Source organism: Neltuma alba, unplaced genomic scaffold, assembly GCF_004799145.2.
Source record: "Neltuma alba isolate B1F8T4 unplaced genomic scaffold, ASM479914v2 tig00012047_pilon, whole genome shotgun sequence".
Lineage (NCBI taxonomy): Eukaryota > Viridiplantae > Streptophyta > Magnoliopsida > Fabales > Fabaceae > Neltuma > Neltuma alba.
Window position 1 is genome coordinate 1 of NW_021636612.1, and position 64756 is coordinate 64756.

The 64756-nt window shown below is 33.0% G+C and overlaps 5 protein-coding genes, 1 long non-coding RNA gene and 1 other non-coding gene across 11 annotated transcripts; 1 reads left to right on the forward strand and 6 right to left on the reverse strand.

Annotated features, from left to right (window-relative positions):
* Positions 1 to 462: 462 nt before the first annotated feature.
* LOC114721585 (COP1-interacting protein 7-like) lies at positions 463 to 2188 on the reverse strand (the record flags this gene model as incomplete). The annotated part of the gene is made up of 5 exons (XM_028907439.1): positions 1834 to 2188; positions 1120 to 1215; positions 827 to 1009; positions 628 to 727; positions 463 to 538 (listed from the first exon to the last, which is right to left on the reverse strand). Coding segments are annotated over exons 2-5 (418 nt in total), but the record flags the coding sequence as incomplete, so codon positions are not given.
* Positions 2189 to 10541: 8353 nt separating this feature from the next.
* On the reverse strand, positions 10542 to 10614 carry TRNAA-UGC (transfer RNA alanine (anticodon UGC)). Its single transcript has one exon. It is a non-coding gene; the product is annotated as a tRNA-Ala (tRNA).
* Positions 10615 to 13702: 3088 nt separating this feature from the next.
* LOC114721590 (dormancy-associated protein homolog 4-like) lies at positions 13703 to 15296 on the reverse strand. Of its 2 annotated transcripts, none has more exons than XM_028907448.1 (3): positions 14872 to 15296; positions 14235 to 14312; positions 13703 to 14105 (listed from the first exon to the last, which is right to left on the reverse strand). In XM_028907448.1, the coding sequence occupies exons 1-3, from the start codon at positions 15119 to 15121 to the stop codon at positions 14101 to 14103; spliced, it is 333 nt and encodes a 110-aa protein (XP_028763281.1). In that variant the 5' UTR covers positions 15122 to 15296; the 3' UTR covers positions 13703 to 14100. The 2 variants fall into 2 exon arrangements, with proteins under 2 accessions (XP_028763281.1, XP_028763280.1); XM_028907447.1 differs by having other exon boundaries at positions 14216 to 14312; positions 14872 to 15295.
* A 7793-nt stretch (positions 15297 to 23089) lies between these two features.
* Positions 23090 to 27389, reverse strand: LOC114721587 (dnaJ homolog subfamily B member 6-like). 2 transcript variants are annotated; one of them, XM_028907445.1, is made up of 7 exons: positions 26940 to 27389; positions 26600 to 26693; positions 26378 to 26445; positions 25955 to 26011; positions 25142 to 25148; positions 24065 to 24300; positions 23090 to 23545 (listed from the first exon to the last, which is right to left on the reverse strand). In XM_028907445.1, the coding sequence occupies exons 1-7, from the start codon at positions 27042 to 27044 to the stop codon at positions 23297 to 23299; spliced, it is 816 nt and encodes a 271-aa protein (XP_028763278.1). In that variant the 5' UTR covers positions 27045 to 27389; the 3' UTR covers positions 23090 to 23296. The 2 variants fall into 2 exon arrangements, with proteins under 2 accessions (XP_028763278.1, XP_028763277.1); XM_028907444.1 differs by lacking the exon at positions 25142 to 25148 and having other exon boundaries at positions 23090 to 23541; positions 24183 to 24300.
* Positions 24765 to 35674, forward strand: LOC114721589 (uncharacterized). The gene is made up of 3 exons (XR_003738097.1): positions 24765 to 24982; positions 29099 to 29103; positions 35664 to 35674. It is a non-coding gene; the product is annotated as an uncharacterized LOC114721589 (long non-coding RNA).
* A 2859-nt stretch (positions 35675 to 38533) lies between these two features.
* Positions 38534 to 38948, reverse strand: LOC114721588 (auxin-responsive protein SAUR78-like). The gene has a single exon (XM_028907446.1). It carries the CDS (start codon positions 38935 to 38937, stop codon positions 38542 to 38544), a length of 396 nt encoding a protein of 131 aa, XP_028763279.1. The 5' UTR covers positions 38938 to 38948; the 3' UTR covers positions 38534 to 38541.
* Positions 38949 to 48085: 9137 nt separating this feature from the next.
* Positions 48086 to 57830, reverse strand: LOC114721586 (phosphoinositide phosphatase SAC2). Of its 3 annotated transcripts, none has more exons than XM_028907441.1 (16): positions 57259 to 57830; positions 55785 to 55989; positions 55344 to 55509; positions 54486 to 54711; positions 53821 to 53897; positions 53330 to 53517; positions 53156 to 53253; positions 52900 to 53033; positions 52688 to 52816; positions 51850 to 52216; positions 51294 to 51415; positions 51059 to 51172; positions 50219 to 50389; positions 49268 to 49420; positions 48997 to 49084; positions 48086 to 48633 (listed from the first exon to the last, which is right to left on the reverse strand). In XM_028907441.1, exons 1-16 carry the CDS (start codon positions 57355 to 57357, stop codon positions 48538 to 48540), a joined length of 2433 nt encoding a protein of 810 aa, XP_028763274.1. In that variant the 5' UTR covers positions 57358 to 57830; the 3' UTR covers positions 48086 to 48537. The 3 variants fall into 3 exon arrangements, with proteins under 3 accessions (XP_028763274.1, XP_028763273.1, XP_028763276.1); XM_028907440.1 differs by having other exon boundaries at positions 52688 to 52819; XM_028907443.1 differs by lacking the exon at positions 57259 to 57830 and adding an exon at positions 56151 to 56171 and having other exon boundaries at positions 52688 to 52819.
* Between the last annotated feature and the right edge of the window lie 6926 nt (positions 57831 to 64756).

Consider the following 64756-nt stretch of genomic DNA (forward strand, 5'->3'; position numbering starts at 1 on the left):
TTATGGTACAATCAAAGGAACATTCACACGCATAAAAATTCAATAGTGTTTCCTTTGTCTTTTGGGCTATGGTTTATTTCCTTTCCTTTCTATCTACCCAGATATGAAACCTCCATCAAGATGACACACGGTATAGATTCTCACCACATTAAGTGCTATCAAAATGAACCATTACAGACAACTGTCCACTCATATGGAATCGTCTTGCCTCAACAAAGAGATATTTTCTACGGAAAAATAGAAAGGAGCTGGGATTGAAAGATTATTGATGAACTTCAAAGTTCCAAAGTTATTATTCCCATTATCTTTTAAATGCATATATGTTCTCTTTAATACCCCCCCCCCCCCAATTAGGTCTAATCATGAAAACTATTAATATTTTCCGTTCAACAGAGTTTCTTTGCTTCTCTAGACAGTGACCCTACTTCCTTTCAAACCCCTTGTCATAGCCAATGCGCATACCGTTGTACAATACTGAAAAAGAATGATCTTCGAAGAGAGCTGTACCTTGAGAATCCATCCGCTGGTCTCCAGACCCCTGAAATAAGGAGTTTCCGAGATCAGCAAGACAAACAAGTGTTTTACACAATTATTTCAACCAACATTCTATAGGTCATCACGTCATACCTTAGAATAAATTATCCGTGCTGCTTCCAACTGGGACATCTCTGCATCAAAGGTATTGACCATTTCCAAAACCTCTGGCGTGCTAACAAAGCGTGCAAACCTACAACCACCAAAGGCCCATTAGTCCAAGAGAGAACTAGAAAGTTAACTACACAAGGATTTCTTATGGTAAAATTTTCTTCATTTTCACTGCTTTCACCTTTCAAGTGTTCCTTTTGTAAACCATGCCTCTGCATTTTTGTGTCTCTCAATTCCTAGCTTAAATGATTGGACTGCTAGTGCAACCTGCTCTTCGGCAACCTTTAAATGGGTCACAAAATGTCTTACAAGTCCTGATGCCAGCTTCTCGGTATTTCCATTACTTGAAACAAACAATTCACATCTGCCCATAAAAAGTTAAAAAAAAAAAAAAACGAACGATATATAATGTAACAAAAGTATAACAAATAGAAAACCACATGACAGCTTGAAAAGGCAATGTATTATTCACACCTTGAACGTTTTGGAGACAACTGGAATACAGCATAATCAAGAGGTGTGTCAGACTTCATTTTCCTTTATTAAAGCGAGCTCTATCAGTTCTCTGACCTATGCACATAAACCAACGCATTTTCCATCGTTTTCGTTTGTTGGTAATGAAAATCAGCAAAATCCACTTCAGAAATCCTAAACTCAGAATGCAGATTCTGAAAACAGAGGTAAGAAAATTTCAGAGCAATGAAACTAGTTTACTACTGAACTCTTCATCAGATGATGGCCGGTCATACTCAAATTGGCCAACTATACAAATCGGCACTTTTCAAACGAGTAACAGCATATAGAATTTACGAAAGGCCTACAGGGTGAACCCCACTCGTTTGAATGCCATAACAGAGGAACACCACAGATCCCACCCCAAAACCCAGCTTAAAAACAAATTGCTCCTAAATTTAAGCATTTGCAGCAATATAGAAATCCGAATTCGTGATGAAGAAATTAGATGGCATAGATCTGATTCAATAAAGACCTCACTGAGGTGTGAGACCGCAATGACCTCCTGCTGAATACGCTCCTATAACCCCAATATTCGATATCTGATGGAGCTAAACCCAGGAAACCGCAAGCGAAACAGACTATACACGCACGCATTTGCATAAACAAATAACTTGAGAAACAATGCAAGCAGTAACATCGAAGGGAGAAAAAAAAAAAACCCTAACGATTTACATTCAAAAGCGGAACTGAAAATGTCGGAAGATCGCGGAATTCAATGTGCAGCTCCAGAGTAGAAGCTGAGAGATCTTCAATTGCGTAATCCGATCCTCCGAATTCAAGTTCAATAGAGCACCAGCATTTCGCTCCCTTGTCTCTTTTTCTAATATATTCTTCTTTTTCCGTTGCTTCTTCTGCGTGGCACGAGCTCTTTTTAGTCTCTCAATATTTTTGAAGTTTTACGAAAACCCTACAATGACAAGATAGTCTTTGCTTTACTCATCCCCTCAAATCTCTTTCTAGCTTTCTCTCTCTACACTCTATCTCAAAACAAGACTACAGTAGAGAGAGAGAGAGATGAGAGTGTGCGTTTGAGTTGGGAGGCAAGGGAGAGAGCAGAGAGAGAAAGCTATATATGCTTTCAGAGTTCAGACAAAATACATTTTACTGGCACTACCATTTTTGCTAGCGCACATCGCACAGTGTTTATTATACAAGTAGGATTGAACAGGATTTACCACCAATACAAGTTTCATACTGTATCAGATGCTTTTGACTGACTTCATTGGTAATTTCATTTTCATTCTACTTTTGGGCTTCACTTGCCATTTATTTAAAAGTTAGTAGAATTCATCTACCATTTTTAATTGTTCTAATTAAAAATACTCTTCCAGTCATAAATATAAGACCCTTATAAAGGGTTTTACATTTAGGACCAGAAGAGTATAATTTATTGTTACCGCTACTAGGTTATAGTAATGAGCAACAAAAAAATTTAAAAATAAATACTTCCACTATTTCAAAACGAGGGTATTCTTAAGGGGAAAAAAATTATTTCATTATCGTCCACCAACAAAATTCTTAAATCATATAGTTAATGTGATAATTTTGTTAGTGGATAATCTGTAAATATCTCTCTAAATATTCTTTAAGTCTAAAAACATGTGTTGGTCCTAGTAAGCTTTCGAGACTTAACTCACTTAAATTTTTGTTGTATAAAAAAATTCAATGCAGCATTTAGGTAGACAATTTAAAAATATTTCAATGCATTAGATTAAGGATAAAATTGACAATGGAATTAATATTTTAATGTATTAACTATATTTCTTAATTTTGAAACATATGAAGTATATTGTAATCATATTTAATTATCTTGACATTAAATGCCATTATATTTACAAGTATTATTATTTCTTTCTTTTTAATTTTTTGAAATTCGTTTGTGAATTCTGAATATATGCTACTGATGTGCTATATTCCTAAACCTATTCATGGAGGTTTTTTTTGTTGCACCGGATGCTTTTTTAATTGAACATCATGATACATGATTCATTTTTATTAAATTTGTTTTCATATTAAATAGACATATAATTCAATATTCTTCTTGTATAATAACTGAAGAGATCTGTGATTGATTTATTAATGCATAATTGGCATTGGATAACTGTAGCTGACAGTGAGGTTGGATTTGCAGTGTTTGTCACGTAACCAGACATGAAAAGTCAATTGCATTTGACAACGTATCCATCTGAATCCGTCCACTATTATTATTATTTATATTTCATTTCCCCCGTTTGGTAAAACCATTAATTAACGCAGTCCTAATCAACCCAATTGTCTGGCCAGGCACTTAACGAAATTTAAAAGACAACATTATTAACCTCAACCTTCTTTCCATTACCGTCAATTGTGTTTTTTTTTTTTTTGACGTAGGTATCTCCAGCACGTCACATTCATCCATTGATTTATTGAAGTTCGTATTTTCCATATACTCCCTCCTTTTTCATTTATAGTATATTTTTATAATAAATTGTGGAGACCGATTAACTTTGTTTGATACAAGTAAAAATCTTAAATTTTAACAAGAAGTGGGAACTTTCAAAAATACCTTTCATTTAACACTAATACCGTCAATTTTCTTTTTTTTTAAATCGTTTTTAAAAATTTTCTTATAAATTACAATGAAGGAATTTTTAAAAAGATTTCAAAAAATGAATCTGGATAGTTATAACATAGAGAGCCAGTGATAATTATTTTTTTTATACAATTCTTCTCCCTTTGATTATTATGTGATTACATGACTACAAATTATGTGCCACTCTCTGCAATCCTAAATTCCTAACTCCTAAGTCCTATCTATAAAATATACTCGAGAGATTCACCAAATATATATATATATATATATAATTGAGAGATTTACTTACTCCTAAATATGGGATAATAATCAATAATATTCTTTATTTCTCCCACTCTATTTTTTTCAAATTAATAACCTAATTAATTACGCAATTTTTCTTGCTTTCTTTAATACCCTCCTTTTTTTCCTGACCCAAAAAAAAAATTCCTTCCTTTTTTTTTTTACCACGAATATCTTCCTTACAATAGGAGGTTCAGATTATGAGTATTTTATGAAAAGTGACACGCATTTTTCATACAATTATGACAAATAATTAATTTAATCACTTTTTTAATCTTTGTGAATGAGTTAGCTAGATTTTATGTATGAGATTGGAATGAGTGATGTTTTCCGCTTATCAGTCGATTGCATGCCATCTGACACAAACGATCGATCTTAATTCTCCAGATCCAAATCTTTGAAGCGGTATTTAAGACGCTGCGTTAGGCCAAAAAATTATGAAGAGACGTTTTTAAAAAAATTAGGTTACTTACATGACCAAGATATATACACGCAAATAATAAAGTACTCTTGCAGTCCTTAATGGAAAACCTAATTATAGAGTTAATATTAATCATATATGTAAGACATTTCATAAATTTATAAATTGTTTTCTTAATTAACCCTATTAATATTCTCCAACAATAATCAAGTAAAAAAATAAAAGAGAAAATTAAAAAAGATGTTTAAAGTATTTTAAAAAAAACACACATCATATTAGCTAATCTAACAAACATCAGACGTACGCAGGGATAACATTTTGCCAATTCACTCTATGTCATCAACTGAAATATGACATGTAGTTGGTTGGCAAAGCGGAAAAAAGGAATATGACATGTAATGTATATAGTAGTATGTCAAATTTAGTAGAAGTGGAAATAGTGGGAAAAATAGAAAAAAAAGAGACAGAATAATCGATGCCCATATTTAGTGGGTATTTAATGAATTCCAGTGCACTGCTCATCTTTAGAAGATGGACCGCACGTCTTACCATCCGAAAATGGCAAGAAATTTACTGCTTGAGAAGGGGAAAAATTAATCTGCCTTCAAATTTTTATATTATGTTTAAGATATTTTTATTAAAGATACCATGATAATTTGCTCACCTTTTATCCACATACATTTTTTTACTATTTTTAAACTCGTAACAAAATTGTAAATTTGCAGAAAAAGGAATAATTGCTAATATGTTATGGACTATGGTCAGTAGCCATTAGATTAGAGTTAATAAATAATGTACTGTAGACCCGTGTAGCTAGTCATCACTTGCACCAGGCTTTTGTTAAACTAATAGAATTGTAAACTTGTTGGTGAGAATGGTAAGTAATCACCAATCCTTTATGGTCAAAATGACCAATTATATTGTAGTTAATGGGCTGTAATTTGTCCTTCACAACAGTAACTTCACTAAACTTGTTGATAAAAAGATCTATTGCATGGTCAATGGCCATTATATTATAATTAATGGCTAATATGGTATAGCCAATTTCTTATATCACAACCTTGCCGAGCTTGCAATATAATAGTAAACTTAGTGAAAATAATGGGTATTACTAATCCATGATGGTCAGTAACTATTATTCCACTGGTCCTTAATATATGACCTAATTGTTGAGTTTATGTTAGTCCTAAATATAAGACATATTTTTCATATTTAATTATTAATTTTTTTATATTACTCTTACTGGAACTCTCTCAACCATAATCAATTAAAAGAAAAATGAAGGATATTAAAGAAGATGATTATGGTGTTTTAGAAAAAACATGTCATGTTTCCTATAATTAACTAACTTACCTAACTTCTCTAATATAATCAAATTAGTTAAATAGGTTTTATATTAAGAACCAAAAGAGTAGTATATTTTAGCTAGCGACTAATATAGTCAAAGTTTGATGGAATTGCCAGGAAACTTTAATGGCTCAGTAACTATGTATATTTTGGGAATTAAAAGCCCATGAGATCAAATCCCATAACTTTGCTAAAAATTGACCAGCTATCAATAGATATGGGTTTGCGGGAAAAAAAGGTAGAACATAATGTCGTAAAAACATAGCATTCAAAAAAAATTTAGACTAGTTTTAAATTTGTTGAATTGGGTGGACTGGTTTAACGTTTGGGTATTTCAAAGGTCTTTCTCTTCAATAATTAAAGTCACATGACACTAAATTAAAAATTAACCCATTACAAAAGTTAAAAGACTGCGAGTATGTTTTTCTCTGAAATTTATATGAATTAACGCAATGAATCACTTTATAACATACTAATATCGAAAGGTTTTTAACCTCATGCCAAAAGATAATGTATTTAATTAACGAGTTTCTTTTTAAAAAATGTATTGTATCATTTTTTTTTTATAAAGGGTTTTTTCTTTTGAGATTAGCGCATACGGCTTTCTTCTCTCCCATATAGTATGATTATTGATGTAGTACTAGATCACAGATGAAAAGATGGAAAAAAAATTACTAACACAATGTAATTGGCTTATGCGTTCAAGTAACTTACCTCACTCTTTTGAAGGGTAACACTAAAAGTATGACAAAAATTGTATCGATGTCTTTCTAATTAAAAGAAAAATATTTATTCCCTTATTTCACCAGAAAAAAAAGGAAAATATTTAGAATTAATGGCCAATATTGATATAGTGGTTCATAGTCATTTAAATTTCAACTCCGAAGAAAATACAAATGTTATCTATGGAGTGTTTGGAAGAAAACTAAATTATAGTTTTTTAAAACTTATTTTATAACATACAAAATAAGTATATGAGAAAAATTTTATCTTGATTTGTGTGTATAATTTACAAACACTCTTTATAACATGCATTCTTTCTCAAATATCTACCACGCTCACCTCTCTTCTATGCAAAAGTTGAAGGTCCATGCAAAAAAACAGTGGCAAGAAAAAAATTGAGAGACCCTGATTTTTGTTATAAGTTTTAAATAATTAATTTATAAATAATAAATGAGTAGTTAAAACTTATTAAAAGTAATAAATAAGTTTAAAATATAATTTTATTTTTAAATATGTCTTTATAATAAATAAAAATAATAATAAAAGAAAGTGTTTGAGAAAATATAACATGAGAGTATGACCAAAAAGATATAATAAATAATTAAAAATAAAATAAAATAATATATTAAATATTGAAACAAACCCTAAAATTAAAACTTATAACATAGAGTATATTCTTCTTCAAATTAAAGCTCATAAAGAGTATTGCGTATTGACGGGAGAGAAGAAGCACAGTGGGGGTGGGTCCCATCACGACAAAAGTCCCCCATCCTGGGATACGTGTCATTCACATGGTGTTCTTGTTGGGTTACCGTTGCGAGCTCTCACTGTCAGAAGAACGCGGGTCTCATGGAATGCGCGGGGAGTGGCTTCTATTCTCTCTTGCTGTCGCAGCAATTTCCCTCAGCCAATCAACATCTCCCACGTGTCCAACCCGGTCGGTGCTCCAATCATCACTCGCGTCCCACGTTGCGGAATTACATTCGCTCTTTCTCTATCCCGAAAAGAAAAAGGCGCCATGGTTTTGTCGTTTCGACCAAATCTGTGATCATTAACCACTTGATCAGAGGATTATTATCGGGTTGAAATTTCGGCCTAATGAGATCTCCGTGCTGATTTTGAGGTTAATCCCTAAACCCATTTGTTTAATCATAACATGTCAAATCGGTCATGCTATAAACTCCTCTCTGCTTTTTATGAATTATTGGAGTTGTCCGCCTTTCATAAGAATCCTCCTATAATCCCATTTAGAAGTTTCTATTTTTAATGTTTCTTAAGAATTAAGAAAAATTTTAAATTTTATTAACTCAGTCTTTAAATTTAATAACTTTTAAACTTTATCTATATTTAATATATTTTTTTAAAAAAATAATATTTTACACAATAATAAATAAAGAGAAAAATGATATAAACTTTTGATTCTTAATATAAGAATTAGTTGAAAAGTTAAATATAGTTATAAATATAAGATTTTAATTTACTTGGATTCTCAAATTTATAATTTTTTTTCAAAATATCCCTATTAACCGTAAGAAATCTAACTAAAAGATAGTTCCAATAGTATATGATTAAAAAAGATAAGTCAGGAAAACCAACACACATTTGTTACAAATCACTAACTTAACTAATTTTTACAATATATCCAAATTAATTATTTAACTCTTATATTCAGAACTAAAAGTAATATATTCACGCAAGAAATTTATTGATGCAACTTATAAATGGAATGGAAGAAAAAAAATCCCTCTTCTCCTTGCCTCCCAGGACCAGAGGAGCATATGTGGCTATCAAAAGGATAGAAAATTATATTTTTCTTCGTAATTAAGTGAACAGTAATTATGTTATTAGGATGCGACTACTATCATCTTATCAAAACAATGCGACTATTATCAATTGATCACCTCACATCTTAGTTTCAAAAAAAATTATTATTACGAATATGTATGGTTTTCAATAAAAATAGAATTAGAATTAGAATTTAAAATGTCAACAGAAAACACGTTTTAATTAAGAAGTCAACTTTATTATTAATGGCGGTGCATGGGAAACAGCAGTGGGTAGGCGACCGGAAGCGATTAAGATTACCCATTGGACCGCCCCACAATGATAAATGTGGAACCAAGAATTTCGTTGCAATGAAGTGATATTACAACTTCTCTACCCCAGTTTATGAGAAAATCAATTTTAAGTTCTCTCTCAAAAACTAGGCTTTCAAGCCTTGTTTTAAATTCAGGTCATCACCAAATTATAAAATTAGCATATACTTGTTGTGCCTTTTTCCAACAGCTGTAAGATGTTTTTTAAAAATTTTTCAAGACCTTTTATGTTTGTAATTAATTTTCAAATTGATATTAGTTTACAGAGATTGAAAGCAACGAAATTGTTTCTCTCTGTTGACCCGGAAAAAGATATTGTTTCCTGCACTTTATTTTTAACTGGTAAAATATAACTGAAGGTTGACTACATCTAATTTTGGAGCCAGTGTGAGGAAATTATTGGCGAGTAATTGGTAAGTCTCTCAATAAACTCACTTTAAATTGTGGAATTTATTTTGATCTAAAATATTCTGAAAACTCAAATTTATTAAGAATAACGCGATCACGCATGGAAATCTTCTTGTTTGTTTTCTCCCCAACAACATTATCGTCAACAATATGGTTGCTCTACTCTGAAGTGTCATTCGTAAAAGAATAACCGACCATTCCATTGTTAGTTTCTTTTGTTGATTAGATTAGTTAGAATGTTAGAAGTAACTCTAAACCCAACAATAATGTTTAAAGGATGATAAACAAAATAAAAGATTTTCGCAGACATTTCAATCTAAATAACTTATATTACATGCCGCCCCAATAGTTCTGACAAGAATGCACTTAATTTGTCGGAGATGTTCATCGCAGACGCAATGCTAGCTGCCCCTTTTATTCTGCGGCTCACCCTTTGTTCACTATGGGCACGTGTAATACTAATAATATCTTCCTTTCCCTGTATAAAGACATTGTAACAGTACTTCCTGATTTCCTGTACTTAATATTCTTCCGATCTTTAATATAAGACTTATTTAACTAATTTGATTAGATTAAAAAAGTTAGGTAAGTTAGTTAATTATAAAAAATATGACACATTTTTTTTAAAATATCATAATCATCTTTTTTAATATCCCTTTTTCTTTTCTACTCGATTATGATTAAGAGAGTATACATAGAGGTAATTTAGAGAAAATTGATAAATATGATAAATGGGTCTTATATTTAGAATCAAAACCAACTCAATAATTAGGTCCTATACTAAGGACCGGAGGAGTATAATATAAGTGATATAAGAACTTATTTGATTTTTGTTTTGGTCTTAAATATAAAACCCTAATTTACTTTATTTATCATATTTATTAATTTTTTTAAAATAATCATTATAATAATGGTACTACTAGTCAATACATTTGATTAGTAAAAATATTTTAGATAATACAATACCTAATTATTATAAATAACAAACTTAATAAATTTTTTTAATATACTCAAATTAATCAATTAATTTTTATATTAAGAACGGAATTACTCCTCCGGTCCTTATTATAAAACCCAATTTGACTTTTTATTTGGTCCTAATTATAAGACCCAATTCATTTTCTCTCTTATATTTATACATTTTTTTCCGAGATAATCCTTCTAATATGATAGTTTTAGCCAATATACTTAATTAGCAAGGATATTTTAAGAATGATAACACTTATTTACTATAAATAACCAACTTAACTTACTTCCTTAATCTCCTCAAATAAGTCAATTGGGTCTTATAATTAGGACCGGAGGAGTAGTATACAGTCAAATATGAAACCAAATTATCAAATTAAAATTTCCGACGCGGCCAACACGTTTGAATTTTGGAGGCGCCTATCCAAGTTCGGAAGTCGAAAATACATTTAGAGAATGGCGTCATTGGTGGAAAGGCAAATGAGAATGCCGAGAAAGTTGATACTTCTCCAGGCTGAGGCCCCAGCCAAATCCTGATCAATTAGGCAAAAGAAAAAAGTCAGATTGGAGATGCGGGGTATCGAACCCCGTACCTCTCGCATGCAAAGCGAGCGCTCTACCATTTGAGCTACATCCCCAATTGAAAGCGGGTGGTGATCCTTTTACTACAAACCTGTTGGGAATGCCTAACCAGTTTTGGGCCTAGCCCACTGCTTTCTTATTGGGAAAAAAAGAGAGGAAGGCATGTGGCTTTGTATGTAATTTTGATAGGTGAATCTTCTAATCATCAGTTCAGTGTCCGTTTGGATTAGCAATAAAAAAAAAAGGCTTATTTTTAATATGACTTTTTGAAAAGCAAGATTGGCTAAAAGGTGAATTGTGTTTGGATTGGAGTTCAAAAAAGCTAGTTTATGAAAATAAGATTGGTAAAAAGTTGTTTGGATTATCATTGAGTAAAAGTAAGTTTGTTTGAGTAAAAGAAATAAGACCCACATTTTGTCTTTCTCTCTCCACTTTCCCAACTCTATAAGCTACAATTTTTAGCTTTTGGCTTAAATATGTGATTTTTGCATCAGCTCTTTATTTTTTAAACTCTTCTAAACACATTCAAGGTCCGTTTAGATCAGCGATTGAAAAATTAGCTTATTGGAAAAGTAGCTTTTGAAAAAGTGAAGTTGGGTAAAAGCTAAATTGGATAAATTGAGTTGTGTTTGGATGGAAGTTCAAAAAAACTAGTTTGTAAAAGTAAGATTGGTAAAAGGTTATTTGGATTATGGTTGAGTAAAAGTAAGTTTGGTTGTAAAATGATTAAAATGGGTATGAGTTTTAATAAATAATAAAACATGATTTTAAAAAAATGATTTCACATAATACAATGAAATTAAAATAATTTAATGTGAAGAAGTTAAATTTAATGAGTGAATTAAATTTGAAAACTTTAGAAAAATCATAAAAGATATTTTAAATATAAAGTGAAACATGGAAAAAAAATGAATTGAGATAATACAATAAATTTAAATTAATTTAATATGAAGAAGTGAAATTGATTGAGTGAATTAAGTTTGAAAACATCATAGAAATGAAAAAACAATATTGCAAATATAAAGCAAAACAAAATAAGCTCTTCTGATATGATCATAAGCTCTCCCTTGTAGCTTATTTCAATTAGGCGTTCAAATGGCTTAAAAATTAATAAGCCCAATACACCACAAGCTTTGCCAAACAGACCCAACGTGTCAACCGAGCTTATTTTTAATTTTAAGTCATGTTTGGGCCAACAAACACTGATCCAAACGGGCACTCAAACACATTAAAAGCCAAAAACTACTTAAAAGTCACTTAAAAGCCACTTAAACGTAGCTCCAAACAGGCATTCAATGACAAAATTGTAAGATGAGAACTTGGAAACGCAGTAGCTAATAACAGCCACAATGACATTTATTGATAACTTGACAGCCAATGAGTTAGGAAGTTATAAAGAAGACAAAGGAGAAGCGAAACCAATAAAGGAAAAGGTACTTGTGTATGTTTAAAAGCTTCCATTCATTCATGCGGCTCATTTGCATTATTAAAGAGACAGTTTTTGGTGGTGTAATATCTGCCCTATTAAATAAGTCATTCAGCACAGTTCCTTCCTAATCATTGATTCTAGCAAACTAATAAAGGTTTAATATATATCATATATGTCGTCCAATCAAAATCAAATAGCCCATTTACTATGTATCTATCAGCCCTGAAACTGGAAGAGTCAATAATCAAAATCAAATTGCATCGCTTTGCTTTAACTATTGGCTCAGCCAAAGCAACTTTCCACTGTAGTGGCGCCTCAAAACAAAATTTGCAGATTTGGGTGCTCATGATGATGATTCTCTGGACAATGTGAGGCCTCAATTTCACTAAAGTATTATGAAAAATGGAGGAAGTGGATTCTGAAGGTATCTGATATTTATGAAGTGAGATTGATTAGGTTGGAATTAATCATCATGGCTTTACTGCAGAAATCTGATGAGATCAAAGTGAAAGCAGCCTCACCATTGGCCTTGCTTTTGAAGATTCAATCTTGCCTCTTATTTCTTTCTCATCCCATCTAATTAGGATTTCTACAAAAGTTGAAACATCTTTTCTTTCTAACTTCCAACAGAAAAGTTTCTTCATATTTATCCGTTTAAGAGTGCTATTTGTTCCATATTTAACTAAACACTAACTTCTCATTGAAGTTTTATTCATTTGACTCCTCCTTTCGGTCATGCTGAACAATCATTACAATTACAGTATATCATCAATGACCATGTGGAATGTAAAATAATATAAAGACCTATTATTATTCATTGATCATAAATAATTAAATTTATTTTCAGCTCGAATCCTTCCTAATTCTAATTCTAGCGTAATTATAACATTTATAAGTCAACCTTTATATAACTTATGACTGATCTTACTAATTAATCGTCTTCCATATAATAATGTATAAGAAGACTAATTTAATGTGACAAATAAGATGAGTCATGAAAATAGTCATAATTCCAAAAATGTATTTTGAAGTTCACATGCCACCTTCACCAAATATCTGCTTAAAAGAACCTTAGAGAATCTAATCTCATGTTTTTTATCCTTCACATTTAATACATACGTATATTAATAATTTAAGTGATGATGCATGTGAAGTAATATGTGCATGTATTAATTTGAGCTTCGTTTATAGAAATATATGCAAATATAACCATTGCCGTATCAACAAAAGATATAAAGGCTGCATTATTCATTAGTCATTAGGAACATGATTTATCTCAAACTTAGAGCCTTTCTAATTCTAGTTCTAGTAAAAATATAATATTTATAATTAGTTCTGTTTTTCATTAGTTATAAATAGTATATCCTTAATAAGTCTTCATCTATCATATAGGAAAATGTATTTAATGAGTGAAATTTGAGAGTTGTCCATCTATGTTTATGCTTAATAACAGAATTTTGACACTTGTTTAACTATTTAAAGGATGAGGGATTAAGGGGTCCAAAATTTTAAGAATCCGATAAAAGGAAAAAAGATTAATTTTTTCTATACTTAGAAGAAATCTAGAGAATCTAATTCCGTGATCTTTTCCTCAAATTTAATGGACACGTATATTAATATATGAGTAGAAGTGATGAGGTCTGCGAAGTAACACACACGAAATGTTCAAGTTTCATTATTGAGTTCCACTGAGAGAAGTCAGTCTCCAAAATCCATACACACAATCAAAACCCTTGAAGTGAGCCTTAGAAATACATACGTACATACATATATGTGTTATTGTATATAAGGAGAGAGAAGGGAAATCGAAAAATAAGTTAAAAAAAAAAAGAAGAAGAAGAAGAGAAGAACAAGTCAAACTCAGGTCCGAGACAGTACTTTCCATCTCCAGGATCCCAAGAAGAACTGGCTCCTTCTTCATGATCTGAGGAACCATGTTATTGTAGGAAGCTACTAATCTACTACTCGTTATATACACAAGCACACATACACAAACACAAAACGATGTTTCCCTTGGAATCTCTCTTCCGTGTACAAAACGAATCCATCTGCCTGATATTTTCCGAGTCAAAGTCTCTTGCTTTACTCCTTCAACGATCGAAAGCACTCATAATTACCCTGTAAAACCACATAGAGACCGCCATAGTTACGAACTCAGAGAAGAAACAAGACAACCGCACATATAATTTGATGCACCAAACAGGAAATCGGAAAAGAAAAAAGAGAACCAATCGGAAATGTTCGGACTTGTAGACTCAGGTCGTCCTGCTTGAGTTGGCGATTTTCTCCTCGTGAATTTCTTGAAATCACCTGCTGGAGTCCCCGCTGCATGAAAAAGAACCAACAGAAACCCATTAACTTTCACAAATCTCTCTGATAAATTTTCAACTGATCCAAAGAGCGTAGCTCAAAAGAGGGAATGACATAAAAGAATGTGACTTTATATAACTTACATCTCATCCTTTGTCGTTTCTCTTTTTCTCTCCCCTCTTTTAATGTTTTGTATGCATACGAAGAATTCGAATTGTTACGCTAGAATCTCATCCTTTTAATGTGAGAATTAAGTCGAAATTGGGTCATGGTCTACTATCTTTTAGAATCTCTGCACCCAATAGCAAGGGAGAGGAGAAAATAGACGGGTTGATTTGAAGTCTAGAAAGATTCCTACGGCAAAAGTTAACTTACAGGGTTGCAGAATCTGATGGTCATATCAGATTCTCATATTTTCCATGTTCAATCAAAATAAAGACTTGAATCTTATCTTAATATTCAAAATTTATCATAGCAACAACATAGAACCATACCCGTTCCATTCAAGCTTATAGCCCAACCAAGCTGCGATCAGGCATTAAAACAAACAGATAGAGAGGGAGAAGAGAATTACGTGTAGAAGGCGTGCGAGGGGTAGTGGGGCCGGAGGGCGAGTCCGGGAAAGAGGCGGGATCGGAGGAGAAACAACGGGAATCGGAGCTGGTGCGAACAATGGTGATGCTGCGAGTAATGGTAGGCGGCGGCAAGATCGGAGAGGCGGAGGAGGAGGCAGGGAAGGAATCGTACTTGCGAAGTTTTCCGAGGCCGGACTCCGGAGCAGGGCCGGCCAGCGTTTCGTCCCAGAGCTTGTGAAGAAAACCCATGATTATGGAATCAGCTTTCTTTTTTGGAACAATATTGTAAAACCCAGGAACGAAACGTAGAGATGGAACCAATTTTTCTTTTTCTTTTTTTTGTGTTTTTGGGGTTGTTTTGGTTTGAGAAGGAAGTGAGAAAGAGTGTACTTATAGAGAGAAAAATGGAGGATGAGGAGGAAGATGGAGTGGAATTGAGGATTGAATATTGACGGCTAAATCTCTGGTTTAAGCTCCGGCTAATGTGGCTTTCTTTAGAGCCATTGAATCCATATTTCTATATTTTCTCTTTCGATTCTCAAAAATCGTAATCCTAATAAATTCATTTTGCGAGTGCGTGACATGAAAAGATCAAGTCCTAATATTTAGTAGTTACTAGTAGTTATAGTTATTCTTTTTCCCAATTCATGTTTTCAGCTCAGTTGCTTGCGACTCGGCTTCCCTCCTCTTACTCTTCCCTTCTTTTACCTTTCTCATGTTTGACCTCATCGTCAATAGCTAACATCTTACGCGTTAGAAAATTATTACAATATTCAATAATAAAAATTAATAAATAAACTTAAATTGTTAAAATTTAACTCAGCCCAGTTAGAAGTGTCCTAATTTTTTCACTGTAGTTTAAATTGTTTATGTTAAATTTTAATGGTCCACTTTTATTTCATAATTTTTTAATTAATATAATAATTTTATAATGGACTAAATTTTAGCAATTAAATTTCAAATAATTTTTATATACAGAATAAAAAATAAGATGGAAAATTTTAAAATTCAAATGTGAGTATTTAAAAGAATAAAAAATCAACAAAAGACAAGAAAACTCAAAAATGACATGCGACTTGTTAATAGTTAATAAAATATACAATCTTTTTGTGCAAATTTGCAAGGTCATTTTTTAAAATAATTTCCTATCAATTGATGTTTCTGAGAAAGAGCCAAATCTTTTTTCCCTTTAAAGAAAAGAATGGAACCTGAAATTGTCTCATCGTGCTTTTTATTTTAAGTAAAGGTCTCTCTGCGCTTTCATTTTTACCACACAAAAAAATCCTACAGATTTTTACATTCGTGTTATTCATAGCCTTAAGTTTGAGTCTCATTACGAATCCAATCAAATTATTACTGAAAATTTTTTTACATTCATGCAATCTGACTCTATTTAAATTGACCTAATATAACTTCTAAAAATCAGTCAATTTTATTCCTACAGAAAATTTTCCAACTTATGTAATTATGAGTAATTATTAAAATGAGTATAAAATAGGGGAGTGGAAGAAGGGACTTGGGTGGGGGGGATGAGCCGAGCTGAAACGGATGACGTGGAAACCACGAGGAATGACATGGGGAGAGGGAACACGTGGGCCCTACTTCGACACATTGGATAAGCTCCCCACCCCATATTTCCAATATCCACCCACCAAAACCAGATATTGATGCTTACTTGTTCCCACCCAAAAAAAAAAAAATTACTACATCCATTTCATTTTATTTATCATAAAAAAAATGCAGTTTTATATGTTTAATAAAATTTTAAGCAAGTTAAATAGGTTAAAAATCTAAAATGAAAAAATCAATTGTGCAAAATCACTTGAAATTTGTTTAAGAACGTATGTTGAATTATATCTAATTATTTTGTAGTTGAATTGTAGCCCATCTCTAGCTGTATAGAGCACAAAACAAAATATTTGCGCAAAATTAAAAATATATTATATAACTTGAATAAGAATCTGCTGAAAATGAATTACATCCGCTTCAGGCTTTTGCAAGAATGAACTTTCTTATTAAGGACTTTTGATCAATTTTTACCCTTTAAAAATTATTACATTCTTTATTTTCCAAGAATTCATCAAATTAGCAGTAGTGTTTATTCAGACAGGGCTAAAAAATTTTTTTAGAAAAATACAAGCACGCATCTATGAGATTATGAATAAAAGATCTGTGATTGACAAGTCTAAGAGAGTGTTTGAAAACTGAATTTGTAATTTGCATAAATGCGACGGTTCGACTTCATCCAGAGGATATAAAGTAGTGGCGTGGGATCAATGTGTAATTAAGGGGCCATCTAATGTTGGTGTTTGAGTTTATGGTGCACGGTTATCCACTTTGCTTGGGGTCCGAGGTTAACATCAGAGCGGGGCAAGCCTATGTTATAATCACTTCATGTTTTGCTTCGGAATGGGATCTTTTCCCGAACTTCAAACCATGTGACTCCCACACACATCATGTCTTGTTTAAACCCCCCCCCACCAAAAAAAAAAAACCATGCAACCTGATAATTCAAGCAAGAATTACAATCAAGTCTTATAAAAAAAAAATTACAAAACAAGTTTCAGATGTTGTTATTTTTTACCGTAGAACTTATCATTACAGGTTACTTAGATTGTTATTAGGACTTGAGAGATAATAAATAATTAAGAAAAAAATAAAAAATATATTATTGGATTTTACCTTTCTCTAAATTTAAAGTGTATAAATAAGACCGGAGGCCGGAGGGAGTATTTAACAAGTTGGGACTTTTTTTTAAGAGTAAAAGTGTAACCGCAACTTAAGTATTTTTTCAGGTACATTTAGTTTTAAAATATTCTAATAATTTAGGATGTTCAGTGGACATTAACCCCTCTTTCCAATTGTATTGTTATGAAATTAATAATAGCATGTGGATGTTAGTTGAGTGTGTAAATAATGTGAATTTCTTTTTTTTTTTCCCATTTATGTTGATATTGATATTGAATTAAATCATTCAAATGCAATACTTTTGTTGGCAAAAAAATGCAATAGTTTATTTTTAATTTTTAGTAATTTGTCTAAAATATGGAATTAGAATACTGGTTTTATTTGATGTTTTACCTAAGATAAAATATTTGTTTAACCACGCATCATTATCCGGATAGATAATATTGTTTCTACCATTGACTCCCGATTATGTGATCCAGGTTTAAGCAAGCCATCATTTTAAAAGGGCAAACATTGCTGCTCTTAAGCAATGATTTATTACGGAGAAGTTGTTTTAAGTTATCATTCTCAATTCTTCTAAGGAAAATACATATCATTCTGGTTTTTATTATAAAACAAAATATATGATCTTTATTATAAGTCATTACGTATGTGGAGTATTCATTATTTTTTAAGATTGCTCTTATTTAAAATCTCATTAATTGTAACTTTTAGGATTTTTTAAATGTAATGTATGATATTAATTATGGGCAAATTTTATAATAAGGATCAAGATGATTATGCCTAGGAGCTTTTTGTTATATAAAGTTGTGAAGGATGCAGATAAGGGTGGGGAGAAGAAGTCAATTCATTAGCCTTGGATTCTGGTGCACGTTAGAATTTAGTTGAAAAGAGGGAAAAATAGGAAAAATATCAGTTTGCACCTATCAATGGTACCATCAATCAATTTTTAATTTGAAATATGTATTTTTTTATATTAAACACTTAGCATTATTAGCTTTTGCATAAAAGCTAGCAGTATTAACAAAGCAAAGTTACAGAGGTTAATGATACCAACAGAGTAAAATTAAAGTGTTCAATTAAGAAAGACAAAAAATAGTAAATTCTTGTGCCAGGGGACCAAAGCCACATTCATATTGAAAAAAAAAAAACATGATCACAAATGTCCTTGGTGCTTGTTATTTGCCAAAGGGAGTTCCAATTTAAACAGTTTTGATTTGAGGGTGTTTGGATGGAAATCAAACCATAATTTTAAAAGTAATTTTACGACATGTGAAGAAGTTTATCTCAATTTATCAAAAAGTGTTTTTAGAAAACACTTATGAGGATGTTCAAACACTCCCTCGCTGAGATACGTGCAGGACATTCCATTGCTTGAATTCCACTAGTATAATTTCATTTTTTTTAAAAAAAAATCTGGTTCTAAGGAGAAAAACAAGTTTCAAAAGAAATTTTTTATTTAAAAAGGATAGGTACTAACAATGTAAGATTATAATTCTCTAATCCTATTTATAAGGCATTTCTAGCATATTTTATCGGATCAAGAAAAATCTTAAACTATATTAACTCTCCATTAAAATATAACAATTTTTTAACTTTAGCCTTATTTAATATATATATATATACCATTCAAAAAAATAATTATCTACACTATAAAAAGAAAGGACCAAATGGTACATTTATGTGCAAAATTTAATGAAATAAGTTATAAATAAGGTAAAAAAAATCTTCTCTTTCTACCTTGTAAATAGAACTAGAAGAATAAGTAAGATCAAACTCACAACCTCTCACTTATTATGAGTTCTCATCTTACTAAGCAACAATGTCATCAGTGGAAATAAATGTTTGCTTTAAAAAAAAAGACTGAAATCTTATATTCAAAATCAAAATAAAAATCAAACGAGATTTTATATTAAAAATAGGAGATAAAATTATTTTCTTTAGCCAGTTACATCAATTATTCTCGCCTTACTTGAGAGACAGCCAGGTATTTCCGATAAGCTTTTCCGCCGCATCCGGCCCAATGGCGAATTTGGGCATCGACCAAGTGCGGCATGTTTTGGGCTGGCCCACTTGTATTGTTAACAATGAGCTTTTTGAGAGGATTGCCTGATGCTTAGACCATATGAAATAAAATTAGGTCTAGTAAAAGGGTATGTTGAATCAAGATTTGAATTTTCACTTTAAAAAAATACTTATATTTAGTGTTTGACAAAACATCAAATAGAATTGCCTCTATTAAGAGGATAATGCATAGGCAAAAAAAGAAAAGAAGAGAAAAAATAGAATCACTGAAAACTCATAGCAAGCAGCGCAAACGATGATAAATACAGGAGTCTTAATTACAAATTATTGTGAATAGGAGCAATGGAATTTCACATGTCACTTTTAATAATTTATAGCTAAGTATCTCACATCTGTATTTGTTTGGTTATATACGAACGTGATTGTCTTTGGAGACCTAATTGTTATTCCTTCAAAGTTCAAAACAATGTGAAGTAAAATATTTTCTTTTCCTGTAAAATAGTTAAATATCATATTTATTATTTAAATTTTACGATTATTTATCATATAAATATGTATAAAACTAAACAAACATTTTAAATTCTTCCCCCTTCGCATAAACAAAGAAATTATTTTTTTCCCCCCGAAAAAGGAAAGCTTCACCGGGAAGTGCTCCTCCCAAAGGGAGATCCAAAGTCCGTGCTTGCCCAGGCGAACCGAATAAAAGGCTACTGTTGAAACTTGACTCTTTTTTCGGGTTGGAACAATGGAACTCCACTTTAAAGTTCTTTCTTTTTCTAAACATTACTTTCTTTTAATTTTTTATTCAAAAGACATGTCTTTTAAAAATGAAGATGCTTCAATAAAAAGGAAAAAAAATAATTAAACTTAAACTAAAGTGAAAATAACTTTTAATGAAGAAGATTTTAATGTATAATATTTGAAAATGGATAGAAATTTATAAAAATTTGGAAAAATGCATAGAATTTGTGTAGTTTTTTTTTTTTGGCTAAGCAGTAAGCACTCCTTTGGTCTTAAGCAAGTAAATATACGATCTAATGACCAATAAACTATTGGTTGAGATGGTAAGCAGTCTTATCTCGCAAATAGAAGAACACAAATTCGAATACCAGGAAGTGCTCTTGTTGGGAAAGCTTTAAGCTTAAGATCTAATGAAGAAATTTACTTTGATGCTAAACATAAGATCCAAATTTACTTTATCTCCAAAATTTACAACTTGTTCTTCAAATTATTTTGAAAGAACTTTCATTAAGAAATAGTCTTTAATGCAAATGATTAATAGATATTTTTAAAAAATATATGTCTCACAAATAACTAACTTAATTAATTTTTTAATATTTATAAATTAGTTATCTAGTTTTTAAGTGTGAGGAGTATAAATTAGGAGCATAAAGAGTGATTTAACGTGAGCAAGAAAAATGAATTGATTGGCACATGCACCAGGGGGAATAAATAAAACAAAGTTGGTATGTGCTCCTTTTGAGGGTAGGGGCTTAGACTATTAGAAAAAATCTTGGTCAAAAAAAAGACTATTAGAAAAAATGGGTTGGTTTGCGTATGCCAAGTTGCCTCCTCCATTAATTTCAATTCAATGGTTCATGTTTTGTGATTTCATCTCGTGGGTTGTCCCCAGACAAGTTGACTTTTATTCTGTCTATGATTTCTGACTTCTTATTTATTTATTTTTGCAAACACATTAGGTACGGAGCAAAGTAAAGATTGGAATTAAGGTTGAAAATATACGTTAAAAAAATACTTAGCATGAGTGATTTTTTATCACATGGGATTAAGCAATCCCATGTAGATAAAGGATTGGAGAATGTCACTTTCCCTCATGGTATTTCATAGTCTTACGTATATGAGTTTATCTAATCCCAAATATCACACAATTACTTATGTTAAACACTTTTTCAATATAATTTTGCATTCTCAATCTCAATCTTTATCCCTCATTTTTAGTTCCTTTTCACTACTAAAATCTTTCTTGAATTCTTGAATCGGAGATGTAAGGATTTATAAAATTTTAAAGAATAAAACCTGTAGATGCTTAGAATTTAGAATCAAGAAAGTCTCAAGAGTCCTTTTCCCCGCCTGCTTCTGCTGGAAAAAAAATTGTATCAAACGGGACCTAAATTCAAATCGTCCTTTTTGTCCGTCACAACTTGTGCCACTTTGGCTGTCTTTTTAATCTTCTATCCTACCACAACTTGTTATCTTGTTACTTTAATTATTATGAGACCAACAAGCACGAACCTTTTATGATAAAGGAAAAAACATGGGAAAAATCAATTAAGAAAATGCGGTTTATCCGCAAGCTGATATGATATGGAAAAGAAAATGGTGGGAATATTAAAAAAAATGAAAAAGACGTTCCATGTTAAACGAACGGAGAAGAAAGTGGTATTTGTAAATAAATTAAAATAATCGATTGTGTGTATGAGTGTGTTGAACACAATGATCTGAGAAATCATGTTTTAATATTACCTGAAAAGAAAGCACAACTTATAGGTAGGGACGTGAATGTAATAAAGAAAGGAACTAAATCCCATGTTGCCTGACCCTTCAAGTACCCCTAAGGTTATTCTCAATACAATTATCGGTTTCAATGATTCCCTTTTAAAGTTACGTCTCATAAGATATTAAACATATGGAAGAAATACACGCATTATCTAACACTCGCTTCTTTCAACATCCATTTTCTCCCACTTGGATTCTCCAATATCAGATCAATTGCTAACAAACATATAAGCACATGACAAAAGCGGCTTTCAAGCCAACCCATGATATAATCAACATTTAATTTTTATCCTAATTTTAAATATAAAACCTGAATAGTTCTAGAGAATACATTTAATTAACAAACATATTTTTAAAAAAACACTTTTGTTACAAAAATCTAATTTATTTAATTTTCTTAATCTACTCAAATTTATTAATTAAATTAGATGATCTGTGAACTTTTGTTGCTCTGTACGGTGCTTTCGGACTAATAAGTTTCATGTTATGTCAATTTAAACTTTGATGGTAGCAATAAATTTTTTGGTGGCAAAAATTAAAAATTTTATTAGTTAAAATTCTTTTAAATACTGCATTTAATAAGAATAAATTGATAAGGTTTTCGCGAAATAATTAGAAGTAACTTTCATATAAAATAAGTTGGGAACGGCGGAAGTGCCCGTTATATTCTTGGGAAGGAGTTCACATGTGGGGTCTGAGGCCACGTGTTGTGGGACCCTCCTCCATCGATTACAAAAAGAAGCCAGCCTCAATTTTCTCCAGTTTTCTTTCTTCACTACTTGCCATCGTCCCCACATTCCCTTTTTCCACAGCCACCAACCTCTTCCTCTCTCAATCTCTCTTTTCTCCCTTCACTTTCATTCTCGCAGTCCCATCACAAGTATCTCACTCCACATGCATGTATCCTCCCTCCTCTCGCTTCAACTCCACACAAAGAACCACTTTAACAAACAAAACATTTCTTAGTTCAACCTGCAAAGCAAGCCCTCAACTACAACACATATCGGCCGTTAAATTAAATTTTGATTTGATTCCAAGTTCCATCTTGAATCTAAAATGGCAGCAAGCAAAATGATTAAAAAAGACCGAGTCAACCCTCTCTCCAAGACTGGACAATTTTGTTGACGCCCCAACATTGTTAATAACTCTCTTCATATCAGTATTACATGTAGTCATTGTTGTGTTCCAGACAGATCAATCACAGTTCAGCTTTGAGAGAGTCAGGTTAAGAATATCAGTGAATCGTTCCAAAATCCCCAGATTGGTGAGAAGCATATGGCCAACGAGGTGGTGACTATGCCGAAATACCGGAGATGTCATTGGAGGAAACATCATGCCCAGATGCAACCTTTGTTTCCTACCATGTCTTCGCTTACTGCTACCTGTTCCTCGTACTCCTCCTCCTCCCCTCCCTTCTTTATGTCTTGTAGCCGATCCACCTGTCTTCATATCACCAACCAGTAAATATACTGGACCATTGCTATATATATACACACACAGATGTACAGACACTAAGGTTATTTTCAGGCGAAGAAGTGACTTGCGATATCTGATATAATGCAGCAGGCATAGAGATGATGAGATGAAAAAGCTTACCATTTAGACATACCTCAAAACACATAAATACTCCAACTTGTTTGGTTCCTCACCGGTAATGTTAGTTTACTAGAAACACCTTGGGTACAAGTTCAACATAAGAAAGAACACACAACTCACTTAGACTCTCTGGATGAAAAGATTCAAAACCACTAATCTATTAAGCCAAGGCTGCTGCCAATTTTGGGGGGTCACAACAATTCACATTCTCTCGATTAATATCCTCTATGTATATAACCAATGTAGAGATATGGTTCGAGAATTTTTCTTTTAGATAAAAACTAAGGCAAATCTCATTTCCCTAATCATTGATGTATCATGCAGTATGAAAGTGAACACTTAGAAAGGCATATATATATACACTAACCCTAGACAGAAGTCCTGGAAGGTGGCTTCAAAGTCAAGAGAATCCGCATTCTTCCCAACATTCATCTCCGAGGAATTGCGTTTGTTAGAAGTGGAAGTTTCAGAGTAAGTTACGTACGTAGATGATGCAGAACAAGAAGCAGCAGTGTGGGAGTCACTTCCAGAACATCCAATGTCACTTTGAAACATATCTTCAAACAGTTGTTGCAACTCCTCAAAGCTCTCTCCCCATTTTCCTGTCCATTCACACACACAAAACAATGTCACCAAAATGAGTACACACAAACGAACTCCATATGTTCCAAGCTTTACACATTAAGATCTGCACATTGACACCATAAAGTTGACAAACAAGCATGGCACGATTAATTTGGCAGCGAGAGTTTTTAATCAAGAAAGGCTTAAACCCAGAATATAATAACATAATCAAGAAAGTCTTTAATCTAGAAAGTTGATTGCAGGAACCACCCCTCAAGGCAACGGCCACCAACCGCAACCACAAGCACAGGACAACAAAGTACTTATCTTCATCTCTGAACTTAAGGCAACTACCTACCCTGTCCTGTTATACCTAACATCCCAAATAAACGACTCTCGCAAAGGCTCAATAGCCAAAACAGTCATAAGGATCAAAGCTTACGATGCAAATTACAATTTGTTTATTGTTGACCCTCACAAGTGAAGTATAATGGAATCATACCTAATACGTACGGACTGAGAAGACTGGGTAGGGCCTATGTTGAACAAAGAACATCTGCCTAACATGTTTACGAGAAATTTCAAAAAACCAGATTGGACAAGTCAGCAAATGGGGACAAGTTGTGGCGTGGCGCCAACATCCCATGTCTACCTGTGAACCAAACGGGGCCTTAAGTTTCAGCGTCAAAAACTGTCAGCGAAAGCTCAGGTTGCTCCCATGTGGGCCCCATATTATTCGCGCCGCACCGGCTACTGTTATCACAGATCGCATCGGAATCGGAAACCTGGGGACAAGAATGGCAGCACCATGGGACCCACCATTCCCATGGACCCGCGAATTCTGGCGCTGAATTTCCAGCTACAAACCCCAGAAGCTACCATTCTGCTCCCAGTGAAAACATAAAGGGTCGGCGTCCTAGTTGATCATGAAGCTTGTGTCTTTACACTTCTACCCCGGAATTTGTTAGTATTATTACCTAAAAAAATATTCTTTTTATGATTTACAACTTGGTTGAAGGAAATCATTGCCCGAAAGAAAACCCGTACCCTACTACTCCAACCATTTCACCTAGCAATTACTACTTACTTTTCAGTCTGAAAAACTGGATTAATGATGAAAAACAAAATGCAGGAAGTCAAAATCAATGGGGAGAAAATTTCAGAGAAAATGTAATTAATATAGGGAGAATTACAATGGGTTCCAAACAAAGAAAACAATTGAAAAACAAGTTTCAAAGTTCCAAAAGTTATCATTTTCTTATAAGACTTGTCATTAAGAATTGTTGGATTGTATTGGCACTTTTTGTAATTATTTTTTTTTGTAAGATTTAATTGTAATTCTCCTTAATATTCAGCCCATTTTGTTTTGACCTGACTAATATTCACTTCAACGAATTTACAGGATATTATCTCTCGAGCTAAAATTGCCGGGCCCCAGAAAAAGAACAGATCGACCTGTGACCCAGAGGTGGCCCATTTTCAATCTCGAGAGAACAAAAGGAGGAGGAATCTTTCAAGAAACGAAAGAAAAGCAGCACCAGCAACAACAACGTAGGATTTGACAAAAGTTAACCTCATGTTTATTAGTAGCTTTATCCACTAAACTAACCAAAGCAGGTAGGTCGATTTTCCAACATTTTACCTATCAAAATTAAACATTAAATACTGACTTTGAGTATAAGAATGACTCACATTTGGTTTTGTTTGGCTCATCATTGCTGCCATTTCGTTCAAGAAATCTCCCATCCCCTGCAAGAATTAGGAAAAACAGTTAAATATTAGTACAAAAAAGATGCTAGGCGACAGAAACGCCGATACAAACATCCATATGAAGAAGCTAAGCAGCCCACAAAGATTGAGAATCAATCATGCTGATTTCTATCTTGAAGGGAACAAAATAGAACCCAATAGAAACCCAGAAATAAGAAAATTTATCACTTAACAGAGAAAAGGGGGAAAATAGCTCAAAAACAGGGCAAGAATGACCAATAATAAAACCAGGGGGAAACTAAAAGGGGGGGGGGGGAAGAGGCACACTTCCTCTATTTTAAGTAAAAAGGACCAAATTTTTGTCTCAAAGAAACAGAGACCAGACGGGTCGGCCAAGAGACTTACAATGTCGTCGTCATCGCTGTCATAGACTCCTATGTCATACAAGAACCGCTTATTCGCATCAGATAAAACTGTGGGCGCAGAAAAGAAAAGAAAAAACAAAGTAAGAAGAGAGAACGAAAGTAGCATCTCGTGAATTACTTGTTTCGGTAAGAAGGATCCAATGAATCCACCTATCTATGGTCAAAAACTTATCAAAAAAAGAGAGAGAGAAGGAAAAATTACCGGAATAGGCTTGCTGAATTGCCTGGAATTTCTTCTTAGCTTCTTCCACGAACTTTGAATTCCCCGACGCTGAACAACGATCAGGGTGCCATTTCTATCCCATCAAACAAAATTATTTTTCTTACTACAACGTTCTAACAAACGCACATAATTCCTGGGACACATCTTATAATCCTTTTCCCATACCAGAGGAAAATGGACAGAGTGTTCCTCACGGAACAAAGATCACATGGCATTTCTCAATCTGAAGTAGGATGTTTCACAAGCTATGTTCTCGGAATCTTACAAACAGGGCAATTAAGAAAAAAGAAAGATGAACAGAGAGGCATTCAATTCTAACCATTGCGAGTTTCTTATAAGCATTTCTGAGCTCTGATTCTGTGCACTCCTTATCCAATCCCATAACCGCATAGAAGTCATTGCCTTTTTCTTCTCCATTCGCCATTGTCGTTCTCAACGATGAAATAGAAAAATTCAAACTTTCGCAAAGAGATGCTATAACGCAACGCCAACCAGACCCAATGAAATCCAGAAGCAACAATCAGACCCAGTTTTTCTCTTCTCTTTCGTGTCGACGAATTGACTCAACCAAACCCAACTAAACACAAACACCGTACAACAAGAAAAACTACCTTAAAAAAGGAAGGGAAACACACAACACAAGGATAATACTAGGATTTTTTTTTAATATTATTATGGTACTTGTTTGAGAATTGGGACACGGAACCTTAGCATTTTAGGTTCCGTGTAGTGAAAGGGGAAGAGGAGAGGAAAAGAGGAAGGAGAGGCTTTCCCGGAGAGATCACAAGCAGACCCTCCCCAACCTCCCTATGGCTCAAGAACACTCCAGAAACTGAGCAGTTTATATAGTTTTGATGTATTTTAATTAGTTTAATGTTGGTTTATTTAACGGTGAGATGGGGATTGACGGGGGTGAGAATATACGGACGAGATTGCACGGTGGGTTTAGATATTTTTGGTTGGTTGATTGTGGTGTGTCCAGAAGGTTCTGTTTTCACTGTGACAAAGTCCTTTTTGACGGCCTAGAGGGGGGAGTGGGGCCCACCGCAACATGGGGACTTATTTATAGCAGCTTTGAGAATTGATTGATCATTTCATGTTGTATTTTATTGTGATGGGCATAAAACCAGAGAAAAAGGTGTGGGACCCATGTCATTGGAAATGTGGTTCTAGTAGGGTATTTCTTTTTTCCCTACAGATTTTTTCAAGAGAAACATTTATATGATGTCATTTTATATTTTGTTTTATTATAATCATTTTTTATCAGACATAATTATTACTATAACTTTAATGTTAAGTCACTTCAAAAATGTTAAGTCACTGCAAACGGATTATGTCTGTTTAGAACAGCTTATAAATAGTTTTTTAATAATAATTTACAGAATATGAGATAAACATATATAAAAAATTTTATCTCGATTTACGTAAAACATATTTATAGGAAAATTTTAAGCCTTCCCAAACAAAATCTTAATCCATTGAGATATCTACTTAGTATAAAAACACTTTACGTACTTAACCTTTTGTATGCAGATTATTTGCTTTTCATCAAATCATTATAAGTGGGTTTAATTTTAGTTTTACAAAATAAAAATATCTAGTGGGTTGGCTTTTTTTTTTTTTCTTTCCTTTGATGATCACCATTTACCCTCGCGCGCACAAGCGCAACAAGTAAGTCAAGTGACTAAGTCAGTTTTTTGTCCTGAAGTCATACGAATGGTGTTGAAATGTATCAAATAGATTAAATCATGATGTATTTTCACTATTTTATATGACAAAAATGTTAAATCCTATAATGAGAAGTTATTAAAATAATTTTCAGTACATGACAAAATTTTATCTCAGAGTTGACTGGAGAAGAAGAATATGTAAATGATTGAGGTTCAATTTTGTCTCGCAAATTTTAACATGGCAGCTGCAAATGTCTGAAGTTTTTTTTTTTTTATAATCAATATGCCCTAAAGACCTTAAAATGGGAGCAACGTTGCTGTAGTTAACGGTTAATATTGATTGTTTAACTATTATAATGAATTTGTTTTTTTTAACATTTTCTAGATAATGTTAATTTAAAAAAAAACTTTCATTCTACAAAATTCAGTTGAGGCAAAAAAAAAAAAAATCTAAAAGAAGAGTCAAAAGTGAGGGGGAAAATTGCTTCAATTTTGAAGTGATTTTTAATAAAAAAATCCATTGGCATAAAAGTCATGCCAAATATCACCAATGCATGAAATAGCTTTGACATTTCTATCTGATTAACTTATTAACAAAAAGTTACTTAAACATAAATCACACTATGCTCGCCTTGGTATAGGAAAAAAATCACACTATATCAATTTATTTTTACCTCAATCTTACTTTACAAAAATTAGTTGACATAAAAGTTCCTTTTCTCCTAACATTATCAAACAACCTTTAATATCAATTTCCCTGACATAAAGGTGCGTCGGTTGATGATAAAAGGAGACTTTAATCTGTTAGTCTTTGTTGTATTCCTGTTTATTTCATATTATATATGATTATGTTCTTTTAAAATAAATTTTCTTTGTAAGCAATGTTTTTAGTGGACAAAAATTATTTATTTCTCTTAAAAACGTATTCATATTATAGCATCTAACAAGTTTTTTTTTTTATGGTTAATCACTCCTATATATATAAGTGTGATGTGCAGAAATTTTAATTAATTAATGAGAAAAAAGTTTATATTATATAACGATTATGGTTCTCTAATTTTCAATCGCTTCATTTTATAACATCTTTCACTCTTTAATTTTACTATCATTAATTGTTAACGGAAAATATTGATCATACAATTTTAAACAAGGATAAAAGATGTCAAATGCTGATTCAATCATTTTTATATTTTGAAATTAGAATGAGCCTGCGCAAAAATGAGTCCAAAAATAAAACTAACAAAATGAACTCAGTCCAACGGAATTTTCTTTGGATAAATCATATATGCAAATATACCGATATGTACAAACACACACACACACAGATGCATGCATGAGATGTATGTATTTATATTTATTTAAAATGAGGCTGCAGGCTGAGATAACATGGAAACTGATATTGAAAATGGATTTGTGGGACACAATATCCGACCAGAGGAGTTCATATCTGGTTCTCATTCTTCTTCTTCTTTCCTTCACTGCTTTACCATGCACCTCGCACGTGATTTCTAGGACCTCCAAGCCATATATCACGTGCCTCTATTCCTTTTCCCACCACTCATCTCTCTGTTTTTGAGATAGCGTTTAAATCACTTATAAGTATCATTTACATAGATCAAGACAAAACTTCTTAATATATTTATTATTCTGTAAATCATGATTAAAAAAATTATTTATAATTATTTTAAACGGACCATATATCACCACCTTATTTCTTTATTTTTCTTTTGGCACACAAGCAGGGGCAGTTTAATATAATTACTCGATCCGCGTTTGAATATCAAAATATAATATTTTATTCATTTTATTTTTAAATTTAATTATATATATATTTTGCTAGCATATAGATTCAGGAGGTGGGTTTTGTTGGGAGTGTTTGGAAATCGAAGATTTTCTTGATAAGACTTACCCATGCTGCTTTGGGAGTTCTTTCAGAAAGTCAATTGGTTTGAAACCGATGTCAAACGCCTCCCTCCCTAATTGCCAAAGAAGCACTAGATTTCATCTTCAAAAGTAAAATTAGTTTTTCTTTTTTAATTTGGATGAAACACTGAAGAGGCACAGAAGCCAATCTTGTCCGCGCAATTAATCATTTTATGGATTTTGGTGGAGACACAATGCATTGGGAGCGAAAGTGATCAGCATATATATGCTCTCCTCATATGACCCAAAGATATCCATGGGACCCTTTTTAATTTCATAATATATATTCTTCTTCCACCCTTTCACATATTATATATTTTCTGAATATCAACTTGCACACATATTGGCATATATTTCAAGATTTGATGTCCTTGTCAGTGATTATTTCATCTGTATATGCTCAGTCCAAAATCACCCATCAATGTATATCTATATAATCCATGAAAAAGACACTATTCACAAATTAAAAATGGTGCAACTCTTTTTTCCCCCCCTTACATGTTAAAAATTTTCTGTTCAGTTCGAAGTGATCCCCACAAGCACTAACAATTGCCCCTCAAATTCAAATTTAATTACATCAACTTTCATGTCAGAGCAAGTTTTTAAATTAAACAACTTTATTTTTCTATTTAATTAACGAAAAAATGGATCGTTTTAAGTTTGATTTTTTTCCATTTATTTTATTGTACAATTATCACTGCAAATCTAAAAAGTTAATCTTCTCTTTTGAAAGGAATGTGATGACAAGAGAGCCAAGTGTCCATAAATTTTCTATATACACACATATTACCATCTCCTGTGCTAAATCTAAAATCTATTTTTTAATGTAAACTATACTATAAGTTAAATTTTATATTTTGTATTGGAAGTAGTATTAAAAATGTGAGGGTAGATATTTATCATGAATTATCCAAATTTGTTGAAAAACAATTACAAAGGTGGATCCAGACGCAGCTGTATATTCTCAAAGTATGGTCCCATCATGACACAAACTTTAAACACATTTTCAAGTAAGCAGAAGAAACAATGCAAGTAGACATATACGAAAAAGAAGGCAACAAGTTGCGGCAGGAAATGGTTAAGTGTAAATATTCAAGGGTCAAGTGGCCTTAGTCTTCAGGGTCATATAATCCACTGTATCAGTTCATATATGTCTCTTTCAAGGTTGATCAACTTGATTGTACTTTAATTTTACCATTTTGGATCCGGCAAATTCTGATAACTTCTATATATGCTCATCATTTATGTTATTACATTATATGTGCAGTTATGCAAATATCAGACAAGCATTTGGCATCTAATTAAGTTCATTGGCGGGAAAACAATGGACCTGATATTGCCAGCAACATAAACAGTAATTTTGCTGTATGTTAATTATCCACAACCTGTCGTTTTCACGGAACAATCTTATCAAAAGTTCTGCTCCACTCAGTCTCCCTGAATTGAAAATATCTCTGCGATCTCTCAAATCATCCATACACACTCATCAACGTACACTAGAGACGTGAAGTGCAGAGAGCTGCACTAATATTCACAATCATGTAAAGTAACTCCTTAAATCCTATTTATAAATCATTTCAAATATATTTTATATATTTTAAAAAAATTTTAAACTATTAATTAATTTAATAATTAATAATTTAATAATTTTATTCCTATTAATATTCACCATACTTTATATAAACAAAATCAACATAATAATAAATAGAAAATAAAATTATATATTTATAAAAAAAATTTGTTATTATTTTATAAATAGGAAAAAATATTTTTTTCTCTATTTTATAAATAAGATCAGTGGAGTAGTATCTCTTAATTATTTTAGACCCCTGTGTTACGCAAACCATGGGCTAGCTATAAGTTCTTTTTTTTGAAAAAGGGCATTAATTAGTAAGGTCGTCGCACGGCGCAAGCTGGCTTTAATGACATTAATTAGCATAAATAAGAAAGTAGTCGTAGAAAGGAAAGGAAAGGAAAGAATAGAAAGTGGCTAAACAAGTTGCAGCATAAAATGGTAAACATTGAATGAAGGGTCAAGTGGCCTGTTAGTCTGACAGATAAAGGGTCCTGTAGTTACCTCGCTCCCATATCGATCACGTGTCCCCATCACACTTCAAATATATATATAATATATATATATAAAAAAAAAACCCAATAATTAAAACTCAACTTGCTTATGCCTGTGCTCGCTTTTGAGTTTTGGCTTCATGGTCCGACTAGCTCCGCTCAGTTGTATGTTGATAATGAATATTGTCCCACCCACGGTCAAGTGACCGGTTCTATCCATTCCTTTTACTAATACTCCTCCGATCCTAAATATAAGACCAATGACTTATGAAGAGATTAAGTTAAGTTGGTATTTATAATAATATCATTCTAAAACTTTGCTAATAAGTATATGGCTCACTATCATTATTAGAAGGATTATCTTGGTGAATAAAGTAACAAAATGGATTGGTCTTTATATTAGGATCAAATAAAAGTCAAACGGGGTCTTATAATAAGGACCGGAGGAGTATCTTTTATATTATGTATCACACTCTAAAATATTCATTTCATTTATGTGAATAATAATGGTATATTATTTTAATTAAAACTTCTTCCTTAATTTCTGCGTTGGCTCCATATCTATTTGATAACCGTACAGGAGACTGCTCTTTTTCGACTGCAAGCGAAAGCGATTAATTATTTATGGGGAGGAAGCTTGTGGCTCTGTCATTTTCAGTGAAGGAAAAAGATCTGCTCGGCGTGAATGAAAAACCAGAGTAGAGATCAAATTTAAGATGACGCATGAGAAACGTCATGAGGAATTTTGTATGAAGGTCCCAATCGAAGCCATCCGGGCGTTCGGGAAACAAAACTGGAAACGACGCCGTTTCGTGATGACCAGACGATCTGGGGGCCCAAGAATAGGCACATGGGGCAATCGAACTTCTCATGTGGGCGCGTAAATGGGCTCGGGCTATTAGCTATTCATTTCTTCGCAAAAATCATGGGGTTTTTTTTTTTGGGGGCCAACATCGTGTTGTTCATTCTAAACGCTATGCAAAACCACAGCACATGATTGTAATTTTTAAAAAAAAGAAATATAACTCAAATTTTATTTTTCGGATATATTTTTCCAAGGGAAAAAAAACCCCTCCGGTGGGGGATTGCAATATCAGGCGGTGGTTTGTTTCGTTCGTTTTACTTTCTTAGGGGTTAAACTAAAAGTAAAAACAGTAGCCAGTCTGTTAATTTGATGGCCACGCAATCTCTTTGTTTAAGGAACCAAACGTGTCAGTCGATCTACAGATATATTATTAATTAATACTCCTCCGGTTCTTAATATAAAACCTAATTATTTAGTTGATTTTGATTCTAAATATAAAACCTATTTCTCATATTTATTAATGTTTCCTAAATTACTCCTATAGATACTCTTGCAATCATAATCAAGTAGAAGAAGGAATGAGATATTAAGAAAGATGATTATAATGTTTTAGAAAAAAACATGTTATATTTCTTATAATTAACTAACTTATCTAATTTTCTTAATGTAATCAAATTAGTTAAATAGGCTTTATATTAAGGATCGGAAGAGTATTAATAAAAACACTTGTCAAACCATTTTGACAAACACAAACTAGGTAAAAATTGAACACTATCAACCAGGCCTTGTTCTATATATATAAATGAATGCTATAAGAAAACACGAAGGAATTTCTGAAATTAATTTTGTGCATAACACGAAATAAATTTCAAATGCGCATCATATAATATGTTTTGGCCGTCCCCATTTCGTACGGCAAGTTCGACTTAGATGCGACAGAACCATAGTCGAAATAGCATGGAGGGTCAGTCAAATTCATGAGGTCAACCTCAGACGGGAAAAAAACAAGAAGAACATCAAAGATAGACGACACTAATTCCCCAACTCTTCAAGAACAACCCAACATGTCCAACTTTACCGTCACAACGTAATGTCCATGTTCTCTCACACGCACTTATATATATATATAGATATGGAAGTTGTGTGTGTTGATGTTGAAGACGATGGGAATGAGAGGAGGGAGTAATAAGCTGAAGGCAATGAAATGGATGGGTTGGAATTATAAGGGATTGGTAGGGTCAAAAATGGGAAGAAAAGGTTACGTACCAGTGAGGGTTGGAATGGATGAAGAAAGCAGTCGGAGATTTGTGGTTCATAGGAAGGTTCTCAGGGACGAGCGTTTCTGTGAGCTGCTCTTTAAATCAGCCGAGGAATTAGGGTTTCGCAATGATGGAGTTCTCAGAATCCTATACGAACCCTGCGATTTTGAACGCTGCATCCTCAATTCTTCCAATCACAACCTACCAGAATCGGTAACGTGAGACGAAAGTATCATCATTTCCTCCGTAAATTCAGACTCCTCAACTTCATGTTCAGTTAGTGTCGTTTCTATTTCTTTTCTGATTCATCTCTTTCCCGTCGCAGCCAGCCGTATTTTCATCGTGACTTGACCTGGATTTCTATTATATTCTTATTGCAAATGGATTTCATAAATTGTTAGTGTGTGTATCTTTATCAGGCACAGATTCAGACTTCAGAGCTGTCATTTCTTTATCTTATTTCTTACTTGATTAGCTTGCTCTTGCTGATAAATTTTGTTATGCTGTTTTATTTATATGTATATTATTTGGTTCAAGTTTTACTCTATTATTCTCCCTCATTCTAGACTTTGATCGTGTTGATTTTCAAGTTTAAAATTATGCCAAAATTAACTGAATGAAGAATTAACATAACGTAAAATCAATAACAAATCGCAAAATTCTGTAAATACTAATACTACGAGTCCGAGAAAATCATGCTTAATTCGGATTTTTAGAAATTCGATGAAACCAAAGCTGCTTATGCAATTAGGATAAGCTCTAATCACAATGGGTTTTCTTGCAAGTTCATGTGGGTGAAGAGAGGGGGCCTAGGCCCAAGCATGACATTTGGTCTGACCTCAAGGAAACTATCTTTCCACTGGCCCACTATTAACCTTTTTGGGTACAAGGCCCACTAATAATCTTGGACTCGTCCTCAGTGCATTTGTGTATATATATATGTTGAACACTGCAGGTCCCATCAACAGGTAATCAATTTTGTATTCTTTGTTACCCGAGTTCTTATTTTCTTTTGAAAAATTAAAAAACCTTTCGGATATTAAAGTTAAATTCTCTTCACTGAGTATATAATAAAATATATCTCAAATAGAAGAAAAATTGAAATTGACTTTATATGCAGTCGACTGCTCTTTCTTTGCTCTCTCTCTCTCTCTCCCCCGCCTCCCTTCCACCTGTGTATTTAATATGTATTCACTTTAAACTAAAACTAAAAATTAAATACGCGATCCCAATCTCCATCAACGTTTGTCTTCTCATAGATATGACCACGTCACACCAACCATATAAACTTACAAGTTACAATTCAAACTGCGGGCGAGGCCCCAGGTTTTTTCCATACCAAACGATAATACTGCTGTATTTCTATCATATTAGAACAATTCTGCTCCCAGCTTTTGAATATTTGTTTTAAAAAAATTTTCTTAAATTATTAAAATCATTATGGGGACGTTGTGGATATTAACTTTAAATATTAAAAAACCTAACCACCGAATCTTATCTCACGAATCACGAGCTGATGAGAGGACCAACTTGACTGATATGTTTTCAGTTTTTTTTAAAAAACATAAAATTATGGAATAATTATTCCCCGAAAGATTAAAGAGTTTTCAAAATTAATCTCAAAGAGAGCTTTTCACAGTGCTCCTTCCTCGAAAATTTTCAGACTTTTATAAAGGCGAGTCATTTGTAAACAACAATATTAAATTTAATATTTACTCCAAAAATTCAGTGGAAAAGAAAAAGAAAAATCCCAAAAAAATGACTGTTAAATTTTAAAATTTTAAATCAGTATTAGTTACTATACTCGTTAAAAAAAACTATATTTTTATCATAATTCCTGATTTGAAATTTTAAAACTCAACAATCATTTTTTTAAGGAATTTTTCTTTAAAAAAAAAACCCTATCCGTTGTTATTGACTTATATATTTCCCTTAATTTTCCTTCTGATTGCCACTTGGTATTACGTGCAGAAGTACAGTCATGTACGGATAATATACTAGCTAGTCCCATACATCTGAATATTGATTATGATTAATAAATTAAATAATCACGTGTGCAGTTTTAAATGAATGAAGTGGGCAACAATTAGTAGTGGATTAAATAATAATTGTTGGTCCACATATAATCTAAATCAAAATGTCTTGGCAGAAACAACACTAAAATTGATGACGTCTCATTAGTGGTGCCTTTCATTCCTAACCACAAATCCATTTGTTTTGTCTACTAAGTAATTTCTTCATATGATTATAGGACTGCTAAATCTTATCATGCCAAAAATTTAAGTGATAATATAACCTTGCACGTCTGCTGCGCCTGAGGAGCATCTAATGAAAACGTAGGGATAATTCGATCGGACCAAAAACAATGGAATGATGTATATAAGCTCCACATTTCTACTTTTACTTTAAAATTTAATTAAAACAATCTCTTAGTAGTTTATATATTGTATAGTAAATCTAATTTTATTTTATGTGATTTTTTTTTACATGTTCATGCCTTAAGATCAAACTCACTCGCAGTTGACATGCCAATATTGCCTATGTGCAATACAAAATTGTTACCATGGCCGTTTAGCCTTATAATTTCAAAAAGTAATTATATTTTACTCAAAATGATGTACTCATATCGGATGTTGGCTAGAAGAAAATTGTAGTCCAAAATATAAGATGTTGTAAGGATAATTAACGTGATCTTCTCACCCATATTAGATACTATCTCCAGTCTTTAATATAAGAGCTAGTTGATTAATTTGAGTAAATTAAGAAAGCTTGTTAAGTTAGTCATTTGTAATAAATATGTATTGTTTTTCTTAGAATACCTTTATTAATAATGTGTATTAGCTAAAATTATTATTCGATGACATCTTTAATATATGTAACTATTCCAAGGACTATTTAAAAAAAAAAAGATAAATATGAGAGGCAAAGTGAATTGAGATTTTATATTAAGGATCAAATTGAAAGTCAAATTAACTTTTATATTAAAAATCAGAAGCTAGTATGCATAAGAGAGAGAGAGAGAGAGAGGAAGGAGGTGAGAGATAATAAAAGTGTACTACTAAAAGGAAGTACTTCGTCATTTTTCAGGGGTAAAATAGGAAAAATCTATCATTTTTAAGAAAGCGAGAAAAACTAACAAATTTCTTATATTATGGACTGGAGGGAGTATTTAATTAATTATGAACCACGACTGAATTGGTTCGTAAATAAGAAAATTTATTTTCATTGAAATATAAATCACTGGAATACTCAGTTATTAAATTATAAAATCGTATGATATATGTATTTGTATACATAACGTAAAAGATCATTGAGTCACAAAACGTATTTATTTAGCGGCATAAAGAGGCAGAATCTTTTGAGAATTTTGACCGCAGAATTTTCTTTTTAGTTGTTTGGGTTTAAACGTAATGATGATGATGTTTAGTAAAAAAGAAGACTCAGGTTTAAAAAAGGGCAGATTAAAGACAAACAATCATTAGAAATATCGACGACGTACGCTGGTCTCCTTCCTGGAAATGGACTCAGCATCTGGCATCAGCATATAGACGCCCATCTCATGCTTATTACACTCACATTTGTTGTATTAAAATTACAAAGTTTAAATTTAAAGATATTTTATTCTTACATTTTAATTTTTAATATATATATTAATCTAAAAACTGTAATTATTACTTGAAAATTTAAGAGTTACAATTTTTAATTTAAAGGGTCTGGATAAGTACTGCGCAGGAGAGGTCCTGTACCGAATTTTATGACCACATACGTCAATAGGTTACATTATATCGTTGACAAAGAAATGCAGGAAGCAAGCTAAATCCATAAAAGAAATCGAAATTTAAAATACTAATTTGATGATTGCATTAATCTTCCTTTTTCAATGAACGACGAGACCAAACACAATAATTGCCTTCCGCCTCAATCACTTTCATTAAAAAAAAAAAATTCATATATATTGGTGTTGGTGAACATACAATATAATTACTACCACATAATAAAGAGTAACTCTCTAATTACAATTTCTCGGACCGAATCATCATCGACCAGTGAAAAATGGGCTCCGATTTATACACAGTAAATGAATCCTCACTTCGTCCACCATGATGCATTATTGCGTCGAAGACGCTGTAATAATAATTAAAAGTAATAAAAACACCCTACCTATAATCTGAACATAATGGAATCTCTGTATGTGAATCAGCATGCGCAGGTGTAGAGCTCAGCCAGCTCGTGCATGGACCCCATTTGCGTCTCGGCGTTTTCAAGCATCCACAGCAAGTGCTCGAACAGCACCACCTCACACGCAACCACCACCGCACCGCCGTCTTCCTCCGACTCCGACGCCGACCGATCCACCAGCTCCTGAAAAACAGGGTGCTCCAGGACGTCGGAGCTTACGAGGTAGCGTCGTCGCGACTTCCCAACGTAGACCGCATGGAGCGATTGTTCTGCTTGATTATGATCGGCGGAGCGGCTGTGATGAAGTTGGTTGTCGCTTGTGGTGGAGCGGCCGCCTCCGCTGCCGAGCTTGGGGAAGGAGGGCCAGCGCTTGATGGCGGACTTGAGCTTCGTAAGCTTTCCGAGTTTGGCCATGGGAGGGTAGTTATGTGATGAGAGAGAGCCAAGGGAGGGTTTGGGGGATTATAAAGGGAGGGAAGGACAAGAGAGGGGGCCCACTGTACAATGGAACAGCTAAGAATGAGATGGTTGGGGCATACCATGCACAGGCCCAGTTGCCACTCCTTTTGTTTGCTTTTGATCTTTTCTGGGCTTTGGGATTTGCTTCTGATTTTACTGTCTTACCCTTCCCGCTTTGTCTCTTTCTAAATTCATCTCTCGAGTCTCAACACAATGCTTGCTTCTTTCTCCTCTATTCTTTTTCTTTTCTTCATGTTATTTAAATATTAAGGATTGTGAATGGAAATTAGCCTTGTTTTGAAAGGGAAATTGTCACCTTATTTTTATTATTATACGACAATATTATTCATTTCAAAGGCGACAATTAATTCAGAATTTCAACGATTTAAAGGTTGTAAATGAAATTAAACATGTAAGCTCTCATTTATGAGAGAATTTTTAGTCTCTTAACCTACAAGATTATGAGTGGCTGACATATGTTACTACTGCTAAAATGAAGAAAAAGAAATCTCAAGAACTTGTAATGTGGAAGCTGGAGAAATAAATAATGGATTAGGTATAAATGTTGGTGTTATATATATATATTTTTTGTGGGTGAGTTTGCTAATAATAAAAGCAGAATATATAATGAGAAGCCAACAAAATGAAGGTGTTGGTTGGTATGCAAGCCTAACCCACATCTCCTGATCTGTTAATTTAAGTGTTTGTGTGTATATATGTATGTACTGTACTTATACTTATTTTTTATTTAAAAGGAAGAAGAAGAAGGGAGGCAAGGGGAAGTGGGTTTTGTTGATGAGAAAGAAGACACATTTGTCGGGTAGAGGGTTTGATTATGGGACAGAGGGGTCATTAAAGTTTCTGCCTTTCTAGCTCAGCAGATGGGTCCCCCGTCCTCGCAACCCCCCTCACGAGCCACTTCTCCATTTCTGCAATATCCAAACACTGCACCCACTTCCACCCATGTTTATATCTTTAATTTAATGCTATTTTTTTGTTCTTAATATAAAAATTAATTGAGAGTTAATTTTTTTAAATATAAAATCTCAATCTTTTTTATTTATTTAAAACATTCCTCTTAATTGTAAGGAGTTCTTACTAAGAAATAATTTTAATCATCCAATGCATATAATCAAATATGATAGTTTAAATAGATTAACACATATTTGTGATGAATAACTAATTTAACTAGTTTTCTTAGTATCATCAAATTAGTTAACTAGTTTAACTGCTCATGTATTAATATTGACGAGTTTGTTTCAATTACTTAATTTACTTAGTGTAAAAATTGAGGAAAAAGTTGATGAATTCCGGCAATCCCCCGTTTGTAGTTTGTATTTGTCAAGGTATTCCTATCCCAAAACGTACATACATTACACAGGCATATGAGTCGCAACGCATATATAACTTGAAATTTGGGCCTATATGAAGAAAAAAAATTGTTATTTTGCGCAATGGAAAAGAAATTTATTACTATGTGATCATAATAAAATATGAAATGGTTGCTTACAAATGGCACCCAGATGCAAGCGGCAGCCATTGTGTGGTATAATTTATTAATCATTAGTAATTACTATCGCTAAACTTTACCTTACACATTGATGATTTGACCGAATTTTCCAATTTCCAAGGGGACTCGCAGCATGCTACAGTTAATATAAATCACTTGTAATATACTACTTTCAGTTTTTAATATAAGATATTATTTGATTTTTATTTTAATTCTAATTATAAGACTCTAATATATTTTATCTCTTATATTTATATATTTTTTCTCAAGATAGTCCCTCTAATAATAGTAATTCTAACCAATAAACTTGATTAGTAAGGATATTTTAGAAAAGACAACACATATTTATTATAAATAACTAATTTAACTTATTTTCTTAATCTGCTCATATTAGTTAAATAGCTCTTATAATTAGGACCGAAGATAGTATTTTCACATATCAAAGAATACATTAAATTAAGAAAAAATTTTAATTTTACTTTTGTTAAAAAATTTTCTCTACATTTACAAATTATTCTCATATCTCTTCCTTCCTTCTTTGTTTGGAATGAAAATTAAATAAAATTAAAATTAAAAAAAAACATTAAATATGTCACAAGTAATCTATTTTTGTGACTAAAACTTTTTCCTACCAGTGACTTGCGTCTAGGACTAGTATAATAAATTTATTGTAATTACCAAAAATTAGACGCAAAATGAAATGTTGGCACGTATGAAAGAGATGAGAAGTAGGAATATTAATGGGCGTGACAGAAGGGAAGGAGCAGAATAATTAGGATATAGGAAGAGAGGGGGCAAGAGTAGCACTTATGCCGAAGCCGTGTCTGTGGTCCAACCCACCACACTGCACACTAACTTCATCGCACCACAATAACACCAAATTCATGTCTCCTTCTGTGTAAAGCGACCGCCTTCTTCTAATTTTGCCCTTCCTTCCCCACCCCTTCTTTCTTCAGAGCCCATTTTAATACGAGACTCAGTTAACTTATTTAGATATATTTGAAAAAAGATAATAACTTACCTTGTGATGAGTTTGGTATGAGGGAAACGGATGGGAGGAAAAGTGAGAGAAGAAGATTTTTTAATAAACTTAATTTAAAAAATTAAAAAATTACTCTTTTATCTTATTTTTTAATTAAAATTTTAAAACCCTACTTTTTTAATTTTTTAAATCGAGCTCATTAAATTTTTTTTCCTCTCCCTTCATTTTCCTCATACCAAATATAGGATTAAAGTATTTATAATTTTTTTTTCAAACTAATTTGTCACTATTTTAAATTGATATATAATCTAGTGATACACATAAATATTTTAAAATAATCATATAACATATGCTATAATTAAGTAATTTAGTAATTTTTTTAATCTATGTAAATTAATTAAGTAATTCTTATATTAAAATGACTATTTTGTTTTCGGTGTCGACAGGTCAAATTAGAATCTTATTGGGGCTCTCAACGTCGATATCAATGAAATGTCATCCCCCGACTAACGGATATTAATGTTGACCTTTTAACTCCATATTGACTTCGGGTCTAAAAGCACTTTCAATTTTGCCTCTTGACGTCGTGGTAATCTTGGACGTTCTCATCGAAAGACGTGGCATGTTATAGATAAGTTGTGACTTGTTAACCAAAAATGAAAGGAACAATTTCCTCTTCAAAGGAAAAATTCAGTTGAATCCAAAAAAGAAGTGTGGGGAATATGATGGTGAATATGTGATGGGGATTGATGGCAGTAAGAGCAACTGGGAGAGGCAGGATAGGACGATCGGTGTATGGATGAGACGGGAGGGGTGAAGTGAGGCCAAGTGTGTACAACCAATGGGCCAACATGGGCCTGTGGTTTTTGTGGAATTGTGTGCTGTGCCGGTGCGTAATTTGTCATAAGAATGAAATTATCGGCTTTACCAACAAAATTGATCTAATAGAAAGTGTTAGTCTCTCATAACATGACGAATCAAGATTTGAATTATTATTAGGAGAGGTGGTTACATTTAGTGTTCGACAATATCTCGGATAAGATTACTTCCAATAGAAAGATACTTGTGTTTTAGCAAAAAAAAAATTATCAGCTTTAAAAATGAATAATGGGTTCGCCAACACTTAAGGAGTGTTTGGTAACATGAAAAAAATATTATTCGGAAAAATGAGGTAAATTTTTTTACATATTTATTTTTTGTATTGTAAAAATATTTTTAAAATTATGATTTGGTTTTCATCTAAATACACCCCTTAGTCCAAAAAGAAAAAAAATAAGGGGAAAAATATTATACAAGAGAAAACTCTCAAAAATAATAAATTTTTGGTGGTCTAACACCTGTTGTGAAAACATTGCAATGTGTGTCAAATAAAGTCCCACATGGGAAAAATGAGAAGAAGACTAAGTGTATAAATGAGATTAAGCATCATTGAGGGGGTAAATGGGTCAAGAGAAAAGTGGGCCTCGCGCACACAACAACAGGCCACCAGAAGGGAAACGCAGTTGAAAACTGGCGATTTCCCCCCTGCGCGTGAATTAGATGTGGCAACGCCTCATTTTACGAAAATTATTTTAAACTTTTGTTAAATTTTTTAAATAAAATTTTGCTTACCGGAAAAGTCTTATTTTGGACTTGTTAAAAATAAAAAGGGTTGCTGTCTTGTTTTGTGGCCGACCGGACGCGTCTCATGGGGTGTGATCGAACGTTGTGTGCACCAACGTTCGTGTTGTTCCGTCTCCAACGGAACCTTGCGTTGTTTCCGTCGTACCCATTCAACGAAACAGAGGGATGCGTCTTCCGGTGATGTGGCCATTCGCATCTATATAAGGGATGGTTCAGAAAGCGTGAGGGCAGATTGTGCTCGTCTTCTTCCTCTTCTCTGTTCCCTGCGTTACAAACTCTTTCGCTGTTCTGCCGCCTTGCTTCGCAAGAGGGATTCGTTTGATCCTGGGGAGTGCCGCTTCCTGTTGTGCCGAGGGGTTGCGGAATATCTCTCAAGGACAGTGTCCTTGCGACGCAACTCGAACTGGATTTTACTGTTCCTCCTTTGCTGCCGCCAATAACACCGTTGTTGGTCATTTGGTCAAATTTTGGTTTTAATCTTTGTATTGGCTTTGGTTCTTATAATTTTATAAAGATTTGGTGTGAGTTTAACAAATGATTTTTATGCTTAAACTCACAAGTAGCCCTCATGAAAGTATAATGATCAAAACTAACGATTTGAAATAAGAGGAATCAAAATCAAAATTCGATAAAACTGTAAGGGCCAACAATAATATTAACCCTAAATAATTTTTTCCAAATTTTTTTTTTTTAATATTCTCCTTCCCCATTCCCCCCATTTTTCTCTCCATCTAGATGAAGGCTAAATTTGGCAGTAGAAGTAGTAGGGCCAGGCAGGCAGTTGAAGGGCGTTGTTACTGCATGGGAGTTGGGTGCTGGGGGTGAAGATGGGCATCAATCCTATCATAGGGATCCCACATAGTCCAGCTAGCTACCCTGCACTGCGCACATAGTAGCATTAATAAATAATCATGGTAATTAAAAATACCAGGTTGTCTGTTGTCTCTCCCACAGCAACTGTCCCGCACCTAAAGCCCATTTGCTTATATCGTGCATATCCTCCCCACCCCACACGCTTCTTATCGCATCCTAAATGCTGTCTCCTCATCTTACCTTCTGCCTTTAAACAGTCCTATTTTCCTTTCTTATTATAAGACTAATACTTGACGAGATTAAAAAAAATAAAATAAATAAATTACTTAATCATAACATATATTGCATGATTTTTCTAAAATACTTATACTTATTATCAGATTATATATTGGTTTATAAGTTTAGTAAATTAGTTTTAAAAAATGATAAATATAAATACTTTAAAATAATTTATTTGGTTTTTTTAATCTCCTCAAATTAAACAACTAGACTTTATATTAAAAATCAAATATAATATTTATATTGATATTGCGAGTGAAAACCATTCGTAAAATACTATCTCTAGCTTTAAATATAAGAGCTATGTGACCAGTTTGAGTAGATTAAAAAAATAAATTAAATTAGTTACTTATAATAAATATGTGTTGTCTTTTCTAAAATATCCTTAATAATCAAGTGTCCAGCTAGAACTACCATTATTAGAAAGACTATTTTAAGAAAAAATAGATAAATATGAGAGACAAAATGGATTGAGATCTTATATTAAGGATCAAAATAAAAATCAAATGAGGTCTTATGTCAAAGATTGAAAGTAGTAACTCTCTAGGTAAAACTCTTGTCAACAACTACTAGATGTGAGTTTTATGCATAAGAAATAAGTCCCATCACTCCCATGGATTCTAAAGTGAGTGTTCATCACTTATGCACAATTCATACTATTAATAAAATAGAAAAGACATATCAGCAAGCGTTTAGCAATCGAACGGAATCTTTGTTAAATGAAAAAATGAATTTTTTCTTTCGGTTACTGTCTTACAGACTGTTAGAAAATTTTGCATCTTAATTCTTATTCTTTTTTTTTTTCCAATACAATAAATGGGGTGTTTGGAATACTCCAAAATTACTTAAAAAAATATTTGTACATAAATTAAAATAAAATTTTTGTCACAAATTTAATTCATATACTGTAAAATTATTTTTAAAATCATGGTTTACCCCACAAGTTTATGAATCTCAATTCTGAATTCATAATTGACGGTGATATACTATTGGACTTTAATGGGTCGAGATCGAAAATATGCCGCAGTTTCATAGAGACCCAACCCAACAGGCTGGCCCAAATATTTGAAGGACAATTATACCATTTAGGTTAGTGGCGTTTTTCTCGTTAATTTTTCGTTGTAGGAGACTCACCGTGATCCCTGAAATCCCCGCCATTTTTCACGGCCTTGCAGCTTCAGAGGGCAGCACCGGGCCAACATTATTCTCAGAGCCATGGCCTCGGCAACCGCAGCCGCCGCGGTTGTCGCAGAAGGAGGCTGACATCCAAATGATGTTGGCCGCCGAGGTCCATCTTGGAACAAAAAATTGCGATTTCCAGAGGGAGCGACATGTCTTTAAGCGCCGCTCGGAATAACTTTGAGCGAAATTATTGGCTCTCCAATTTTGCCCCTAGTTTGCTTCATTCTTTCTGTCCCAACAAATGAAATCGGGATTAGCTGTTTTCTTTCTTCGGTGGGGATTCTTATAGATTCCTTAAATTTTGATAGTGGCAGGAATATTCTGTTCTGGACATTATTTTTTGTTTAAATTTTTTTAAATATCCTTGTAACAGCTCATTTTGTGTTAGACAAACACACATCCATGATTGTTTACTAAAACGGTGCATTTTCTGTGCTATCTAATAACCAATGTAATTATTTCTACAAATGACAAGAAAAGTAGAATGGAAAGGGGGATGATGGGCTCAGGAAGAAAAGAGGAAGAACAAAGCTGTGGCCATTTGATTATCATTAGTCATTAATCTGAGCATTGATTTGGAATTTGGTTCGTGAACTTCAAAAATATTTGAGTCTTCCTAATCTTTTTTTTTTAACTGTTACCAAATTAATAGCGTAAGAGTAGCGCATGTTAATGCTAATTGCTGAGTTAAAATAATTTGGTAGTTTCTATGATTGAACGGTTTGGGACCCATTATAATTTATTTATTTTGTGGAATTGCGGATTCATGGTTTATCAAAATTATTGTTAATTAATTAGAGTCATTAATTTGCATAACTCTTGATATTGCTGACATTATTAATAAATTCATTATGTATTTGTTTCGCAGACGCATAGTTTCAATACCTTTCCATTTAATATATCCTATCCATTGGTTCAAATTGCAATTGCAGATGAAATTATTTTATTTAATTTTCTGTTGCAAATTCCTATGAGGCGAACTTCTTAAATTGTACGTTCATTTAGTTTTATTTTTTATTTTTATATTTTCATTAATTAGATGATGATTTTAAAACACAGCAAGAAAGATACATGGACTTGATAGATATTGATGATAAGCAATCTGAAGGTAACAAATCAAATCAATGAACAAATTTTATTTGCCATGAATTTTCTTAGCCAAAATTATTTTAGAATATGTAAATTTAAATATACTTTATTAACGCTTGCACTAATTCTTTAGACAAAAAGAAGAAGAAAAACATTCATTTGGATGGAACATGGTTGGATAAATTTTGGGTAAATGCATTTTGATTAATATCGGCGTATTCTTCTGATAATTGATCGGATGAACGGCGATTTAAAATTTTTCTTTTTTTTGGGATGAAGATCATCTAAAGTCAAAAGGATTCTCTATCTGAAATTCACTATTTCTTTAAGAGGCTTCACTTCGAACAATCATCGAACTCCATTCCGCATTGTTTCAGAAGTTGCTTCATTTTTTACTAAAAGCATATGTGTCTTCTAATAAGAGGCAATTCTATTCGAAATACTATCAAACAATAAATACGGTTGTCTCTCTTAACAGAAATTTAAATCTTAATTCGTCACGTTATAAAAGACTAACTCCTTCCGTTAGACCCAACTCTCTTTGGTAGAAGTTGCTTCATTGATCCGTGTAATAAAGTGGCTACCTTTTGTGGTCTCCTTAGCTTTGCGGGATCCATTAAGGTCCCGTTTGGTACGAAGCATTGAAAATGAGGGATTGGAATTGTAATTGCAACTGAAAAAAATCATTAAAATAGTACTTAGTATGAGTAATTGTTTGTTATATGGGATTAAGCAAACCCATAAAGGTGGGATTGGGGAATACCACTTCCCCCATGGTATTCCCCAATCCCACATATATGGTTTTGATTAATCCCATATATCAAACAATCTCTTATACTAAACACTCTTCTAATAGATTTTTTCAATTGTAATCTCAATCCCAATCCTTCATTTCCAGTACTTCCTACCAAACGCAACCTAAGTGATTGCTTGGGATCAAGATTGACGTCTCTAAAAGCATTTATTTATGCAATTGGAAAAAAAACTTCTCATGTTTATTTTATATTTCGTAAATTATAATTAAAAAATTACTTTTAAAAAACAGCTTTTTGAAGAGTTTTACTACCATTTCAAACAAACCCAATGTAGCTCTAATTTGCGCTTCGAATGCATGCTTAAGAATATAATCCTTTAAAAGTTAACAGTTTCAATCTTGTCTTTTTCTCCTCCTCCTCTGATCTTTGCACGGGCTAACTTATCATTGTGCCGAAATCTGTTGGATATATGTTGTGTGAGTGATTATTTTAAAAGAAATTATTTTGGTAACTCACAAATTATTAAGCATTTAATTTGGAATTAATTTCTAATAACCTCCCACTCATTCCTATATGCTAATACTATCATGATCTTCTTGTTGCTATATAATGGTTATCTCTTTCCTCCTAGAGACAACCACCAAGCTGGTCCTCCTTTCTCTTAATTCCCTCCTCTCTCTGGGCTACAATTTCATCCCTCTCACGAGCTTCCCTGGGAAGGATTTGACTTATCCAAGGAAAAAAAATACAAGCAAAATACTTCTGAAGGACAATGCTATCCAAATGCGGCTCATACAAAACATAGAAGACAAACTATCTAGGTCGGGTAAGCTATGAACTACACTAAAGTAAGCGACGTAAGCTCCAATATAAATGAGAACTGAACCTGGCAGTTCGGATTGATTAACAATGCTAGATGCCCAACTGAGAACCAGTCAGCATGTTTATATACACAGGACTTAACCGGTTAATCTAAGCAGCTCCATCAGTGATTTTTTTTTTTTTTTGGTTTTTGGGTCACGAAAACTATACACAGGGGTTGGAGATATTGCCTTATTTATGAAGAGAGAGTGAGAGACGAAGTAATCGCCTACCGCCAATCAGATATAATTTTTTACCTCCTCTATGTGATGCTTGCTAGAATGGGTCAAAACTATGACTTTGAAACTGCTGTATGAATGCTGATCAAAAGCAGCCTCAGCCTTAGCTTGTGCTAGAGCTGTTTGCTTTCGGATGTTACCTTACCGCCTTTATTTCCTCTGTACAGAAATCCACATCCTTCGGATGACGAATTTAGGTGACGATTAGAATAAAACTCTGACTTAAACAAACAGCATCTCCCCATTCTTTATCCAGTTTGCAAAACTTTCAGGGTATTCTGCTCCTTCTTTGAGCTCTTCTCCGCTCTGCTTCATCTCCTGAAAAATAATTTATTAATAACAGAATCAGTGTAATTCCTAGTTAAGCATACTTTCCGGAAAAAAGAGCTGCTTTATTTTGAAATATTTATTAACTTCTGGAATAACATTAATCGATTATGAAGCAGATTAGTATATTATATTTCAATAAATATCATTTATTAATTCTATTAGGCAATATAAATGCGATGAATTTTGAATGTTAAAGCTTGTCATAGGCTTAAACTATACTATTCTGTTCATGCATCTTACGTTAAGCATTATGGTTTGGAAGTTATTGGGATTCTTATTGTTCTAAATCTTTTCCAAGTAAATCCAAATCATCTGATTCTACATCCTGGCATTAACATAACATAAACTGACCTTCATACTGGATCCTGATTCACTTGCAGATGCGGTTGTTTCAGTTCTTAGTTCATTCACAATATTCTCTGATGAGATGCTGGTTGACCTGTAGCCATGAGCATCAGTTTCCAGTCATAACAGAACTCGAAAGACAGGATCCAATATTTACTCAAACAAGACAAAATAGAAATTAGCAATAATATATACATTCTTTTAAATAATAACCGATGAAAGTACTTTCGCTCGTCCTGTAGCAAAGTAAAATGCATAGTATTATCACAAGAACTACCTTTCAAGTAATTCCTCTTCACAAGAATTTCCAGAAGAAGAAAGCCCGTCAAGATCAAGGAAATTTGACCAGTCACAAGCGTCTCCATGCTCATCATAACAAATATGACCATTTTCATCACACCATTCCTCAAGAATTCTTTTATATATCTGCCTGTAAGATATTGACAAAGCATCAGTGACAAGGATTTGGATGGTTTACATGATAAGGCATAAAAAATACAGTGCATATATCATTCGTTGTCACCATACTGCTTGGCCATTTCTCATTTTTATTTCGTTCACACAACAAATATTTGATTTGACAGAAAGGAGAGCAAGGAAAACAATCACTCCTTAGATATCAACAAATTGAAGCCGTTATCCAGGAAAGTGCACAAGCAGCCGTTTATTACTTTGTGCGTTCTAAGAGCTTTCCTTACATGTGAAAACGAGAAAAGTCCACATCCATTTATGAGATTATAACATATTACTCCTTAATATCTGTTTCTAAGCAGGGCACTTAAGCATTTACCAAACCAGCTTTCACAGCTTCATTGACCTGACAAATATTACCTCCGATCCTTAATCTACTCAAATTAGTCAACTAGCTCTAATATTAAGAACTGGAGGTAGTATAAAGAAATGCAACCTGTTGAACTGTTGACTCAGGCTAAGTCTGCCCCAGCGTGGCTTCGAGGTGCTCTCGGTATGCATATAATTAGGTTCAAAAAGTGATTCATTAACGTTTCTCATACTCTACCTCTTAACTTATTTTGTGAGACAAACCACTCCTTTTGAAAATTTAGATCATCCTACTTTCCAAGAAGAACTTCGTTTTCAGAATTTAAATAATTGCATTCAACAGATAAGCCATTAGTCAGCCTACCCCCAAATCACCAACAAAGACACAGATACACACACACAAACAGCCGCTAAACCACATAGCATCTAAAATGCAACCTAACCATACCTGCAGTGACAAAGATCACTTCCACAAGTGAAAATATCGGGAGTAGACTCCGAAAGACAATGGCTGACTATTTTTTCAGAGGGGTGATTACGCCTAACATCCATGTTCCTGATTGTTGCATCATTTCCGCGGGGAATATTTCCAGCCGATAGCGATCTTTTAAAAATTGACCTACCAAAGAGAGTTTTTAGAGAATAATAGTTGAAGAGACAAATAAAGGATATACAACTGGCAAGCAATTACTGTCATCCTCACACATGCAAAGTGTATTTGACAAAGAAACTTCTTTCCCTATAGTATCGTCTATATAAATGTCGCAAGTTTAGGCTGACCAGACCGCGTGTCAACTACATGAGAAAGCCATATAATTTTAGAGTAATACATTTCAGGCCTGTCTGACCTAGTAGCAGCAACTTGACAGGAACGAAGGCCATTTTGTTTTTGAGCAGACTGAAGAAACAGAAATGAAATGTCTTGACTCATGCCACCTTTAGGCCTCTAACCTACTTAAATGCTTTGTAATTTCAAATTTTGAAACGCGAAGTAACACAATCACTATTATATTCCTTAAATCACAAAATTATCAACTTCCATCATTGTGCTTTACCGCTATTTTCAATTTGAGGATTACTCTGGAGGCAAAATCAGATGTAGCAAAGCACATGAAAGGACTAAATTTAAGAGAACTTACATGCTTAGATATATAGCATATATTGGTAGGTTCCAATTTCTTGTTTTTCTTTTTATAGACTATTTGTTTGATCAGCACAGACCACCACTCAAAAGCCATGTTAATGGAATAGAAGAAAGAAACAGGTATGCATAAAAGTCAAACTCTACCTAAAACTGTCGCCACCAAAAAATGGGCCATGCCTCCCAACGTGAACATGACGATCTGAATCTAGCTCCCACAATGCTGGCTTTCCTTTTTGTGGCTGAAAATGCCCCAAGAATCTGAGCAAAATAAACAGTAAATTAAGAAGTCAAACGTTCTATTCTAACACAACTAGGATAAATTCACAGCTTGTGTGATCCTGTGATCCTTGCTATCATGTAAGTACTGCAAAACACTTACATGTTGATTGCTTTCTGTTTGTCACCATCCAAGTAGGTGTTATTATAATAACGCTGTAGGGTTCTGATAAATTCCTGAGATTGTGTTGCTGCCTTCCATTGACCTCTTTTCTCTGAAAATATCTGTCCAGAAGAACCAAGTGCAAAATGTTCGACTAAGGAAGCACTAAAATCAGGCCAAAGTTTTTTACTAGAGAAACAGGATAAGTAATCATGACAGTTTAAATGTCAAAGTCGGTAGCCTGGAGAAATTTTCATAGTTCATAGGAATTACACAGCCCCATAATCTGCGAAAAACTCCTCAAGTGAATAGGAGAAGGTAATATACGCACACCACACCACTACAAAGTTGTTTAAGCTTTCATTTCAATACTATGTCAATTGAGGAATCTATGATAACTCAGACGATCCAGTTTACTTGGAAACAATCATCTGAAACTGTGCCCAAAATCATTGGCTGCACAAGTGCATATACTAGACATTAAGCAAAGTTATTTTGGCTTCTGATCTCATGTCACATTTCACAATTCATAAACCTTAATTGTTAGAAAGAATACCTTATTGTGCGCTGCAGAACCACCATACTGAAGCGCTAATGTATCGCCCATGGACTCATAGACTGCCATTAACTCTTTCGCCAAAGGGTTGTCAAGGTCTATGTGTGAAGATTCCACAAGTCCTAAAGCTTGTAGCTGGTATCCTAGCGCTGCTAGTCCATAAGTAAATTGTGCAACATTGGTACGATCTAAACAATCTATACAATTAGTCCTTAAGACCCCTGCTTGAAACATCTGAGGTTTGACCCTGTAATCTCTGCGCAGTTCAAGGTTACAATAATAATTTTCATTTTCTACTCGTCCATCAACTGTCTCCTCATTGATGCTAGCTTGTTCTGGCACACACTGATCGCTGATATTTTTATTCCTGCATCACATTATATCCAAAATCAGCAATATGATTATTATCACGCATTGAATTAAATAATATGCTCACTTATTTGAGAAAAAACAGTTGTCCTGCGTAGTAATGCACTGGCAGGAAATTACGGGAATTCTTTTACATTAAATTCACCCAGTTATCCATCTTATTTAATAAATATTATCATAGATGGATCCATGCAAGGGACGTGCATCAACAAGTGAAATATTAGAGAAAACTTTCAACTTGCGCTTTTAATTAAACATCAAAAAATAATGCGTATAAATTAAAAGATATGAAGCTCCTATATAAATTCAGCTTTTTTCCCCATAAGATGCATGCAAATTCGGGAAGATATTGTGAATTCTGATTGCCTATAAACGAGAAACAAGAACACCACACACTTCAATTGTAGACACAGTATAGAATAAAAGCCATGAATGAATAAAGTTAAAAAGGTGCTGTTATAATTCGTACTCTGAGAAGGAGTATTGTAGCAATCCCTCTGGACTTGGAATTGGAATTACTTCACCACAGAAGATGCCGGTTAACTTTAAAGCATATGCAGCAACTCTTCCCAGTTGCGTCAAGACATTAGAAGCTTTGCTGCTAAAGGCAGTTATCTAATCATGTCAAATAACACACGAGAAAAACTTACACAGTTGAACAAGAAGGGAAGATCAGGCTACCATCTTGAATGTTGATGCAGATCCCAGTTAAAGAACCTCAAGCGATTTTCCCCTTTCAAATCCTTGTTAATAGACCTAATAGCATTCGCAAACTCTTCTCGAAGAATAGTTTCTCGAGGCTTCTTCTCACGGGTCTTAGAAACAGAAGATGGTTAGAAGAACAGAAAAGTTAGGAAAAATCCTATAGTTGACAAAACACAACAAAATTAACAGTGCCAATGCCATAAAAAGTTTTGTTGCATGTGGAGAATCCTACCTTAATCAAGTTCAAAATGATAATTGGATTTCCGTATCTCTTCGCAAGATTATCAAAGTGAAGTCTTGTGGCCTCAAAGTTCTGGTCCTTCTTTGATACTGAGGAAAAGAACCCAAGTCAGTATAACCTATACAAGATGAATGCCATAATATGGAGAGTTGTTCCATATCATACATATAATGTCAGGTTTTATATTCAACCGAGAGGCCTCCTGAGACCAGAAAAGAGGGATTGAACCCCTGATCTGCACTACAGAACTTATTTGGAAGGGGCATCCATCATGAGCATCTTCGAAGACTATCTGCTCTGTCTCAACATCATTAGCCACTCTACCCTTTTCATTCACTCCCCGTTTTAAATATCTACACCAGAAGATATAGAAATGAAGTGAGTGTCATTTCATGAAAAGAAAAATAAAAATGACAAATAAATTCAGAAGTAAGAATAATGAAAAAGTATCATCGCAAGACATCACATTGCATGCATCAAATAATTCGAAGTGCATGGGAAAACTAGCATATATATTCAAGACTCAAAGAAACTGATTCAAACTGTTAAGGGTGCAGATATAAGGATTTTTGTAGGCTGGAACAAAAGCGAACAGCTGTGAATTAGATTGTAGCTTAGGTTAATGGCCAACTCAAAGGGATAAAAGTTGTGCACACCTGGTGCCAGCATAATGTCGCGAACGTCTAGCAATGATTGTTAAATTGAACTCCCTGTCAGATATTGAAAGTTTGACCTGGACACCATGTATTGAAACTGAACACTTATGAAAAGGAAAATACTGATTCTTAAGCAAAACATATACTAACTAGCACGAATGCAATTTACTGGCACAACCAGAGAAAGGCTTTAAGCCTTTATAGTAAGCAAACCATTAAAATCACCCAGCAACAAGGCCTTAAAAACTATGCCCTACATATCAGAGAGTCATTCTAACCTTCAAATCAGTGTTGAGGAATGAATCCCAACAAAAGATAACTGAACACTATAATGATCTGTATGAGTAAAAGGCGACAAGAAGAATTTATTTGTACTATAATGATAGAGGAACGCTTGTATAAACAACATGAATTAAAGATTGAGTCCGTAACTATCAAGAAGAAAGAGAAAATTCCATGAGATATCTGGATTTCTAGGCATATCTCAAAGGGCAACCTTATCTTAAAGTAGAACTCAAAGAAGGAAAGAAAGAAAGGGAGGAAAACAAAAGAAAAGAGAGAAACATATAAAAGTTGCTAGTATATTAAAAGCCCCATCAGTCATCTCCCTTCGACAGTCCCTATTATTCACATTTATTAACCTCAAAAGGTGACTTCATACGTACCTGTTTAAAAAAGCCATACACTAAGGCAACTGTCCAGGAAGCATTCTGCAGAATATTCCTGATTCCACGAGTTAAAAACTCATTCCACACAAACAATGTTTCATAAAGTAACTGTCCACTTGTACTATTATCTGATAAGTTCTTTTGAAGGCTATGCATGACATGATATGAGTAGCTGAAAAAGAAGTCCTTCGTAAGATCCACACTGCATAGAAGCTTCTTGTATCTAAGTCACAAGAGAAGAAAGAGCAAAGTCTATTAATAAGATGTTTCATACCGTGGAGAGGATGAGGAAAACAAAAAAAATGATCACAAAAACAACTTATGAAGCCATAAGTGTAGCAAAAGAAGTAAAATGGAAAGAAAGTGATCTCCCCAATGAAACCCCGGTGATACCTTGTCTCACTCAAAATGTTAGATTTACATCACAACAGCAATGAAGATTGCCCCTGTACATTTGCAGGAAATGAACCGGCAATAGAATGTAGAACATGAAACCAACATATTGAAGAAGCATAATTCATTCTACTTCAAAAGAGACAAATGGATTTTACCATAGAAACATGAAGAGGTTCTGAGGAACCCCACATTGTGTATGTACACCAACTTGAAATTATCATCTATATATAATCCGCAGAAAATTCCTCATACTGTAGAAGTTCAGTGCTAGATGAATATGATGCTTTGACAGAATGTTTTGACTAAATATTAATAATATGAATTCAAATAAACAACTATAGTTTATAACATCCATCTCATCCAAGTACATTGGACAGGGTGTAATTCTAAATGCTACTCTTTTATGTCTCTTTCAGCAACACAGACATATTACATTTACTTGCAGAATGAACTAAAGACCTGTTCTCATCATTAGAATAAGCCATCTTGGATCGCACAGAAGCATGTGGAACCGGAATCATTTGGCTATTTGTGATAGCATAAATTGTATGCCCACAAATTGACCCAATCTTCCTCCGTTTTGTTATGATCAGCATGTAGTATGGCTCAAGAAACTTGATAAATCCTGGATCAAAAGGAGAAACAAAGTTGATGGATATATTCCAGTTTCAAGTCAAAACAGCCATAAATAATTAGGACATAATTTAATTGTAGATTCAGGAATAAGCTCTCAAATTCAGTATTAACATGACGTGTAATTCTTTTTTACACCCAACACCATATGATGGGGTGTTTCATAAAGGTTCCTCCACATGCTATGCACTTTATGGCAGATATCTATTTTTCTATAATAAATTAACAATATTGTGATAATGTAGCAGATGGAATATATCAACATACCAATAATTCCATAGCACTTGGTCAAAAATTTAAGACCTCCCGTTGACTTGTTTCCTTCATGTATTCTTCTTAGCAGGTCACAACACTCTATTTCTGAGAATAGCGTAGAATCTTCTGAGATAATTAGTTCAGATGGCTCCAATCTGTCGATCTTTAAGACTCTCCAAAAGGTTCTGTTCTTATCTCTTCCAACCATGTAAAATTTCTGTCCATAGAAGAATGATAGAGTGCTTTATAGTTGTATCCAATAAAGGAAAGTAAATCTAAGCAATTCATGACATCAATGAAGATATGAAACGAATGGTTATATAATCATTCCATGACAAACAAATGACCGCTCGTGCAATATCCCAAGTTTAAAAGCACCTTGCAATCAATAAATCAGCTAGCTTCTCGTTATATTACCTGTCATAATGTCCTTGAAGAATGGTGAGACAAAAAATAAACATATGAAATAGACAGAGAAAAATAAAGGAGAGAAAAAAGTGACCAGATAAAGGTAAAGTGACAGTTAAGGATGTGTTTTGCGGTTGAAAATTATGACAAATTTACTTTTGAATTTCATTTCCGAAAGAAGAAAGCAATTTTTAATTCCCAGGTACCAGTTCCTTTTTTATTTTCCCCCTTTTCATCAAAATTTCCAGAAAATCACATGCCTAATTAATGCTGCCGACAAGAAATAACCCGTTCATATTACTTTTGCAACTGCCAGGTGTAGTAAAATTTCACAACTAAAAGGCATAACATTTAAAGATGTCAAGTTTGAAAATAAAAGGCAAAGCTCTAGCTCCTCTGTTTAAAAACTTGGCAGCGAAGTCAGAGTTTACATAAACAATCAATAGAAGTTACAGTTAAGTTTATAACAGTCAAGCCAAATGAACAAATTCTTGTGAAATGATTAGAAAGTGGACATCGACGCTGATGCAGCGTGATCACCCATTACACCCATGTAAACCGAAAATATATATATATATATATATATATATATATATATATGCAGCGTAATAAATACTGCGAAACGGTGGAATCCATATATTCGCCATTTGCCTGCAAAATCATTTTATACTAGGATATAAAATTCGGCCTATAATTTCCATCACAAGCAGTAGGAAGAAGGCAACAATTCGCTGGGCCAGCAAAGAAGAAGTAGGAAATCTGGTTCATTGTAGTCTTGAAAAACATGATAATCAAGAATCTCGATGGACAGCTATATTGAACCGAAAGCTCTATTAACATGAACGTATCTACCTTCTCGGTGGAAAGGTGGATCCCAATACACTAATTTCTGAAAAAGTTTGTACTAACGGTTCTTAAGATTTTTGCCGCACCTAACGCATCATGAACAACAGCTGGAACATTTGTAACCATATAAAATGCACATGGGAATCATTTTTTCAATATATGGAGAAGAAAATACCCGAGAGAAATGCAGATATGATTTTCAATACATAGGAGGGGGGAAGTTCATCCATACCGATCGAGTTTCATAGAGGCTGAACTTCTGCATATAGCCAAACTTGAGGTCAGCTCCATCGGCAATATGGCTCTGCTGCTTCTCATTCGCTGGCTCCATCAGAATTTAGATCCCGAGCCCCAAAAAGGTCGGGTTCTCCAACCAGCTCACCAAGAGAAATTTCAAAAGACTAAAACAGAAAGCACAGCAACAAAAATTGAACGAAACAGCCGGAATTTCTTTCTGATCACGGCCCCCCTTCAATACACAATAAATGTCTCAAGATATTACATCAAAGAATCTGTAAGAACATAAACAGAAGTTTGTATATACAATGAGACCCCGAAACGGAAAGCATTGAAAAAAGGGAAGAAAGGGAGGAAGCTTGAAATCAAAATCAGGACAGGGAGACACGCCGCTCTCGTGAAGGAGAAATCTAGAAACGCTGGTTTCGGAAGTATTGGGGAAGCAGAAGCAGACGAAGAAGTGGTTCCTATGTTTGGTATGTGATTGGTGGGTTCGAAGGAGAAAAGGAAGTGAATGTCAGATCGTCAGCCAGGGAGAGAAGAAGAAAGCCACAGCCTCGGCGACTGCATCCACACAAAAATATAACAATTTTTTAAGATGAATAACGCAAAGCATATAAAAACAAGACAACTTTTAAAAAGCGAAAATTCCTTCTTAAAAAAAAATCAATTTTACAATGTGGTTTTGGAAATCGCAACTTGTGAGGCGATCTTCTCTCCGTCGTTCTGATGTGGCGGCGGTAATCAGTAACAACTTATAGATTTACTGAGTGAAAAATCAAAGTGGAAGTTAAGTAGTGTTGAGAATTTCTCGCTCTCACCCCTGAAATTCGGAGGCTCACGACGAAAGAGGCGGATCTCCTCTAACAAAGTAAACGGAAGGTCAAACGGATGGGGTATGATTATGAGCCAAAATGTGGAAGCTCCAGAATTTTTGGAGGAAGGTTGATCGACGGTGAATGATGGGGTCAAAATGAAGGGCGGCGAGTGCCAATGTGACGGAGGAGTGAGTCGAAGAAGGTAGCAGTCAAGGTGGTGGTGGAGCGGGAAATTTTGATATGAAACATCCTTGAGTTTGTGCTCATTGAGGAATATAATAGTAGAATTGGAAAGTCATTTGAGGTGAGCTTAATTGTAAAGTTGCTTGAAACAACACTCATCGAACGAATAATGGAGAATTGCGAATCATTTCATAAGGATTGTGTGAAATTATAGAGGAGATGCCAACAATAACGACCCCTGTACTGTTTAATTTATAAGTAAATATTATATTCGGTTCTAATTATAAGATGTTGTTTATAATTTATAAATAAAGTCTTATAAATAGGGTCGGGGTAGCATTATCATTACTTTGTTTGTAGTAGATGATCCACAAATTATCATAGAACACGATGAGAGAATGATGGCCTAATGCTCTATTTTGATCTAATGAATGAGAAGATTGAAGAAGCACCTATTTGGGTGAGGTCTGGGAGCCTGCTTATGGAATATTATGATAAGATGTTAAGACATTTTAGGGCGTTTGGGTAACTGAATTGGAAAAATTGTGAAACTTGATCTTCCAACTTTGATTTCGACAAGGGGATATGCTGCTCTCATCATTTGGAAATTCAAGTGAAGTTAATTGATCCTTTGGCGCCTAAGTTTTGCCCGGGAATGACAAGTAAAAAGATGATAGAGTTGTCAAAACTCGTGGAAACTAGGGTGCATAAGAATATGTAGTTGATAGCCTATTTCAACGAATGGCTTTTGACAAATACTCTTTTAATTCTTAACATAAGACCTATTTAACTAATTTAATTAGATTAAGAAAGTTAGGTAAATTAATTGATTATAAAAAATATGACATATTTTTTTTAAAAATACTATAATAATCTTTTTAATATTTTTTATCTTCTCACTTACTTAATTATAATCGAGAAAGTATTTATAAAGAGTATGTAATGTAAGTATTAAAGATAGGGGTTTTGCAGGAAGTATTTGGGTTGCGTGAAAAAGTAGTGTTTTTGGGGGAGAATAGGCCCTTTGGTCATTTTAGGACGTGTTTTGGAAGTGAAATGCCTTGGGAAGATGCATAATTTCCTCGTATGCTTTAGTCATGAAACATCCAACCACAAATAGACGTGGTATTATTAAGGAAAATACTTAGGTTAAATTTCTTATATTTATTTCATCATGTTCTCCGGCCACATATTGTTATATGTCATATTCTTTCATCTGGATTTATAATTATATGATAATATTTTAAAATAAAAACACATGATGTAAGTATTGTCACAATATTGCTGGTAAAAAAAAAGTATTGTCACAATATTGCTGGTAAAAAAAAAAAAGTATTGTCACGATATTAATTATCCCATTCCCAAAAAGTTTGTAAAGTTAGTCTTTGATTAGAACATAACTAAGGGCTTACCTTTTTTTAATAATTAAAAATGAATGCTTCTATAAGAAGAAGAATCCTTTTAAAGAAACTTCCCCCCGGGGGGGGGGGGGACTTATTTGAAGGATAAGCTTAATTAGTATTGTACATAAATACTTTTCCCGGCATATTTTCACAGCACAATTTTCAAATTCCTTTTGTTTGTTTTTTGGGAAATTTCTTTCCATCTCGAGAGTCATAACTGACATCGGGAATAATATCTTTATTTAGAATCTTGTTTAGGGAAATATTAATAATCTGCTATATCAGTTTAAAATATACACATTTTGGGATATGAGGAAATAATTAAAACCCCTCACTGTGACAAATAATATTGAAATAAAAAAATCCCCAAAAAATATTTTAAACTTTTAAAATCTCATCATTAATGACTACAAAAATGTATTTTATTTGAAAATGTTATCAATTATTATTAAAGTGTAGCAAACAAAATTAATTTTAAATTTCAAAATTTAAAGATTTTTTTAAAAATTCTCTTAAATTAAAAATAGAGAAGAAACATTAGATATGGAGAGAAGTAATTAAAAAAATAAAAACCATATTATTACCTTGATTCTAATTATAAAATCTTATCTGTAATTATAAATAAAATGTTATAATTAAAGAAATGAAATAAAATCGTGAATGGATGAATAAAGCCTTAGTTGGAAAAAGATTCCACGTAGGTATGGAATATCCTAACGTGCTTTCCTATGGCTGCGAACCAACTAATCATTGCCACATGCTTTTCTAACCTACCTTCCCCGCCCATTCACGCTTTTCACGCCGCATTATTTTAGCCATACTGTATAATGTTATATTTATTTCTATTGACTAGGTCAACGTTAAAATTAATATCAATATAAAATCTAAAACTGTATTTAATTAATTCCTTGATTCATGACTACTCCGTGCTTATATAATACTCTTTGGATCCTAAATATAAGTCTTTTCGTAATGTAATTAACATTACAAAGAGAACTTATATTTAAGATCGAAAGAGTATTACTATATGCATTGAATAATGTAGTTTGCATGTTGAATATATAACGTAAACGTACGCGACATCTGTTAAAATTAATCTAGATGCATCTATAAAGTGATGGATGTGTAATCACGTATATAATTTTTACATGTATAGTAAAAAAAACCTTCTGAAAAATAAAAAAATTAAGTATTAAAACAAGTTATTAATAAAATCTAACTCAGATTTGAAGTACAAAATAACATCAAATGTCAAATACTTTGTTAAAAAAGAAACATTTCTTCCTTTCTCTTCAAAGATATCGCTGGTTAAAAAATTGTGGAAATCGTAAATCATTACAAAAACAGACTAGACTTATTATTTTCGGTTACACACTAAACACCTAAAAGGTCATATCTTACTATTAAAATTTTAAGTGATACATATAAACGCAATCATATATAATAGACCAATTCGCATTCACAAATTGGTACAAATCAACGCGCGTATATTTAATTTCACATTTTTAAAAGCATTAATGTATCATACAGATCTTGAATGTATATAATAATAAGATTCTTATATTTAGTATTTATTTAATATGATATATAACAAGACGACCATAACAAAAGCTCTCTTGTACATTCTTATAATCACATTCACTTCATATTTTTCATTTAAAAAGCTGAAAGTATACAAAATTATGCGTACACATACATCATGCATATGCGTCCATGATGACTTCAACGAATTGAAATTGAAAAAAAAAATACTTAAATATTTCATAAATTCCTCTTCTTATTTTAAATTTAGGAACTGGTTATGGAATTTACCTTGCTATCAAATCTATAGTCTCCATCTACTTTGTCTCTAAAAATTATAATTTTTCTTAAATTATTTTTATTGATTATACATATAATTTAAATGATAAGCAAAAAAAAATATCTTTTTATAAATAATTAACTTAACTAATTTTTTTAATTTTTAAAAATTATTATATTTAGAACTGAATGGAGTAATAAATAATCATGTTGCTGTCCTGTCAAAATTTTCCCCCTTATCCTAAGAGGAACAGTTAATGAAAATTAATGAATAAAATTAATTAAATTGTTTTATTCTAACATGGTAACATGAAATTAATTAAAACTGATCTTAATTTCTCTATCATATCCCATGCCTTAAGGAACACACCACGTACATCTTTAAAAGCTAACAGTTTACTCATAACTTAATATTAGTATAAAGGAACTGCATCCCTTTTTCACTAAGAAAAGGTGAATTAAACCTTAAAGCTTCCTCTCATTTTTTCTTGACATGGGAACTCAAATTCTAATTAGCTGCTAGTATTGGATCAGTGTGTTAAAATACCCAAAAAAAAAAAGGCAAGTTTTTTTACTGTAAAGGAGCGTGCCCAAACTGGCTTCTGGAAATCACTTGCTTCCACACTATTTACGTCATCACTATTTTTTTTTTATTTCACACAGCTGTATGAAATATACGTTTTTCTTTTAGTGAAAATGAAAGCGAAGACTTTTTAAAGTCGAAAAAAAATGAAAGGAAGAAGGCGAAGACTTCTTGTTTATTCATACCAAAAAGCTCATTCAAGAGTGCGATGAAGGAAATAATAAAATATTTCAAAACCATAGAAAATGGAAATTACTGTACTAGTTAGAACCCACGTGTTGAATAAGTTAAATATGCATTTATTTAGCTGAGACAAAATTTGACAAAATATAATTCAGGTTTGACTCAATCGTGTCCGTTCAAATTCATTAATAATGCAATTAGGGCATCATGTAAACAAAATTTCACATTGGCACGCCATCGTTTTTGCCCTTCGCCATCTCAGCTTCTTTCTTACTAACTTCTCAAGTTTTCCTATTTATGAAATAAAGAGAAAAAAATTTTTAGTCTTATTTATAAGATGGAAAGAAATTTTTTTTATATGAATATATAATTTTATTCTTTATAATATATATTAAATAGGAATAAGATTGAAAAGTTATTAAATTTTAAATGAAAATTAATAAAATTTAAGACTTTTGAAATTAGTATGAAACATTTTGAAAGCAATTTATAAATGAAATTGGAGGGGTATGGAAAAGTCAGTTTGCCCACCCATTTATTACTTCTGGTCCTAATTATAATATCTCATTTTAATATACAAATAAGATTTTATAATTAGGAAAATATAAAATTTTTTATAATTAGGACTAAAAGTAAAAAAAAAAGTTTAAATTATTAGATAAATATTAATTAATTGTTAGCATTGATGATAATGATGTCAATAATTTAATATAACAGATGTGCCTCTGACGAGGACAAGCTTTGGATGTGGGCAGATGTGCTGTAGCAGGATGATGTGGACGTCCCATGTGAACCACGTGATGGTGCGGAGTAACCCTTACTAGGCCGACAGACATGCCACGTGTGTCCTTAGTTTATTGGTTGCTCTAGTAACTTTAAGCCGAGATCTCTAGAGCCTCCTTCCATACGCGCGGCAGCCTGTGTTCCTATCACACTCGCCACATTCTTATGCCAATTATATTTAAAATTTGGAGTTTTTTTTTAATTGTTGTCATGGAATTCCATCTTCTTTAATCATGCTATTATTTTTTTATTTACAATTATCTTTATGCGAGTTCCATCTCATGCCTTCTTTCATCTTATTATTTTTAACCAAAAATTCTAATATTAGTAAGTTAAATTATGAAAGCTCATAAATTCAAAGTGGCTATACGTACATCCAAGCTTTATAAAAATAATCCATCTAGCCTAATTTTATAGGATAATATATTGATATATTGTCAGCAAAAAATATACATGCACTCATTGTATTTCCCAAAAAAATCGGGTGGATCAATGTGGGTAAAGGTTAAAAGTTTGAATATTTCAAGAGTGTATAAAAAAATTATAGAAATTTTTTAAAATAAAGACACTTTAAATTTTATTAAAATTACATCTACGTTCAGTACCTTTTAAATTTAGTGTGTGTATTTCAAAATTTGAAGAAAAGTCGTATGTGTACTTTTTAAAAAGAAAGAAACATGAAATTTATATTATATTTAAGATAAATTTATGTAAATTTTACGAATAATTATAGCAAAAGTAGCTATGATCATTTAAATATAAACTTTTGAAGTTAAGCTTGTTTGAATGTAGGAAAATACTTTGAGAGAATTATTTCTTTTTTTGTTGGATATAATACAGCCAAACACATAGGTGCGCAAATTTATTAAGGTCGTGTTTAAACAAAAAATTCCATCCAAACATAAAAAGTGACATTGTCCCTGGGTACCAACAATTGATGAGATAATTATTTTTTATTTGAGTTGACAATACATAAATACAGGTTGATAGTATGGATATGATTTGATAATATTAGCTAGATTTTATATATGAAATAAAAAAATCTTAAATAATAATAATAAATGGGCATTTTGTGTGTGTGTAGTTTTGTTTTTAAAAAATTGAATATTTGTATTGGGAAAGAAAAGGGTCCACGTATGTACGTAGAGACGGAAAAGTAGCAAGAGGAGTAGGATGTAAATTTTTGTTTTGACTCGCGCGGGTGGCATCATCAAGTGAAGTTGCTTTCGAACTGGAGCATCTGCAGGCGACTTTTCGCAGAAGAGATAGAGATCATAATTGAGATTTGAGAGGAGGTGGCCGGGCCGGACAAAAGGGCAAGGCGTAAAATGTCAAAATGAAGCTTGTTTTTAATTATATATATACATGAATGATTCTCATGGTCATCCCTCATCATCATCATTATAAGCCTTTAAAAACGTCTTGTCGCGGGGCGATCCCTATAACTAGGATATGTAGAGTATATTCATTCATGTGAATTTCAACTCCGTCGCACGCCCCCAGTAAATAATAATACTACCTGCGGTCCTAATTATAAGACCCAGTTAATTTTTTGAGGAGATTAAAAAAGTAAATTAAGTTAGTTATTTGTAATACAACAAGTGTATATTCCTAAAATATCCTTGTTAATTAAGTGTATTGGCTAGAACTATCATTATTAGAAGGACTATCTTGAAAAAAATACATAAATATGAGAGACAAAATAGATTGAGTCTTTATAATTAAGACCAAACAAAAAGT

What these genes read in the sequence shown, in the direction of transcription:
- LOC114721590 (XM_028907447.1), bottom strand. Translation starts at nt 15,121, where the DNA reads ATGGGTTTTCTTCACAAGCTCTGGGACGAAACGCTGGCCGGCCCTGCT. An exon ending in CCCTCGCACGCCTTCTACAC is followed by an intron (nt 14,313 to 14,871) that starts GTAATTCTCTTC and finishes TTTTTCATGCAG; the next exon opens with CGGGGACTCCAGCAGGTGAT. An exon ending in AGTCCGAACATTTCCGATTG is followed by an intron (nt 14,106 to 14,215) that starts GTTCTCTTTTTT and finishes GTGGTTTTACAG; the next exon opens with GGTAATTATGAGTGCTTTCG.
- LOC114721587 (XM_028907445.1), bottom strand. Translation starts at nt 27,044, where the DNA reads ATGGCGAATGGAGAAGAAAAAGGCAATGACTTCTATGCGGTTATGGGA. An exon ending in CTTATAAGAAACTCGCAATG is followed by an intron (nt 26,694 to 26,939) that starts GTTAGAATTGAA and finishes TTGATGGGATAG; the next exon opens with AAATGGCACCCTGATCGTTG. An exon ending in AATTCAGCAAGCCTATTCCG is followed by an intron (nt 26,446 to 26,599) that starts GTAATTTTTCCT and finishes CTGCGCCCACAG; the next exon opens with TTTTATCTGATGCGAATAAG.
- LOC114721588 (XM_028907446.1), bottom strand. Translation starts at nt 38,937, where the DNA reads ATGGCCAAACTCGGAAAGCTTACGAAGCTCAAGTCCGCCATCAAGCGC.
- LOC114721586 (XM_028907440.1), bottom strand. Translation starts at nt 57,357, where the DNA reads ATGGAGCCAGCGAATGAGAAGCAGCAGAGCCATATTGCCGATGGAGCT. An exon ending in TCATTTTGAACTTGATTAAG is followed by an intron (nt 53,034 to 53,155) that starts GTAGGATTCTCC and finishes TCTGTTTCTAAG; the next exon opens with ACCCGTGAGAAGAAGCCTCG. An exon ending in CTACAATACTCCTTCTCAGA is followed by an intron (nt 52,217 to 52,687) that starts GTACGAATTATA and finishes AATGTGATGCAG; the next exon opens with GAATAAAAATATCAGCGATC.